General features: G+C 41.4%; 5 protein-coding genes across 9 annotated transcripts; 3 read left to right on the top strand and 2 right to left on the bottom strand.

The window, feature by feature from the left end:
- Nucleotides 1-585: 585 nt before the first annotated feature.
- Nucleotides 586-6890, bottom strand: sele (selectin E). Its single transcript, XM_079504875.1, has 15 exons — nt 6495-6890; nt 6205-6315; nt 5899-6090; nt 5567-5758; nt 5203-5418; nt 4751-4939; nt 4375-4584; nt 3978-4187; nt 3288-3497; nt 2779-2988; nt 2139-2348; nt 1755-1934; nt 1505-1640; nt 1305-1384; nt 586-1188 (listed from the first exon to the last, which is right to left on the bottom strand). The coding sequence occupies exons 1-14, from the start codon at nt 6853-6855 to the stop codon at nt 1318-1320; spliced, it is 2694 nt and encodes an 897-aa protein (XP_079361001.1). The 5' UTR covers nt 6856-6890; the 3' UTR covers nt 586-1188; nt 1305-1317.
- Nucleotides 6891-9877: 2987 nt separating this feature from the next.
- LOC306925800 (14 kDa phosphohistidine phosphatase) lies at nt 9878-11005 on the top strand. Its single transcript, XM_079504881.1, has 3 exons — nt 9878-10087; nt 10468-10592; nt 10743-11005. The coding sequence occupies exons 1-3, from the start codon at nt 9946-9948 to the stop codon at nt 10833-10835; spliced, it is 360 nt and encodes a 119-aa protein (XP_079361007.1). The 5' UTR covers nt 9878-9945; the 3' UTR covers nt 10836-11005.
- Nucleotides 11006-21486: 10481 nt separating this feature from the next.
- firrm (fignl1 interacting regulator of recombination and mitosis) lies at nt 21487-45404 on the top strand. Of its 2 annotated transcripts, none has more exons than XM_079504874.1 (25): nt 21487-21684; nt 21861-21969; nt 23640-23679; nt 23811-23899; nt 23980-24084; nt 24447-24587; nt 24911-25073; nt 25277-25361; nt 25750-25888; nt 27510-27599; nt 27714-27778; nt 28686-28834; nt 29776-29905; nt 30295-30481; nt 30965-31047; nt 32657-32708; nt 35012-35101; nt 38376-38561; nt 42439-42558; nt 42931-43026; nt 43121-43234; nt 43589-43693; nt 43802-43882; nt 43981-44130; nt 44765-45404. In XM_079504874.1, exons 2-25 carry the CDS (start codon nt 21880-21882, stop codon nt 44972-44974), a joined length of 2760 nt encoding a protein of 919 aa, XP_079361000.1. In that variant the 5' UTR covers nt 21487-21684; nt 21861-21879; the 3' UTR covers nt 44975-45404. The 2 variants fall into 2 exon arrangements, with proteins under 2 accessions (XP_079361000.1, XP_079360999.1); XM_079504873.1 differs by having other exon boundaries at nt 21856-21969.
- Nucleotides 45405-46000: 596 nt separating this feature from the next.
- Nucleotides 46001-59156, bottom strand: scyl3 (SCY1-like, kinase-like 3). Of its 4 annotated transcripts, none has more exons than XM_079504876.1 (15): nt 58806-59156; nt 57893-58077; nt 56323-56508; nt 55707-55820; nt 55500-55556; nt 55263-55365; nt 54838-54937; nt 53733-53813; nt 53385-53524; nt 52717-52907; nt 50930-51101; nt 50411-50521; nt 49755-49925; nt 46984-47783; nt 46001-46653 (listed from the first exon to the last, which is right to left on the bottom strand). In XM_079504876.1, exons 2-15 carry the CDS (start codon nt 58055-58057, stop codon nt 46591-46593), a joined length of 2454 nt encoding a protein of 817 aa, XP_079361002.1. In that variant the 5' UTR covers nt 58058-58077; nt 58806-59156; the 3' UTR covers nt 46001-46590. The 4 variants fall into 4 exon arrangements, with proteins under 4 accessions (XP_079361002.1, XP_079361003.1, XP_079361004.1 ...); XM_079504877.1 differs by having other exon boundaries at nt 53733-53810; XM_079504878.1 differs by lacking the exon at nt 50411-50521.
- Nucleotides 59157-63004: 3848 nt separating this feature from the next.
- lpxn (leupaxin) lies at nt 63005-71207 on the top strand (the record flags this gene model as incomplete). Its single annotated transcript, XM_079504880.1, has 9 exons — nt 63005-63017; nt 64475-64566; nt 66174-66253; nt 66575-66662; nt 67382-67630; nt 68341-68514; nt 68823-68904; nt 69001-69149; nt 70299-71207. The coding sequence occupies 9 exons, from the start codon at nt 63005-63007 to the stop codon at nt 70563-70565; spliced, it is 1194 nt and encodes a 397-aa protein (XP_079361006.1). The 3' UTR covers nt 70566-71207.
- Between the last annotated feature and the right edge of the window lie 349 nt (nt 71208-71556).

The raw sequence follows: 71556 nt of genomic DNA, 5'->3' as shown, positions 1-71556 counted from the left end.
ATGTCTACCGTGTTATAACTTTTATTTATGATAATTAGAAAACACGCACGCACGCACGCACGCACGCACGCACGCACACACACACACACACACACACACACACACACACACACACACACACACACACACACACACACACACACACACCAATGTGCTCGCACTGATTACCTCTGCATTGTTTTTTTCCCCTCTAAATATAGCATTTTTGGACCTCCTCCTATAACCCAAACATTATAACGTGGCAATGCTAACCATAACACCATTATGGAATTAGTCAATATCGTTTTTCTTTGATAGGCTACCTTGTTATAATATAATATATTAATATAATGTACATGATTTGAAACCCATTAATATTATCTTTTGTATTTTATGCATGTCTTGCGGACATGCCACATGCACCAACATTTCTCTGCTTGTTCCTGTATGAGTGAATGACAAGTAAAACCTCCTTGATTATTGATCAATATTATCTGTTTTGTCTGGTTAGTCTCATCACTTGCAAGGATTGTCTAATATGACTGTAGTTAATGATCATGGTACAACATAGCCATACATTTTAAATGAAAGACATATACAGAAGAATGTCATTATAAAAGCTTTTATTAGGGAAAAATCATAAACACAACATAATTACATGTTCACATAATACACTATGGGCCTCATAACCAGTAGTTAGCCTGAATAGATTATACATAAATATGAATAGACAGACATTCTGAGAAGAATGCATTGAATTATTTTTTTCACAGTTGTGTCACAATATATAAATAATAGTTTAAATTACAACAGTATTGTCATTTTACAAACTATCTACACCATTTAGAATAACAAATCTTACAACATTCTAGCACAATAATGTGCTCAATATAAAATAAATATATATATACAAAACCCACTCAATGAGTTTTCTCTTGGTTAAATACAGGTTAAATTATACAACAAATTGAATCTCCTACAGTATGTGGAGATATAGACAAAATACTGATAGGCCAAGATACTATGGGTTTCCCACCAAATAAACATGAACGCTTTTAAATATGTCTTCTTTCACAGTTGGTTGAAGTACTATGACCGCTCAATCGTCGTCGACCAATCGATATCCTTCAAGGGAGAATCACATATTCTCCCAATCACATTGTGCAGCTGCCGGTGTCATTTGAAAGTACAAAAGGATTCTGGAGATTCCTGAAGAAAGAAACAACAGGTGTTAACTTAGTAATCAAGCTTCGTCACACTAGTTTCCTTCTTAATAAGAGACTGTCACATAACATCACCTACAGTATGTCTCAAAGTGAACTTACCCATGATGCTGCTCTATATGAGGCTGTCACTGTCGATGCTGTTTCTGTAGTGCTGTGGAGGATCCAATAAATCTGACTCACTGAAAAGCACGACACCAGAGGCACATTGTTTACAACCTTACGTGATGCGGATGAACACAACAAGAGAGTCAATATTTGATTCATTACAGGAGAGCGCTGACGCCTCGCCTACAACTCACCTGTTCAGCTCGAACGTATTCTTTCTCTGTCTGAGTCGTTTAAGCAGCCAGGCAACCAGGGACAGACCGGACAGTGACGCAGCACCCCCTGCTGCCAAACCCAACGTGGTGGGGTTCACTGTAGGCCCAGAAGAACCTGTTGAAAACATAATCAGACATTTTAAACTCCTATCTTGAACTATGCATGCAGAGCTTTAGAGAAACCGCAGTAGTTTGAACCGCAGTAGTCCTTTCATATTCTCTTCCTTACGTTGGCAAGTAGGCATCTCTGCGGTCCAGTTGCCATGTCGATTGCAGGTGATGGCCTCTTGTCCGTGTAATGAGTGGCCTTGGTCACACGTGAAGTTGCACTGGGTATTGTATTTCGCCTCAGAATCTGAACAGCTCACTACGCCATTAGCAGGATGCTCAAGGAAGTCACACGTCACCACTGTGGAATAAGAAAGAGAGAGAATTAATTTAACATTGCAAGCAGAAGTGCTAAACACGTGTTTGAATACAACTGTATCCTATTATCCTATTTTAGAGATGTGTTGATTAAACAAAGCTTTCAACCATTCCATTAACCACATAAAGAGTGTAGAGTAGAATGTTAGTATTTCACATGATATCTGAATAAACATCTACACAGTACCTGTGCAGGTAGGAGAGGTAGAGTTCCAATGTCCTGTCTGTGTGCATTCCATGTTCAGGGACCCCTGGAGTTCATGGCCCTCGTCACAGCTGAAGGTACAGATTGAGCCCTGTGGATGGGGGTCCGCAGGAGACATGGATGAGGAGGGTGGAGGAGACACACAGCTGATCTGGCCTCGCTCAGGAGCCACTGGAGCTGGACACTGCAGTGCTGAGAACAAGATAAGATTTAGATGTCAGTACATGGTATATAATGCTGGAATCAGGCTGTTTGGAACCCTAACCCATGAGACAGGAACATATAAAATAATACGTTAAAACACTGGTTCCCAATCACTGGGTCGGGACCCTTTTGTGGGTCACAGACCAATTTTTACAGGTCACGACTCGAGTAAAAATCAGATTTTCTTTTGCTATATTTAGAGAAATATTATGTTAAATGATTTTTTTTTTACAAAATAATTAAAAGAATGTTATACATTTTAAAACAAACAAACAAACAAACAAACAAACAAACAAACAAACAAACAGATGTAAGAAATTCCATAAATACAAATTATAATAATAATTAAGAAGTAGTGCTGATCGACAAGCTCGTAACGCTGAGCGAAGCGATGCGTTGTTCGCTTGCAGGGACATACCTGTGCAGGTAGGACGGGTAGAGTTCCAATGTCCTGTCTGTGTGCATTCGATGTTCAGGGACCCCTGGAGTTCATGGCCCGCGTCACAGCTGAAGGTACAGATTGAGCCCTGTGGATGGGGGTCCGCAGGAGACATGGATGAGGAGGGTGGAGGAGACCCACAGCTGATCTGGCCTCGCTCAGGAGCCACTGGAGCTGGACACTGCAGTGCTGAGAACAAAATAAGATTTAGATGTCAGTACATGGTATATGATGCTGGAATCAGGCTGTTTGGAACCCTAACCCTTGAGACAGGAACATATAAAATAATACGTTAAAACACTGGTTCCCAAACACTGGGTCGGGACCCTTTTGTGGGTCACAGACCAATTTTTACGGGTCACGACTCGAGTAAAAATCTGATTTTCTTTTGCTATATTTAGAGAAATATATGTTAAAAGATTTTATTTTTAAACAAAATAATTAAAAGAATGTTATACATTTTAAAACAAACAAACAAACAGACATACCTGTGCAGGTAGGAGAGGTAGAGTTCCAATGTCCTGTCTGTGTGCATTCCATGTTCAGGGACCCCTGGAGTTCATGGCCCTCGTCACAGCTGAAGGTACAGATTGAGCCCTGTGGATGGGGGTCCGCAGGAGACATGGATGAGGAGGGTGGAGGAGACACACAGCTGATCTGGCCTCGCTCAGGAGCCACTGGAGCTGGACACTGCAGTGCTGAGAACAAGATAAGATTTAGATGTCAGTACATGGTATATAATGCTGGAATCAGGCTGTTTGGAACCCTAACCCATGAGACAGGAACATATAAAATAATACGTTAAAACACTGGTTCCCAAACACTGGGTGTTTGGGAACCAGTTTTTACCAATTTTTACGGGTCACGACTCGAGTAAAAATCTGATTTTCTTTTGCTATATTTAGAGAAATATATGTTAAAAGATTATAATTTTTTTAAACAAAATAATGAAAAGAATGTTGTTCGCTTTGCAGGGACTAAGGCGCGATTCATACTCCTATTTTAGAGCCGAATAAAAGTCGGTTCGGCTCTGTAGAGCCTACAATGTGACATCATTTGAGGTTCGGGTGGGCGGTTACCGTCCTAAAGTCGGCTCTTCGGTGCTACTGAACATTTCTGACGAGCCGAAATCATTTCGGCACTACAGCGGTAAAATAGGAGTATGAATCGGCCCTTACCTGTGCAGGTAGGAGAGGTAGAGTTCCAATGTCCTGTCTGTGTGCATTCCATGTTCAGGGACCCCTGGAGTTCATGGCCCTGGTCACAGCTGAAGGTACAGATTGAGCCCTGTGGATGGGGGTCCGCAGGAGACATGGATGAGGAGGGTGGAGGAGACACACAGCTGATCTGGCCTCGCTCAGGAGCCACTGGAGCTGGACACTGCAGTGCTGAGAACAAGATAAGATTTAGATGTCAGTACATGGTATATAATGCTGGAATCAGGCTGTTTGGAACCCTAACCCATGAGACAGGAACATATAAAATAATACGTTAAAACACTGGTTCCCAAACACTGACGAGCCGAAATAATTTCGGCACTACAGCGGTAAAATAGGAGTATGAATCGGCCCTTACCTGTGCAGGTAGGAGGGGTAGAGTTCCAATGTCCTGTCTGTGTGCATTCCATGTTCAGGGACCCCTGGAGTTCATGACCTTCGTCACAGCTGAAGGTACAGATTGAGCCCTGTGGATGGGGGTCCGCAGGAGACATGGATGAGGAGGGTGGAGGAGACACACAGCTGATCTGGCCTGCCAGAGGTGCCACCGGAGCGGGACACTGCAGCGCTGAGAGAAAGATATAAGATTTAGATGTCAGTACATCAATCAATCATTAGGACACATTCAATAATTGTGATAAATTGTTAATGATTGTGGTAAAAAAATAAATATGATAATTATGTTACAAATTATTTCAGAAATAGGCACAGGCAAAGGTTGTGTGTAACAATACCTTTGCAGTTGGGTATGTCAGTCGTCCACTCTCCCTCTTCAGAACACTGAATATTGGACTCCCCTTGCAGTTCAAAACCTGCACCACACCTGAAATTGCATGTGGCGTCAGGTGGCAGTTCGTTGGTGGCATTACTACTACATTCCACAAGCAGGAAAGCATCTCCTTCAGGTCTCTGGCAAGTAATAGCTGTAGGACAGACAGAGAGAGAGAGAGAGACAATGGAAATTAGATGATAATACATCATTTTCTTTGTGCTTACCTCAAAGCTACTGTACATTTTGTGACCTATGACTAAAGAGTGTATGAGGTGTGTTGGCTTGCTGCATTCAAATGCCCCATTTGTAAATGAAGAGTGCTCTGAATCTGAACCAGTACTTCGTACTACGCCTGCTTTGAGGATGCTAGAATGATACCTGAAGCAGAATGACACCCATGAAGGTTGTGCTCACCTTCACAATAAGGTATGTTCTCACTCCACTCCTTTGTTGACGTGCATGTCACTGTGTTTGCCCCCACCAGACGGTAGCCCTGGTCACACGTGAAACTGCAGCTGTTCTCATAACTAAACATCATTTCGATGTTATTATCGCCGCGCAGTGCCCGCGTGTGCCCGCCGCAGTTGACAGCTCCGTTCTCTGGGTGCTCTAGAAATGGGCACATGATGGCTGAAAAACAAGAGAACGGTAAGTTAGAATAGCAATAGATGCGACACGTTTTCCATTACATAATATAGAAAGATGTATAGCAATAGAAAAGTACAAAGTGCATTAAAAACATCGTTCAGAACACAGAGAAAGGAATATGGGTCCGTACCCACGCATTGTGGCTGTGAGTCATTCCAGGCTCCTGAGGCTTGACATTGCAGATGGTCAGACATGGAGCCAGCCAGGACATAACCTTCCTCACAGGAAAACGTACAGGTAGACTGGTAGCTGGAGGAGCCCAGAGGATCTGAGCACGTCATCAATCCCTTCTCAGGAGCATACAGTTCCTTACACTGCTTCACTGTAGGAGACAGGACATTTAAAAACACATTACAACACGTGACATTCGTGACGATGACAATGACATCCAAATATAATTTGTTGGAATAACGGCATCAATTAGACTAAAAAATAGACAAAGAAATAGACTCTTGAACTTACATTCACAGGTCGGCGGCTGTTCTGACCACTTTCCAGAGCCGTTGCACTTCATGGGACCAGGAGAGCTCAGTTTGTATCCATCCTCGCAGGAATACTGGCACAGGGAGTCGTAGGCATACTCGCCATGCACATGGGAACACTTGACACTCGCTTTTGCATGGACTGTCACCTCCTCTTTGTCACACTGAACAACTGGTAAACAAAACAAAAAACAATTCATATTAGATATGAATGTTCTGTAATTTAAGGAAATTCACATTGGTATAATAATCTGGACTAAAAGACCACATTGAGGTGTTTTCTTACCATGCTCACACTTCTCGCCGTAGAAACCTTCATAACAACTGCACGTGTGGTTGTTGATGGTCTCCACGCATTCTCCGTGTTGGGGTTGGCATGAATCCTTCTTGCAGGCAGCTGTGGACAGAAATGGGAGAAAAGACTGTTGCATGACTTTCACACTAACAGACCAGACTCAAAACTGTTTTATCCATTTGTTACTCTGGGAGTGTACAAATGAAACCAAATGGGTCCATTTGGTTTAGTTTGTATACTCTCAGAGTTAAATTAATTAATAATTTGCTTAATTTGCTTACCTGTGAAACATAGAGCCGTCTTCAGCTTCCCACAGTCCTCATCGTTCCACTTGCCTTGTTCTTTGTCCCTCTTAATGTACATCTCCACGCAGTCCTCAGCCTGCTGTCTCGCTGACTTCTTTCCATTCTTCTCACCATTGTTTGGTTCGCGCGCGGCCCAGTTGGTCGCTTCAGTTGTCAGACTCTTGTTGGTCCCCACCCAGGTCCAGTTGCTGTTGATCTTGCGGATCCCAATCCAGTAGTATCCGTCCTTCTTGGGAAGCCAGCTGTTGAGATGAGCGATCTCCTCCTGGTTCTGAATGGCCACCATGTGCGAGTTGTTCATCCTCTGGCAAAACTCACTGGCGTCGTTCCAGTTCATTCTGGTGTCGGAGTAGAAGTAAGACCAGCTCTCTACTCTTGAGATACTCAGCGCTGAAGAAAGAAGGACAGTTTACTCATTCAGATTGCATTCACATTTTTGTATTCTGCATCAAATATCAGAACTGTATTCACAGCTCTGATATTTGGTGCTATTTTTCAGTATTATACTTCAGTGCCTTTTCTTCCGTTTTATATAGAGTATGATATTGCCCATGTTGTAAGGCTATTTAGTTTTATTATTTATTTATTACTATACTTTATCTTTCAGTAATTCAAGGTCACTCAACATTGTTGAGTGACCTTGAATTACTGAATAATTCCAGTAGCTATAATTCTGATACCTTATTGTAGGCCTGCTGTACAACACCTTGAATGTTTGGCGAGGTCTCTATCAGATAATAATCAACTAATGCTGGGTTAATCTGCAAATACTCCTGATGAAACTGTTTGGCCCCGAATGCTTAGGGTTATATATTTTAAATAGATTTACATACTTGAATAAATATAGATCAGCGTAATCCATGTAGCAATCTGAGATCCACTGGCTTGATGTAATCCAAAACGGCTGTCCTGTAGCAACACACACAACATTGAATAAATAAATGACCACTTGAAAAAAGACAAGTGAATATAGAGAATTGACACACACACACACACACACACACACACACACACACACACACACACACACACACACACACACACACACACACACACACACACACACACACACACACACACACACACACACACACACACACACACACACACACACACACACACACACACACAGTTGCAAAAAAATTGAACATATCACACTAACCATGATAGGTTTGTGTGAGAATCTGCAGCAGGTAATCTAAAAAGTATGTATATCTGTAGTCTACAGTCACACAGAGTATTCTGATTTGGTTGCCTCTCTGCAGTTTTTATAATAAGGGCCAGAGGCCCGCCCCCGAGGCCCGTTTCTCTTTTCCCGGGAATGACTCAGACTCAGTGGAAATCCCACCCCCCTCCTGCACTCACTTTTTTAATTATCGCCTTCATCCCATTGTGTTGGCCTTGGCCAGACTGAACGATAGAGCTACGGAAATGGGGTACCACTACCAACGCAGGAAATTATTGTTATAGTTACTGTGAAAGTGTATAACATTATTGGTATGTGGATAATGGGTAATTCCCACTGCCTCCACTGATGTACAAGCTAATATAGCAAGTCAAGTGGCCAAAGAAAGACATACATTTGGGGATCCTTGAATATTTGAGCACCACTGATATAGCAAAGTACAGTTTTTCAGAAAACTGATTTGGATAAGAATCATGAGTTAAGATGCAAAAATTAAAGTCATGGGTCTAAGACTGGCAGAGCAGCAGTGAATAAACAATGAGGGTACTTAAAATACAAAACGAATGATGCAGTAAATCCCATTTCAAAAGTTTTCAAATGTATAAATGTCCATTACAGCAAGCAAGGAAATACCTTGTTTTGTTGTATTTTGTGTCAATTTATTAATTTAATTCATGTATTAAGTAGCTGTGTAATAAGCGGATTCGCGTTGGTGGTTAATCACCCTGTCGGTGAATTATCTCCCGACAATGACCACCTATAGCCAGACATTATCCCTTACATAATGGCCTGGGATTGCATTTCCCACTCTCATGCATTTTATTTATTATTTTGCTGCACAGAAAAATAATAAATAAAAGTGAATAATGGGATTGCATTTATCACTCTCATGCACACGCGCACACGTGTTAATGTGTATTTTATGAGGGTCTAGGGAACCAGTTACAGTAGTAGAGGCGCCTGGCCTGTTGACTGGTAGCCAACAGGATGGGTCATATCCTTCCTGTTCGACCGTTGACAGTGGAGGGCAACAGCTTACATGAGACCCAGACCCACTGACCCACCTGAAAAACAATAGGAGATTTCCTACTTTTAACAGATAACAAGCAGTTAAAACGACCTCCTGTCAAACTACTAACTCCTGAAAGGGAAGAAATGCCAGCACTCAATACATGTCCTTTTCACATGATGTATTTATTTACCTTCCTCAGCATTGACAACGCTGAGGAAGGCCCACTAGGCCAGTCTTAAAGGAATGATTATATGAATCCCTACTCTCCTTGAAAACTGCTCTCAAAGAGCACAAGCGGGTGTCTGCAATTCAAAAGTGAGCCCAGTAAAACGTCTCCCCTACCCTTTAATGTATATAGGCCTATTTCTTTTGATTTCTAACCGTTTATGTTTTTGCATGTACTGTATTTGGTTAGATTGAATATGAAGGACCCCAATAACCCAAGAAGCCATAGTGGTTTCTTGGGTTATAAATCCTCCTAGCAGACAGTGTACATTCCTATGCTTTTTTCCGCAGTAATACTAATACATTTTTCAATCAATCAATAAAGTGAAAGTGGCGCACCTAAAAGTAGCTAAATGATGAAATACATCAATGACCAATGGATACAAGAAGAGTGGGCAGTGTAGCCTACTGTGGGCCTACTAAAGGAAATGTGGGCACCGCTATGCAAAATTTGCTATGTAGTGCAAAATGTTAAAAAATGAAATTAAAAAAATGGTAACATGCACAATACATCATCAGACCGACTTGTTCTATGTCTTATGTCCAACATTAGCCTATTGGATTTACACGTTTTGCAATTTGTAGCCATTGTAGAAATACTAGCCCTTTAATGTCAAATATTGTGTAGGCCTACCGTTTTCCAAATATTGTTTTTGTAACATATACATTTTGGACCAAATAGCCAATTTTACATCACGGTGCCCACTCTTCCTGTTACTGATCCAACTGCTCAAAACACATCATTTTTGGTTCAAGTTCAATGTTATCATAACATTTAAAGTTTTTTAGACTCAACATTCAACTTTTTATTTATAGTTTTTTTAAATGTAAATAAATTGTAGGCTGCACCTTTAAGAGGCTTCAAAAGTCTCGTACGCCCGGGTACGCCCATGTTACCCATATATGGCAGGACGGCTCTCTACAGTCTACAACACCATGTTGTCTGCTTTCCTTGGAAGAACGTAGCGGTCCCCCCTGGTCCTTTGAGACTAGGCATTGCAGCTATGGCAGACGCGCTGGCTAAAGTCCCCGATGTTGAGATTGATCCTGCAGGAACTTTTAAGTACATATTAGTGAGGATAAATGTAAAAGACGGAGACGTGCACAAAGACATAGTAAGAGGCACAAAAGATGCCAAGTATCACAGTAAGTTCAAGCTAGTAGCGAGCTAGGCTAGTTTTGGTGCGCGTTGCTTGATCTGGCTTTGCTTCGATTGCAGGGCAGGCAGCAGGCAGGCTATGCTTGTCTTGTTTAAATGAGTCATGGTCGACAGGTGCGTTTTAACTATGGTCTTCAAACGAAGAGCTGACGAAAATGTACCTTGTTAGTTACTGTGTGGACCAATTTCACCCCATATAAGGTCCTCAGAAAGGTGCAGTGCACAATTGTGCACGTGTAAACTGGACGTGCTACTGTCTGTAGTACATATTCTGGCTTTAAAAAATATATTATATTGAATATAATTGCTGATGCTGATCATTTAAGTCCAGCATGTGTATAATTATAGATATGTTCTGGTTTTATAGATAACATATTTGAGAAGGTCAACCCAGCCATGGAGGCATTGGGACTAGAGTGCAAGTGTCTTGGCGGTGGCAAAATAGAGCACAACACTGACAACAAAACACTGAGGGTGTTTGGAGAATCAACTGTAAGTGCATCATTGCATGGATAGGAGATGCAAGTTCTTATTCTCTCACTCACTCTCTCTCACACACACACACACACACACACAAATTGTACAAATACATTCGTCTTTATATATTAATATTATTGTCTATATTTTGTCCAACCTTTTCAGGGCTTCGGCAAAGCTGACCACTCTGTATCCGTTGAAAAGATGAAGACTGCTTTCAGTGACTATGAGATTACCTGGTCAGATGACACAGAATAAGATGGAAACTACTAGCAATCAATGTCACCGCTTTTCCTGTCAGATATTAACTTCTTCGTCTTTCTTATCTTCTGAAGCAAAAGGCCAGTTACAAACTCTAGTCTGTATTGGCCAATTTTGTATCATTCAATATCACCATGTGAAATATTAAAATAAACAATTGAACTGCTGTCTGCTGATACATGCTTTTGAATTTAAATGATATACTGTAGTAGGCTATATAACATCTTTATCAGCTTTTCAAATTTCCCATAGCTGTGCCAGAACAAAATGAGAACTGGATGACTGAAACAACTATCAAAAGCTGGAAGTTAGTCTAGTACAGTAGAATAAGCAAACTTAACATCTGGAGCTGTTATACTGTATATGAGAACTGTCAGCAGGAAACAATATCCGACACCTAAGTATGTAGTAGCCGGGGAGCCACAGGCCCCAAAGCTCTGCTCAAGGAATAGAGATTAACCTGTGATGTCATGACACTTTTTATTTGTGTTTTATCTATAATGAGAGGTCTGCTCTGCCGGAAACATCGCGAAAAAAAGTTATGGACATTTTTGTATACCACACCACACCATAGACAACGAATATACAAATTTCATCATGCTTTAAGTAGCATGTGACATGTCAAACTAGGGGGTTTTCATGATTCTGAATCCATTCCAAGCATTAGTTTTGCACGAAAAACACTCCTTGGCCTAAATTCGGCCATAGCCCAAATGTGCTGACCTCATCACATTTGTGATGACGGCTATGGACGTTTTTAGGCCAAGGAGTGTTCCGGGACACATGCGCTCCTGGAACTGCTGATCCCAGGCACTTATCACAGACTTATAAATTCAACAAACATATTTCTGCCACCTCTTAGGTAACCAGGGTCTATGAGCCAAGTGAAATTCCACACAGGAAGGTAATAGCAAAACATCCTGCTGCCTTGGGGGAAAGTTTGAGCTATATAAGGAATTGCTATGGTGTCATCTGTTTGCGAGTGCTATGGCCTAGTATTTTTTTAGTATTTTCTTTTTTTGTATTTATTTATTCAGCACAGTATTCAAACAAGACAATAGACAAATATAAAAAGGGGAAAGTGCTAGGCTGAGGCAAAAAGCCCAAGGGTCTTATACGAGGCCTCTACCTATGTAAGACACAATGAAACATTGTACAAGAAATGTAGAATTTCCAGAATACATGATTGCAGTATATACAGTAGAAACAAAAAAATCAACAACATTATTAGAATACTTTGTTATCTACCATAAGACATGATTAGAGAAAATTAAGTAATCTGGTCAATTAAATGTTCTAAGCTTATGTTTGAAATTATTTAATGAAGTAGAATTTGATGAGATTGCTGTATAGGTGTTCCATATAGGTGCCCCTCTGTATCGATGAATAGCAATGCTTGATACACTGATTTTGCAATGCCATCTGTATTCAGGCCAGGCCTGGAATTCCACATTAGTGTCAGGGTGAAAAGGCCAATTAACAGGGCCACAAAGCCATCAAACAAAATATGTAGAAATAATGACTTTTACTTAAAATAGGCCAAACTGAGACCTTGGCCTCTATGAAATTCCTGCTTTCAGACTATTCTGTGAGTGTTTAAACACTTTAATTGGTATTAGATCAACAATTTCCTGAGCTTCAATCACTCTATCAACAAAATACATTTTGCTTTGTTTCATTTCATTAACTGATTAATTGGTCAAACATGGCTGATAGAAAAAATTAAAATGTTCTACATTGCAGAAATAATTGCTGGGAACATCTGGGGTTGACCAGATAGCTGAAGGGTTAGGGTGCATACCACATAGATGCCTAGCAGCAAGTCCCCGGTTTGATTCGTGGACCCACCAGTACGTTTGCTGCATGTCACTCCCTGACTCCTTGTTTCCTGGCTAGAAATCTGAAGACTCGCCTCTTCAGACTCCACCTTAATTAGCCCTATAGCCTTGACGACATTGCAGGCTTATGCAATGGCTAAAATGAAATTTAGATACCATATTATGTAAACTGCCAGGCCATTTGTAGACCTGGCATCCTATAGTGTGCATAGTTTCAATATGCAGATGATTGTGGGCCTACTGGCCTACTTGGAACGATGCAAGTTGGAAGTGGATGCCCCACCCAGTTATTATGTCTGACTGTGTCCCTTTTATGCCCATATATGGAGTTATTTGCCAGGCATGCCCAAATATGTGTCTATGCAGATGTCAGCTCCATATATGGAGATCTAGGGGTGATCAGGGTGAGATCAATTAGCTAATTTGGGCCCTGTCCAGAGCCCAGGCAGAGGCTTTTGTGCTGGTTCTGGACAACGGTGTATCCCACCGACTCGCTGTGTGGAACGCGTGTGTCAAATTTGAAGTTGGTGGGGCGAACGGTGGATTACAGACGTATACACACAGAGACGTGGTGCATTTATAGATAGATGAGAGGTCCTTAGTTTAACTATGACTCTAGATTACTATTTATATGAATTTGATTTACCTTGTGTTTTCCGGTTTTACTGTAAATCGCTCTGGATTATGAGCGTCTGCTAAATGCCTAAATTGTGAATTGTAAAAGCCCCCAAAATATATTTAAAAATAAATTATATCAGACGTTATAATAATAATAATAATAATAATATCTGCGTTTCAGAGCAGATATTTCCATGAAACTTTCTACATTACTCTATATGACTATGTGATTGTACAGTAGCTGGTGTTACATAAATTGTCAAGATAACAGATAAGGGAAGGCCAATTAGTTGCATAAAAACTGCAGAAGGGACAATTAATGATTCACCAAAGATATAAAGGACTGTATAATACTGAATTACTGAGCTACACAGAACATAAATACTCAGCACCACAATGGTAAAAATGGTTTCCAAACCTTTTAGATGACCAAGTTCACAATTAGCTTTAACAGGATTACTTTAAGCAGGAAATACTCTTTTAGAAAAATACCTTTAAGTACCCAATAAAAGATGAGACCACCAGGAAGAAGGATTGTCCAGTCCGAGCAATATGATTAATGTCTATTCATTTTCAGATCAGAGAGACAGAACAGATCCACATACAGCCAAATTACTCTCCCCTCTCACCCTGTGCGGCAAACTGCACAGGGTTCTCTCTCTGCCGGACATTTCATGTGCCAGGCATTAATACTGTAGAATACGTCAATTGTTGATACATTTTCATTGGCTGAATAGATATTTCATTTCCGCACTATACCGCGCTGGCACTGGTTGTCAAGCGCTCATTGGACCAGCACATGGATGATGAGACTGGTATTGTGACAGCTCCCTTAGTTCCGTCATGGAGGGCCATAGACCGGGAAAGCACTGAGGCTGGCGTTGCTATGGCAACCTGAAGATAACATTTCTTTCCCTGTTCGCTGTAAACTCTCGACAGAGAGAAATACTCTTATCTACTTTCTCACTAGTGGAAGAGATAATTATCTCTGGGAAAACCAGTATATGCACCAAAATGATATTTAATAGGTAAACACACAGGCCCGCTCCAGCGTCATCCTCTCAGCACATGCACACACATACACAAACAGAGGAACACAGACAGGTTCCCTCACAGGTCAAAGTCACCTCGACTGGACCGGACTGAGCAAACAATGGGACCGGATGGTTCACACACACACACACACACACACACACACACACACACACAAGCTGACTTAACAAAACACGTACACAACACTCACTCATGACAGAGGATGACCGGGAGAAGATGACCGGGAGAAGATGACCACACGATGGATCAGACCATCTGAGGAGAACTTGTGATTGGCCGAGTGGCGGCACTAAGAGACTATAATACTATGGAGGTTGTTGGTGAACTTCACTCATTGTCACTATAGGATGATGGGTCCAGAGCTGATAATTCATTATGAGCTCTGCGGTAATCAATGTTGGTAACATCTGTCTCTGTTCGTTATAGTATGATTGTATAGGATTCATATATTATGATTTGGCTCAAGCACCATTGTAACTAGAAATAGGACATAAAACGAATTGACATAATCTTAACTTCTCCTGTGTATTATTCTGCCTGGTATGAGTACATTTTGGGAATAATCATCAAACGAACGCGTGTTGATTCCATGTTGTTTTGTCTATACCTCGTTAAGGGTGAGAAACGGACTGGGATCTCCAGCAGATGGTGACCCTGACACGTGATTATTTCCACTTTGGACCGGGCAGAACACAAAAGGATCTAAGAGGGTTGAACGTCTTGCGGAGACAACCTGCCAGGTCAACACACGGTGTCCTTTTTCCTGTGAGACTCAATAGAGGTAAGCAGTTCTCTATTGTAATAAAAACTGCTAATTGATTTATTCCAAATTGAATTGAGTCTCACAAAGGAAAAATCAACTCCGTTTTGCCAAAAAACTTAGAAAAGTAAAAAACCAGAAACCGGGGAGGCTGGTATAAGTGTAAAAGTAAAAAACCAGAAACCGGGGAGGCTGGTATAAGTGTAAAAAAAAAAAAAAAAAAAAACAGAAACCGGGGAGGCTGGTATAAGTGTAAAAGTAAAAAACCAGAAACCGGGGAGGCTGGTATAAGTGTAAAAGTAAAAAACCAGAAACCGGGGAGGCTGGTATAAGTGTAAAAGTAAAAAACCAGAAACCGGGGAGGCTGGTATAAGTGTAAAAGTAAGTGTCAAAAACCAGAAACCGGGGAGGCTGGTATAAGTGAAACTGGACATTTTGTCTTAGAACTGTGTAAAAGTAAGTGTAAAAAAAACCAGAAACCGGTGAGGCTGGCCCCGTCAGTTTCTGCATTTTTGTTGTGGCATATATATATATATATGTATAAGTCTCTAAGATAGGGTAGTTTGTGACCAGGTCGCCACTGGTCACAAATGATGGATATTTATACAGCCATAGAAAATATATGAGCAGTGTTGTAAGATATAGTGTAATCCGTGCGGTTACAAGTAAAATGTATGTTTTGTGAGACTGCCCGGTGTCGCAGGGCACCGTCAGTGATATTGTGAAATACTGTCTGTCTGTCTGTCGGTCTGTCTGTCTATCGTTCTGTCTGTCTGTCTGTCTGTCCCTCCCTCCCTCTCTACCCCTCAGCTCCCACTCACTCTCGCTCTCTGTCTCTCTCTGTGTCTGGTGCTGTGGGGCAAAGGCCAAACTGCGCTCCGGCACATAGTGAGATGGGGTAGAATGGTTATATTGTTTTAATAACATTTGGTGCCCAAGTTGCACCTGTAAAAAATGAGGCATTCTGCAGTATGAGTATTGTGCTCTGAATACTTAGAGGTCAATACTGATACTCGGATACTTGTACTCAAGTACATTTTTCAAATCTGTACTTCTGCTTGTAAAAAAAAAATTGGTTTAAGGTTAATAAGGTAGTATTTTTAGGCTCAAAGGAGTATGTTTGCTTATAATAAAGCAGCGGTATTGGTATTTGATTAACTATAGGAATAACTAATTTACAGATAATGTGTTTATATTATCTGTAAAAGAGGGATTCGAAGTGAGGTATATTTTTTAAATATTTAAGTGCATTGTGCAATAAAAAAAAATAGAATACTTTGTTTTCTTTTTGAGATATCTTTCTCTCTCTACCTGTCTCTACGTAACCTCCCTCCATATAAATGTGAAATGCATGCGCTAGAGAACTCTGTCTCTCTGCGTCTCCTCCCTCCATTTTACAACTGTGTAAATGCGTACGTAGAACGCTGGGTCTCTCTCTCTCTCTCTCTCTATCTCTCTCTCTATCTCTCTCTCCATGGCTTCTCTCTAAGTACTCTCCCTCCATATAAATGTGTAAATGCGTACGTAGAGAACGTCGGTCTCTCTAAGTACCCTCCCTCCATATAAATGTGTAAATACGTACTGTAAGAACGGTCAGGAGAAGTACAAATATTAATATTATTTTTTATTATTATTTTTATTTTCATTTTTTTTAAAACAATAATTATTGTTTCATTTCATTCACCAGTATTTGTTGTTCTTTTCTGTTTTATCTCACAGATACGGAATGACTATTGATAAAATAGTGTATTGCCTCATTCTGATCAGCTGATGGTCTCACATTGGTCTTATAAATCTTAAATAGTTAGGTAGTGATGTTACAAAGTTCAGTGCTCTCCAAACAGATTTCCTTAACAGCACTCACATAAAACTAAGAGGAACAAATCTCAAAAGGACAGATAAAACACTAGGCCTGCCCTTTGATTAGGTTGAAAAAGGTTACGGGTAACCGGCACAAAGTCTATAGATCTATGACAAAATATAATTAATGATCTTGTTTCAGGTGTATAATGATCTTGTTTCAGGTGGAGAAGACACTAAAAGAGGGTCTAACAAAGACGTTCTAAAGGATATATATTTAGAATAAGTGTAAAGAAAAATAGCAGATCTACAAGCTCTCATACGGCCGGAATGTTTATATATACTGTAGGCTAATTAACCATGTACTGTATAGATAAAAGAAAAAGGATCTCCATCTTCCCCAGGATATAGATTATTTTAACTGAATGATCCCATCTTTGGACAATCTACATTTCATTTCATTATGAGTCATTATCCCACCTCATCATATTTTTATTATTTTGGTAGAGGGACACCTTCCACTTCATTTTATTATTTGTTTTTCATCACCATGAGTTTGGCTTGACTAGGCATATATCCTCCCCTGAATAGACTTGATTCTATATTGGGCCTTTATGGTACTAATTTGACTCACCCGGAAGCTGCTACGATCGGCGCAGGAGCGCGACAAAGATAACATCATCAAGTACCCCGTCCCCCTCTCCAAGCTCTGCTTGGTATAAGAACTGTGTTAGGTGCATCTCCGACGTTTTCTCCCGTTTGCGACAGAGATCAAGTGTATCTGTCAATGAGAACGTATAGGCTATATTGTCACCTGTGGGTCACCTGTTATGTCACCCATCCTGGGGGGCGCGGGGCGAAGATTCGGCTCTGACAACGAGCAAAGAAGAACTATCGCAGTGTCTGCTCTGATGAGCTACTAAGAACTTTGCCATTGGCACTTTCGACGGCGCAGGAGCGCTACAACGGTGCTGGGTTTCATGGGAACCCCGGACACATCATCTTCATCATCATCATCATCATCATCATCATCGAGAGAGAAAAGTCATTCTGTCTCTCTCCCACAGTACCATCTAAATAATGAGTGATTGTTTGCCTAGTCAAAGTCAAAGTCAAAAAGACTGTTTTTTTTAGGTGTTGACAAATTGGGAACCATACAACCCATATTACATCAATCATGCAACACGCTATTTCATGAAGTTACTTTTTAATGAGGTTACATTGAAATGTTAAATGTTTATTTCTGTATTAATTGATGTGGTTATTAGGAAAATCAATAGTAGACATGCAGCACTACAACGCCAAGGTCATAGTCCAAAGCTGTGTGGATATAAGAGATAAGGATTTGGGTGCGGGTAGTAATGTTCATGGGGGCTCAAAGTTCACTGCAGGGGAAAGCCCGGGGTAATCAATAAATCTGGCTAGTCTAAAGCTAAACTAAAAAGTTGAATAATAGAAACCATAACATGTTGTATGTTGTATCTCAAAGAGGGTGTTTACAATGCCTTTGACGGCCGGTAAAGTCCCTTTACAGTTTGAAAAGAAAAAATACGGTACAGAGACATTCCCCAATGTTTTGGTCCATCTCTGAGATTTACAGAGATGGAAAGAGGGATTGGAAGAGATAATTATCTCTGGGAAAACCAGTATATGCACCAAAATGATATTTAATAGGTAAACACACAGGCCCGCTCCAGCGTCATCCTCTCAGCACATGCACACACATACACAAACAGAGGAACACAGACAGGTTCCCTCACAGGTCAAAGTCACCTCGACTGGACCGGACTGAGCAAACAATGGGACCGGATGGTTCACACACACACACACACACACACACACACACACACACAAGCTGACTTAACAAAACACGTACACAACACTCACTCATGACAGAGGATGACCGGGAGAAGATGACCGGGAGAAGATGACCACACGATGGATCAGACCATCTGAGGAGAACTTGTGATTGGCCGAGTGGCGGCACTAAGAGACTATAATACTATGGAGGTTGTTGGTGAACTTCACTCATTGTCACTATAGGATGATGGGTCCAGAGCTGATAATTCATTATGAGCTCTGCGGTAATCAATGTTGGTAACATCTGTCTCTGTTCGTTATAGTATGATTGTATAGGATTCATATATTATGATTTGGCTCAAGCACCATTGTAACTAGAAATAGGACATAAAACGAATTGACATAATCTTAACTTCTCCTGTGTATTATTCTGCCTGGTATGAGTACATTTTGGGAATAATCATCAAACGAACGCGTGTTGATTCCATGTTGTTTTGTCTATACCTCGTTAAGGGTGAGAAACGGACTGGGATCTCCAGCACTAGGCACCAAGGTCAAATACATGTCTCAAATCAAAATAGGCCTCTCAGTATGCGAGTTAACTTTTGACTGGGGACAGACAGTGAATCTTAACTTGGCGTCAGGCAATCCATAATATATATGATAAAATAATATAAAGGATAATATAGGGCTGAGATGATTAGGCACGTGGATGGTGACATGACATAAATAGGATAAGGAGAACAACCCAGAGTAAACAGGCAGTAGGCTGATGATAAAACTGATGGTAAAAGGGCAAGAGGACAAAATATGAACACGGTCTGGGCCAAAGGGAACATTTAGACAATTCCATCCACCAAACTTACTCAAAATTATCTATCAGCTGGTCCATGACTACTTGATACATAATGGAAAAGTGTTCATCAGAAACGCACCTTAATGACTCTCATCAACAACACACGCAAATTATGAGTCGTGGCGGAAATACATCTTCCAGACAGTTTCCTGCACACTGATTAGAAAGGTAAAACATGACCTCCACATTCTTCTTGTAAATCACTGAGCTTCGCCTGTAATGTGGGTAAGGGTTGTTTGCCAAAATCAAGCAATGCACTTCTTCAAACTTTAATTGCTGTATCTTTAAGTCTACTATCATAGCTAGTATAGCATTCATTCTGTATTTCAAAATTACTTTCCCAGCCCAAGTTGGCATATAGGCCAACTTGGGTATCATTCTGCAAAAGTAATTATCCATTTATTTATTTTTAAGGGGCACTATGTAAATAAAATATTTTTGTCCAATCTGTATGAGAGTATGTGTTAATACAATATAACTTATACAATTGGGGTGGTTGTATTTGATCTCCCTGCTCTTTTATTGAGCCATTTAGATTGTGTCAAAGGTCATGTCTCATCTAGGCAGGATCTGACACAAATTTTGACCTGATGGTCAAGATTCAATTTATCCCCTGAGCAAGTAGACAGGCTCTATCAGCTCAACGGCAAAACATTCAGGACTTGTGCAGGAAACCGGGTTCAGTCATGCACATGGCGTCATGCACATTCATTTTGATGTGGTAAGGAATCTAAGGATGTTATAGAGGCATCTGAGAAAGAAAATAATCTACTCCCATTTCCTAAAATAAGAAGTTAGTCCCTTCCTGTAGCAACAGCTACTCACACCTCAAGCTGCCAGGAACAAAGTAAAACAATACAGGAGATGGTTTACCACAGCACTCAAGATCTTATCACTCTCTAGACTAGAAGAAGAACAATAGTGGGTTGTACACTACATGAAAATGAAATCATTAAGGCACCAGCCACTGAACCACCCAGAGGCTTCAAAGGGAGAAATGCCTCTCTTGTGCATATTTGGAAATGAGCCTAAATCACTTTGTCCTTCCCATAAAATTATTGTTAGCCTTTACAGTAAGCCATAGGCGTATTTTTTACCTATATAATTACTGTACAGCAATTTATCCTGTTCTATTTCCAATTTCCATCAACAAATATTTAACATCATTTTATTTTATTTGTGTTCACATTTAACAAGAAACTCTTGAACACAAACAATAGTAGATGCACAAACTTGGGAAGCTCAACAAGTACAGGAAGCATTCTCTTCCAATTATCACAGAATTTTGCCAAAGCCTTAATTAGCTCTTGGCTTGGGCATTCCTGCAATCTGCAGGCCTCTGCCAACTGATTTATGGACATTAGAGGCTTCCAAATATGAACAGAAGCAGTTTACATTAAGTAACCAAATATTATTATTAAAAAAAGATATTCAGAATGTGACAGTTTCAGTTGCACACGCACACCCACACAAGCACGCACGCACGCACGCACGCACGCACGCACACACACACACACACATACACACACACACACACACACACACACACACACACACACACACACACACACACACGGTAGTGCCGAATCAACCCCTCCGAGGGCCCTGGCACTACACGCCAAATCAAAAGGCACATGCACGAAGTGAAATAATATACAAAAACTAGGTATATTTTTTATGAAGAAGACAGATTAGATAGAGACTCACACAGTCTCACAGACTCACATCACTCCAGAGTCAGACTCCCTGACCTGTGCCATAGACCTGTGCTCATCCTGGCTCATCCTCATCAGTTCTTCTTCGCCTGGTTGTTATTCTCAGCGATTAACATTCGGATTGCCATATGATTGGTTGAATCTCGACTGGATTTCTAGTAACGACCAATCACAGACCTGATAGATACGTAAGCACGCCCGCAACGTCACACGTGACACAAACAAGCGCGCGCTATGAATGTTGGGTTACATCCGTAACAAACAACAGCTCACTCACCGGTGGCAGCATTCTTGATTTGAACATTTTACAATTAATAAACAAAATAACAACGGTTGCGGCAAATGGAACCTAACGTAGAGGAACTCCCAGGAATTCTAAACGGAGAACTACTCGCTTGCTTTTAAGGTGAGTATTGTTTTGCTAACTGAAATAGCGTTAGCAAAACAAGGCTAGCTTGCCTTGCTGAAATATACCCAGCTGTTTTACCCAAGGCTGATAATGGTTAATGGCATAATTCATGAGATAATAGCTATTCTTCTCAGTGACTGACAACACGTTATGTATGTTATTTAATAGAGTAGACCATCTGTGGGTGTCGAGATGTCGCAGACCACTCTGTTGGAGGAGGTGGTCCAGTGGAGTCAGGACACCTGTCGTCAAGAACTGACATCTGTGCTGCCCAAACTTACTATATCCTTTAAAGTGCTGAGACTGCTGACTCGCTTGAGTCGCTTGACACTAGGAAATACATTATGCACTACACTATCTAGCCCTGGTCCAGTGCGTCACTGGACCAGGGCTATACACTATCCAGTATCCACCACAACCACATATTGGAGAAAAAAATACAATTTGTTGAACTGAAGTGTAGAGAGAGCAGGAGCACTAACTTCTGCTGCTCTTCCAAACTTTGCCCTTTGCCCTTATAAGCTTCAGGCACTCAGTACTAATGTGCCATTCTGCAATTTGCAACTCTAGATTTTTTAAATAATGGGATGAATCTAGAGTTGCAATACCCTCCATTGACTCCCCATTCATCCAATTTGCTTTTGCGATCTGCTTGTATTAAACTACATTAAACTCACCAACATTGCAGCTCTAGGCCAAGATTGTATTATCCTCTTTCAATCTGCCAAGCTTTTGTTTAATACAAATCCACTGTAGACATGTTATGAGCTACTTTCTGTCAAGAAATTCTCTGCAGGTGATTCTTTTTCTAAGTGTTGGAGTTTAGAAGCACTCGTCAAAGTCACTGAACGGCCTTGCGTACCACCTGTTTCGCATTTGCACATAATGCAGGAGGCAGCAGTGCGACCCGTTAAAAACGAGTGCTTCCAAACTCCACTTGACAGAAAGTAGCTCATAACATGTCTACCGTGGATTTTTATGAAACCAAAGCTTGGAAGATTGAAAGAGGATAATTCAATCTTGGCCTAGAGCTGCAATGTTGGTGAGTTTAACGTCGTTTAATACAAGCAGATCGCAATAGCAAATTGGATGAGTGGGGTGTCAATGGAGGGTAATGGGTATTGCAAATTTGCAACTCTAGATTCATCCCATTATAAAAATCCAGAGTTGCAAATTGCGGCTAATGTGCCATTCACACTGAGCACTATTACTAACTATAAACTAAAGAGAACTATATCCTTAACCATTGTATTTTTTATATAGTCTGTGTGAACTCTGCCATCCACTTGACTTGACTCTGATGAATTGAATATGAAGGACCCCAATGGAAACAAGCCATATGCTTACTTGAGTTTTAAATCCTCTTAGCAGACCAACATATGCCATGTTTTTCTGTATATTGTTGTGGGAATGGTAAGATAAATGTCAGAAGGCGGATACATTTAACATACATATTATGTATATTTTATTCTTTATAACAAATCCTGTGTGGTGTCTCTCACCCGTTGTCGTGCTATGTGATTTGAGCCTCTGCCTATGTAAATTGTGCAGCATTTTATGGCACTATATTGTGCCATGTGTTGGTTATTGCCATCCAGATAGGGCTAGACAGTGCAGAGTCGATGGGATTATGGCATGTATGGGGTGGGTCATCCAAGCATGGATTAATTGCGTTAACATTTTTAATCAAATTAATCTAACAAATGAATTAACTCGGTTAACTCAGTTCATTTGACAGCCCTAATTATTAACATACTCATTATATATAAAATTTAATTAATTCTGGATTGCATTGCAGCTTGAAAGTGAATAGCAACAACTTGCCTGATAAAGTGGTGTAAATATCAGCAGTATTATAACAGCTGTAATTTACCTGGCATGGTAAACGCATACAGCATGATATGAATTTTAACTGTTGAAATATAACAATTGTGTTCCTTAGCTGTTGCTACTCTCTGTATCATAAATCGGAGAGATGGGAGGATCATATACGTAAGTCAGTTCATTTGATTACACACTCAGAGCTCTTGTCTTGTGACTACGCCAGTAAAACCAATGGTACCTGTACTACCTGGTCAATTTCAGAATCAGTTGAGATGCTTCATTCATAACTGTCTCTACAGGTATACTAAAGGTTATCACAGATATGTTCCTTCCTCATATTGGTCTCCAAGAGCTCGAGGAGGCCTGTTTCTCTAAGGTCTTACCTAAGGTGACGAACATCAGTTTCTCATTCGTTGTACTCTTTGGGAATAATTCTGTGTGCTAATGTGTGCATTGTAACATATGTAGGCCGTTGAGATGTTTGATACCCTGTTGAAGGAAATCTCAACCCAGGTTGGAGAGCTGTCCAGTCAGAACACAGAACTGCGTGCCACACTGAGGAACATTCTACAGGTGATGTTATGCCTTCGTAATGCGTGCATAATTGTGGAACTCATCGCTTTGGTCCAAAACACATATTGTATGTATATGCCTTAGACTGGAGAACTAGAGGTCATACCTTACACTTTTCATGTGTTACAGTAAACCTAACGAGCCCCAATTCATGCTTCGTCACACAACCGTGTCGCGCACACGGTTGAGAATTACTGACCCGCAAGCTCACATGTTGCAGATGTGACACATTGTGAGGTTACAGGTCTGCTATTCTCAGCCGTTCTCAACACCATTGCACAAAGGAGCATAAATTAGGCTTCACTGTGTTTTTGCTTAATTCTTAAAGTGCATTTTTAATTAGGTATTTCTGTATATTCCAGGCAATGATGCAGATAATCGAGGCGATGTCTGCATGTGTGCGTCATGTGGGCTCATTCGAGAGAATTCCTGATTTGGATACTGTTCGCACTTTACCCTCTTGTATCCTTAAAGTCCTAAGGGATACCTTCCAGCACTGCAAGGTAAATGATTTAGTGCACAAAATTATGTCTTGACTCTTGTAATACGCACAACTTCAAACTGGTACTGGGTTGAAAAAACATAACAAGCTCGTTATTCCAACTATTAACTCTTAAATTGTACCTTACTGAAACGAAATGCTGTATGTTCTTTAATGCCCTCAACAAGGCCCTTTCATCAACACTTAAGATCATGACGTAAATGTATGATATAGATTATATTAGGCATTTTACGTAAATGTATGACTACGATATTAGGTTTTTGTTTTTACTCATTTGAAACAACATAACTTGTCCCATTCCACATGTGTCATCCTTTCCAACAGGAGAGTGAGGTGATGTATTGTGGCCGTCTGTCGCTGGTGTCAGACATGCTTCAGGGTCTCTTCAAGGAGGCCTACTCCCTACACAAAGGTCTTATGGAGCTGCTGGACAAGATCTCCTTGGATATCAGTGCCTCAGAGGAGGAGGTGTCTGATGTTGTCACAGGTGTGTGTGTATGTGTAGACGTGCATGTGCACACGTGGGTGCATGCATGTACATAATGCTCACTCACAGATGGATAAACCTCCATGGTTATGATAACATTTTCAACAGCAGTATTTATTTGTATTCTTATATCACCAGTCCACCACATCACCAGTCCACCACATCACTTGTTTAATCAAAGACACTTGTGTTCTTTTCCTCAGCGATTCACAGCCTGCTGGATATCTGCTCTGTCATCTCTGACCTGGACATAGCACTTCATGCCAACACATGGAAATTCATTATCAAGTTAGTAGTGCTGCCACTGATCTTGGCACTCTCTCAGATCCCCATGCCAGTGACATTGCTTTGTTATAAACAATGCATAGACTGGGAGAGGTTTTTGAGGAAAAAACGGGGACGCGTCTGGGAGCCGTAAGGTTTCCGGTTCTGTGTGTGTGTGTGTGTGTGTGTGTGTGTGTGTGTGTGTGTGTGTGTGTGTGTGTGTGTGTGTGTGTGTGTGTGTGTGTGTGTGTGTGTGTGTGTGTGTGTGTGTGTGTGTGTGTGTGTGTGTGTGTGTGTGTGTGTGTGTGTGTGTGTGTGTGTGTGTGTGTGTGTGTGTGGAATGGTTAGAAAGACTGGAAAGGTGCTATATAAACGCAGTAGTACATTTACCATGCATGTGTGCACTGTGCAGACAGAGTGTAAGGTACCAGTCGTTGGTGGAGGAGCATCTACGTCACGGTGACATCAGCAACAGTCTGTGTGACAACCTGCTGGCATCCTTTCACAGCTGTCTGGAGCTGGCTGAACAGATCAGAGAGGCTGGTCTGCAGGTAGGAAACTGATGTGTAATTTGTATTGAAGTAAACAAAAGGGTAGGAGCGCACACCAATAGTGGGGAGGTGCTGACCACGGGAGACAAACTTGAAAATGGAAAGGAGAGGTCGCACAGCTCGTAGTCACGATGCAAAAAATACTTTTTATTGAGTTACCAAACAAATTGCCTTCTTCATGGTATGATTTGTATTGAACATGGTCTTAACTGATTTAATAGTTATCTGATCCCCGCAGGGAAATCTTTTATTTTCAGCATTAGCTGCTAAAGAAAAACAATCGCATTTCTGTGTCATATTCGTGATGTCCTTCAGGTCAAATGTGACCCATTTGTTATACTGAGTGAGGTTTGAATTTGGAGAGGTGAAGTTTTGCTGATATTTCTGTGTTTTGTTGTCCTGTTATCTTCAAGGTTTAAGGTTAACTTTATTATCCCACAAGGAGAGAATTGTTTTGCAGCCAGGCTCACATAAAAATAGAATACAAAAGGACAACATCCACAATTCCACACAGTAAATCACAGGGCTAAGAGCTAGTACAGGGAAATGGAAGTTCAAGCAGGTGCACTGCAAATGTGCAGCGTGCAGGGAAATAGACATTCATACAGTTACAGTACCTTGAATGTTAGCTGCCATTAAGCATATTGATAGCACTTTCTGTAAATTGGGATGATGGAGGCTATGGAGTCTTCGTCCTTGAGACCTGAGGGCAATAGAGTGTCGCAGTCCCGCCCCCTTTCATGACGACGCCAGGCCCAGGAAATGAATCCCAATGCATTTTTCCCATAGACATTTCACAAAGTATTTATTTAAAGACCTTTTAAGCGTCGTATGAAGCCAACTCGAGTCGTGACAAATCATGACAACAAACACAATATTTTGGACCAAACAAATAATTACAAAGAAGAAAAACAACAAAAAAAGTGTTGTAACGTGCTGTTTTTTTCTACTTTTCTAATTCTTTGTTTGGCCCAAAACATTGTGTTTATTGTCATGATTTGTCACGATAAGAGTTGGCTTTGTCCGCGGCCTAAACGTCTTTAAATAAATACTTTCTGAAAAGTCTATGAGGAAAATGAACGGGGATTTCTTTTCCGGGTCTCTCGAGGGGACGGGACTGCGACGCTCTATAGGCATTTGCAAACGGTTTGTGGATGGTCCTGGCAATCCAATATAGCTATACTGTAGCTCTCCTAAGGACCAATTGCCTGTTATAAAGGTCCTATAAATGTCCAAAAGCTTCATTAATGATATGACTACCCCCACAGAGATCTTGCTGGCTATTTATTATTTTCGGTCAGATTTTGGTTTCCTAACCATGAAATAATACAAAAGGTTAAAACGGGCCCAATAAGTATTGTAAAAATTGTGTAAATACCGGTACACAGAGCGATGCTATTGGGCTTGTCTGCAGAAGTTTTTGGTACATGGCCACATGTTTTTGAACTCTTAGTGGTTCCTGAAGGGGTTTGCCACTCTCGTTTTCACATCAATATATATATATAATGCTAGAGATACTGTGGCCATTAAAAACAAAAGGAAATAAAGAAAAGATTTGTTTTGATGATTGAGTTGATGCTCTTGTTGTATTGTCTTTTTTTACTTTTTCGTTTGTTTTAAGAAAACTGCACAAAGCCCAGAATACAAGCTGTTCCAGAAAACCACAAAGATGTGCAGATTCTTTGCCAACACTTTAATTCATTACATAAAGGTACAGGATTAGTTTCTTCGCTTCTTCACTGCTTTTCCTTTCAACTTTCCTTCAACTCTGATTACACATCAAAACTATTGAAATGTGAATGTCTTCACTCTGCCTCTCCAACAGGAATTCAAATCATTTCTGTCAAAGTATTGTTCCCGCTTTCACCAACTCTACCTCCAGATCACCAGGTAAAGTTTTGAGGCAAAAATTATTTATACCCAAATTAATACAGTTGGTCATTCAATACTGACTATTACAGTACACATTAATTATTTATCATTTTAATTTACAGCCTATTATATACACATATACACGCACGTGCACACACTGTAATGTGTATTTAATGGGGGCCTATTAGGGAACCAGTATTTTAGGTCACAGAAGCAGAGGCGCCTGTTTACTACAGGTTCCCAGAAAGTGATCGGTCATATCCTTCCTGTCTGACCATTGACAGTGGAAGGAGACAGACAGGCTTACATCAGATGAAGAAAAAGGGAAAGTCCGCACATTATATTCCCTTTCACCACTGTAGGGCTTCAACAATAATCAACGTTGTTGACTCGTAGTCGTAGGTCAGTGTTCAAGTTTGAACGTTGTCTGATCATTTGTTTTGTGTGTAATTACTTCCAGTTTCACTTATTTATCCTGCATAAGTCATCTCTCCTGACTGGATACAATTATTATATCCCAACTTGAAAATGCAGTTTATGTTTAATAAAGCACTAGAGAGACGGAGAGATCCCTGTTAGTTTAACCCATTTTGACCTGAGATCAGATTCTAAAAATGTCTTCTACATCCTGACAGTTTTCTGAAAAAGCTATGTTTCTATGTCAGTCGTTCTTCGATTTATCAAAAATAGCAGACCTACAAGCTCGTAGCGCGCCACTCGGTGGCGCGCTATGAGCTTGTAGATCTGCTATTTTTCAATAGCTAAAGCATAACATAATGCTAACACCAAAAGGGGTTCCCGCCCCAAAATGGGTTAATAAAATAATAGTAATAATAAGCACTTACTATGCTATATAGTATAGTATATATTATATACTATAAAAACAGGTGAACTGAACATGAATAGTATGTTTGTCTTCTCCCAGTAAGTTTCCTCCGAGCCTCGGTGCCCTGGCTATTCCCTCTCCTCTCTCAGAGGAGCTGAACGTGGCTGCCCTGGTTCCCATGGAGGCTTTACTCTCCCAGCTTCTTCCACTACGGCCCTTTGCCGAGGTTGTCCTCCAACTTGACCAGCGTGAGTACACAGCAAAATCTGCAGTTGGTGGGATTTTATTGAACCGAGTTCCGAATTTTGACGTGTTCCGAGGAATTTGTAGACCTATCACAATTGGCAGGCACACCGGACTGTACGTCACATAGCTACAACACAACCTGTACATTACGTCCACAACCTGTACTGTATGTTACGTCCACATTTCCAGCAAACTAGAATGGCAAAGTACTAGAATTCAGTACTTTGAAAAATCTATCCACATGCGTGAAAAAAATAATTTCACCCACTTCTTTACACCTGTAAGTGTAAACCTGTGATGTGACAGCTGATTCTCTTGTCCTTGGAATAATTCTACTAGGCCAACTGCTTTCTTGGCATACAGGGTGTTTTGCCGAGTGGCGAGTCCCCCCGGCAGAGTGCGGCAGTTTATTGCCGTCCAACTAGAGGCCTGTCTTCTGCTGGCTGAGTTAGATTTTCACTCTGGGTTTTGCTGCGTAGGAGGGCTTGTCCTCAGCTTACCTCTTGTTCATGTTGTATGCCATGGATGATGGCTCCGCTTCCCTTCTGAGATGGAATATTATGACATGATCCTGCCTCCAGTGCCACTGTTCATGCATCTGTTAAGTTACGTAACACAGAGTTGTTTGTGTGGAAATAAGGTTGCCGACTACGGACCTTTGATGGGGGCACAAGGCAGTCCGACACCTCTGGCAGTCTCTGGCATTATTCCTAATAAATGTGTCACTTGAATGTGACCCATGTGACGTTCACTGCTGCTCCAAGCATGCAAACCTTTCATTAAAAGAAAATCTGTTATCAGAGTGCTGGCCCACAAGTGCGAGTGGCTGACTGCCAACCAACCATATATTCACACGCCAGTCCCAGTGGTGGTAGTAGCAGGAGGAGCAAGGATACAATACCTTCCCATTTGCCTGACCATTGCCTTTTATGTTTAAACACAGGGTTTGGTCCTGAGTTTGAGCTTCCCCATTGTCTTCTGCTGGCTAGTGTCCTCTCCCAGCTGCCTTCCCAGCCAGAGGAGGTGATGCATCTCTGGCATAAGGGCAGCGAATTCTCAGAGGATACTCCCAGGTAATAACCCGGGACCCGTAAAAGCACTAGAATGTCTGGCCTAATTTCCTTTTAGGATAACACCAATTTGGAATTCTTGGGTTTCGTTTTGAATAAAAATAACTCTATATGTGAGCTCGTCTGGCCAGGGCGAGTCAGTCCAGATTCCACAGTAGTGCTTATCAGAAAATCGACAATAGTGAGTTAAGAGAGTGTAGAAATTTGTGATAGATTGTGCATTACACAGTAGTTAATTTATTCACTTTTAAAAGTTGCATTTGAAAGCTATTTCTTTCTAGTTTGTTTTTTAATCGTAAATCTTCAGAATAACCTCAGGAACATTGGTGCTTTTTGAAAATGATAACATTTAGTATAACCACGCCACAAATTGTATCTCTTATGTTTCCAAGGCTCCCACTCTTCCAGGCTGTGCTCAGGAGTTTTCAACGATGTTGCGTGGAGCGACGAGTACCTGTGATGTTACCAGGGGTCATGATGAAAGGTCAGGCCCAGGGTACAGTCACCCTGCACCACCATGTGTGTGTGCAGCTCTGTGCCAGTGTAGCCGCCCTGCCTCCAGCTTTTTTCCCCACACTGGTAAAGACAACACACTTGTTTTCTCTATGGTGGAACAATGTGAGGAGATATTGGTGTGTTAACCACTCTCTTGGACAAAACAAAGTCAGTCTGGGCCTAAATTTGTAGGCATGGGAACATTCTTTAAGGCACATTCGCACCACTTCCTTGTGTCTTACGCTAGGAACCCACTGTGTGCAAGCGTAAGCACACAGACGATTTTTCAGTCGTTCCATAAAGTATGAAATATGGCTTAAGGAGATACCATTAACGTGACTAATAACATTGTCGAGTGGTAATTTGTTGTGGTGTTTTTAAGTGGTCTTTCAAGCCATTCTGGATAACATTCTTTGATTTGGATGTTTTTCCTTCAGATTTCCTGCCTTTCATAATGGGCTGTTGGACTTTTACTTTTCTTTTCATTATTGCCATCTAATATTTTCTGATAGCATTCCCCGACTGCCTTCCTCTATCCCTGCCTCCGCCTCTCCCCCTCTGTCCCAGGAGCTCTGTTTGGTGGAGGCGGTGCTGCAGGCTGACACTCAGACGTCCCTCCTGGCATCAGACATGTGGTGCTTCATGGCACGGTGAGATTTTGAAACCACTTCATAGCCAAGTATTTGTATAAGGAATTTGCAGTTGCAGGAACAACCCATCTTTGAAGAATTATCACTAAATTACTGTCAAATAACTAGGATATACAGGACTCGCCTATAGAGCATCATATACTGTAAGGGTGGCCAAGTAGTAGCTCAGGTGGTAGAGCGACTACTTGGGAATGGGAAGGTCAGAAAGAATTGTCTTTAGCAAGACACAGAACACCTATCTTCTCCTTATGGGCAGTTTGGTTCCTTGCATGGTTTCCAGTTCCACCGCCGTCGCCCGGTGTGTGTGAATGTTTGAATGTAATGCAGAAGCGCCATTTACCATTTACTATACAACTATAGGCTGCTACATTGTAAATGTTTACAATGAGAATCGTGATCTCAATTCTTGTGGAGGAAAATCGAGATTCACATTTGGGTAAGAATCGTGCAGCACTAGCCATAATGATTATTATCTTTCTTTACATTTTATTGTTATCCTCAACATTTTCAAGGAATATGTACAGTATTTGTCATAATGACCTAACGTTAACAGCTTTAAAGTGAGATTCATAATCATTTCAAGTCTTCACTCCGCGTGATGTGGATGTGATGAAATCAAATATCCCAATTATGCAAGTATAAAGTGTAAAATTCTATATTTTTAATAATTAATAAATCAAGAAACAATCTGTTTATTCAATCAGGCTAGGCTAATAGTTATTCTTCCTACTTTTATAGGAAATCCCTTTTATTGTAATTTTGATTATTGGTCACGGTTCCACTCTTATTGAAGCTTGTAACTTCCATGTTATTGTCTCACTCTTTTTCTCACTTTATTATTCTAAAACAATATTTAATCCTGTATTGTATGTATTCCCTAATTTATTATTATTAATATTTATACTCTTTATTCTGGGATAATTCTTTATTCTCTAAATGTTAGTTTAATCCAGGTCCCTCAGGATAGGATAGTCGCTAGATTTTACTTTATAGATGCAGATGGAACTATTTCCTGTGATTGTCTAAAAACCATCTGGCATGGCACAGGACTTGCAGCGATTTCTAAGAATCTGGCATGGGAATCTGGGAAATTCTAAAGCTATCTGAACCGGCACCTCCTCAGACTCCTCTCCATTCCAGACTACCTCCTCAAACGTAGTCACAGTTACACAGTGTCTCAATCATTCTCCTCCTACTGTCTAGTGTCTATCCTGTCGGGCACTTCCAGTACAAGCATATTTGCGATTTTGCGTGACCTGCGTCTACTCTTCCTTCTAGTCAACTATTTGGATAGATGCAAATAGTTTTGTTTCTTACTTCATTCCTGTAATACCATGACCAATTACACCGCGGGTCTAGCGGTCCAGGCGCATGCCACATATAGGCTCTGGCCTGACAGAGTGTTGTGTGTTCGAGTCCCATTCATGACGACCTTTGCTGCATGTCTCCCCCCGTCTCTCTCTGCCTCTTTCCTGTCAATCTTCTCTTGTATCTATCAATAAAGGCAAAAAAATCTAAACCAAATCTTAAAGAAAAATTAAAAATGTTTGACACAAGTCTGTCTGTGTAAACTGTATTTCACTGCTGATCATATACTGTTTGTCCACAGGTACGGGACAGCCGAACTTTGTCTGCACCACACTGTCCTGATCGCCAAACTGGTGGGTGGATACCAACAAAATGAGATGGCTGAGGCAAAGTCTGTTTAGATGAGCGTTAAAGTCCTACTGTTGTAGAGGCGGCATTGTAGTACAATAGCTGACAAGGAAAAATGTACTTATGTCATACGTACAGTACTGTATATCATATAGACCAGGGTTTCTCAAAGATTTTATGACTGAAGGCCAATTTGGGAAGATGAGATGGATGACCAGATCTTATGTTACACATACTAGTAGTTACACATACTCGTGACATTCTTTAAAGCACAAAGGTAAAGTACCGTTACATTGTTAATTAAAATCTCAGTAATTTGTAATATATTTGACTTTATAATTTCGACCGTAGGTCGCATTTACTATGAAAACCTGCATCTGTTAGTTACCTCCGTCCGTCCGTTAGTTAGTTAGTCACCCACGCCTCCATATGGTCACGCCTTGTGACATCACGCCTCCATATATGGTCATGCCTCGTGGCATCATGGAGACCCTTAGATCACCATATCTGCGTATATGGAGCCGGCCAGCAACTCTACATCAGACCTCAAACCCTTCTCCATATGGAGCTGACCTGTTCTGACATTCCATAAGTTTTTTTTTTTAACAATATATTTATTGCATTTTTCTTTTTTTTTGTACAAACAGACAATACAACAGAACAATACATAATACAATACAATTACTTAAAAAACAAAACAAAAACATACAGTACATACATATAAATACAGTATATTAAAATAAGGGCACTTAGACTAGTCATTATGGCCACAAGACCAAACAGCTGCAGAGAATACAATTAGACATTTTCAGTTTCCACCATTTAAATAAGATAAATCATTAACCGTAATATATTGGATAAACCGTCCCCATATTTTATCAAACACCTTTTGTTTATTCTTCAAAGTATAAGTGATTCTTTCCAGAGGAAGACACAATGATAGCTCCCTAAGACATTCCATAAGTTGATCTGACATCAAACCCTGTACACTCAAGACACTCGTATGGCCAGTACAGAATTCATTCCATATATTGATCTGACCCCCACGCCAAAGCGCCAGCGCTCACCCAGCAGTCTGCCCTCTGCCGTCACCCAGGCGGCTGCATGCACCTGATATATATACCTTACTGGTATATATATTTCCATGTAGATTTAACACCGACCACCTCTGATATACAGTACTACTGTGTAGACTTTTTATTATAGACCAAGTCAACCGATCATAATGGGTAAACTGATGGAATGGGACCTTACTTAAGTGAAATTGTGGCTATGCTATCACCAACTTTCACATTACTTCCTGTCTATGACCATTCCCTACTGTATGCACACACTAAAATATCAATTACCAAATCCCATAATCCTTCTCTATGGGGAGTGGGTTAGTGGGCGGCTCACTCTGCTTTGTGGCACCCCAACAGAGGTGACGATATTATTGGTGTCATTGAACTTGAAGGGGACACGGACACCTGTCCATAATCAGAATAAGATGAAAATCACACGTTTCCAATCCTCTCCCAGTGCCTCGGCTCCTCCTGGGCCTCCACATTGTTTATTTCGGAGACTAAATCTATGACGAAAAATGTTCGTCGACTGCCTTTTTTTTTACTGACTAATAATAAAAACTAAACTACGACGACTAAGACTAAATATATTGACAAAACGCCTTGTGAGCTTGTAGATCGGCTATTTTCACCATGCAAGTGTAAAAAGCTGACATTACGCCGCCACCAAGGCCTGCCAAAATAAAAATTTTCATTGACAAAATCAACTAGATTTAGTTGACTAAAATGTTATGATATTTAGTTGACATTTCAGATGACTAAATTATGACTAAAACTAAATGGAATTTTATTCAAAAGACTAAAGGTGAGACGGGGAGAGTGACGCAGACGACTTCGCCTGGATCAACGACAGGTCTGCTCCAGGTCTGCCCAAGAGGAGTGCGACAATGCACCACATAGGCATCTTGGACCGGCAAAAAAATAAAAAAAGTTGCATAGCGATGAGGCGCGCTCCATAGACTCCTGTAATGGCCGCGATCTTTAGCGGCGTTTATCTCCGAATTGAAGCTCAGATGAAGTGATATAAGGTGAGGCATGATATTAGGAGGTCAATGAAAAGCTAGAACGATGCTCCGGTTAGCAGATCAGCATGTTTCATGCTAGTGAAGGGTCAAATCAAGCGGCGGAAACGTTTCAAGAGCCGTGTCACAGGGTCTGTTTTTTTTCCTATTTTTTTTCTAGTTTTTGCCTAAATGGCTTTAAATGTGTTAACATTGGCCTGCTTGTCTCTCGTCCGCCTTCAGCTGAAAGTATGTGGTGAGGGTTGTCATCAGGAGGTCCACCTGGGCCTGCTGCTCAGACGGCTGGTGTTCCTCGTGACCCCCAGCCACCAGGTCAGTGACGCCACTGGGAAGTCCCTTTAATCAATTCTCACACTTAACCACTTACACCCGTCAACCCGTTTCCTCAGAGTTAAGGTCACAATAAGGTTCAGGATGTGGATATTACTCATTTCATAATGAGATTGAACTGTTGTTCGTGCTGTTTTTAGGACGACGGCCAGTATAGAAACCTATTTTAAATCTTAAATGGAATTGGGGGAAGTTGAATTGTGTGTGTGGGTGTGTGCATCATCAGGATTATCAAGTTGCTGTTGCTGGAGATCCCAGTCCGTTTCTCACCCTTAACGAGGTATAGACAAAACAACATGGAATCAACACGCGTTCGTTTGATGATTATTCCCAAAATGTACTCATACCAGGCAGAATAATACACAGGAGAAGTTAAGATTATGTCAATTCGTTTTATGTCCTATTTCTAGTTACAATGGTGCTTGAGCCAAATCATAATATATGAATCCTATACAATCATACTATAACGAACAGAGACAGATGTTACCAACATTGATTACCGCAGAGCTCATAATGAATTTATCAGCTCTGGACCCATCATCCTATAGTGACAATGAGTGAAGTTCACCAACAACCTCCATAGTATTATAGTCTCTTAGTGCCGCCACTCGGCCAATCACAAGTTCTCCTCAGATGGTCTGATCCATCGTGTGGTCATCTTCTCCCGGTCATCCTCTCCCGGTCATCCTCTGTCATGAGTGAGTGTTGTGTACGTGTTTTATTAAGTCAGCTTGTGTGTGTGTGTGTGTGTGTGTGTGTGTGTGCGTGTGTCCCATCCGGTCCCATTGTTTGCTCAGTCCGGTCCAGTCGAGGTGACTTTGACCTGTGAGGGAACCTGTCTGTGTTCCTCTGTTTGTGTATGTGTGTGCATGTGCTGAGAGGATGACGCTGGAGCGGGCCTGTGTGTTTACCTATTAAATATCATTTTGGTGCATATACTGGTTTTCCAGGAATAATAATCTCTTCCAATCCCTCTTTCCATCTCTGTAAATCTCAGAGATGGACCAAAAAATGTCACCAACATTGGAAAATGTCTCTGTACTGTACTTTTTCTTTTCAAACTGTAAAGGGACTTTACCGGCCGTCAAAGGCATTGAAAACACCCTCTTTGAGATACAACATACAACATGTTATGGTTTCTATTATTCAACTTTTTAGTTTAGCTTTAGACTAGCCAGATTTATTGATTACCCCGGGCTTTCCCCTGCAGTGAACTTTGAGCCCCCCCATGAACATTACTACCCGCACCCAAATGCTTATCTCTTGCCATTTGTTATATCCACACAGCTTTGGCCTATGACCTTGGCGTTGTAGTGCTGCATGTCTACTATTGATTTTCTTAATAACCACATCAATTAATACAGAAATAAACATTTAACATTTCAATGTAACATCATTAAAAAGTAACTTCATGAAATAGCGTGTTGCATGATTGATGTAATATGGGTTGTATGGTTCCCCATTTGTCAACACCTAAAAAAAACAGTCTTTTTGACTTTGACTTTGACTAGGCAAACAATCACTCATTATTTAGATGGTACTGTGGGAGAGAGACAGAATTACTTTTCTCTCTCGATGATGATGATGATGATGATGAAGAAGATGATGTGTCCGGGGTTCCCATGAAACCCAGCACCGTTGTAGCGCTCCTGCGCCGTCGAAAGTGCCAATGGCAAAGTTCTTAGTAGCTCATCAGAGCAGACACTGCGATAGTTCTTCTTTGCTCGTTGTCAGAGCCGAATCTTCGCCCCGCCCCCAGGATGGGTGAAATAACAGGTGACCCACAGGTGACAATATAGCCTATACGTTCTCATTGACAGATACACTTGATCTCTGTCGCAAACGGGAGAAAACGTCGGAGATGCACCTAACACAGTTCTTATACCAAGCAGAGCTTGGAGAGGGGGACGGGGTACTTGATGATGTTATTTTTGTCGCGCTCCTGCGCCGATTGTAGCAGCTTCCGGGTGAGTCAAATTAGTACCATAAAGGCCCAATATAGAATCAAGTCTATTCAGGGGAGGATATATGCCTAGTCAAGCCAAACTCATGGTGATGAAAAACAAATAATAAAATGAAGTGGAAGGTGTCCCTCTACCAAAATAATAAAAATATGATGAGGTGGGATAATGACTCATAATGAAATGAAATGTAGATTGTCCAAAGATGGGATAATTCAGTTAAAATAATCTATATACTGGGGAAGATGGAGATCCTTTTTCTTTTATCTATACAGTACATGGTTAATTAGCCTACAGTATATATAAACATTCCGGCCGTATGAGAGCTTGTAGATCTGCTATTTTTCTTTACACTTATTCTAAATATATATCCTTTAGAACGTCTTTGTTAGACCCTCTTTTAGTGTCTTCTCCACCTGAAACAAGATCATTATACACCTGAAACAAGATCATTAATTATATTTTGTCATAGATCTATAGACTTTGTGCCGGTTACCCGTAACCTTTTTCAACCTAATCAAAGGGCAGGCCTAGTGTTTTATCTGTCCTTTTGAGATTTGTTCCTCTTAGTTTTATGTGAGTGCTGTTAAGGAAATCTGTTTGGAGAGCACTCAACTTTGTAACATCACTACCTACAGTAACTATTTAAGATTTATAAGACCAATGTTAGACCACCAGCTGATCAGACAGATGTTACCAACATTGATTACCGCAGAGCTCATAATGAATTTATCAGCTCTGGACCCATCATCCTATAGTGACAATGAGTGAAGTTCACCAACAACCTCCATAGTATTATAGTCTCTTAGTGCCGCCACTCGGCCAATCACAAGTTCTCCTCAGATGGTCTGATCCATCGTGTGGTCATCTTCTCCCGGTCATCCTCTCCCGGTCATCCTCTGTCATGAGTGAGTGTTGTGTACGTGTTTTATTAAGTCAGCTTGTGTGTGTGTGTGTGTGTGTGTGTGTGTGTGCGTGTGTCCCATCCGGTCCCATTGTTTGCTCAGTCCGGTCCAGTCGAGGTGACTTTGACCTGTGAGGGAACCTGTCTGTGTTCCTCTGTTTGTGTATGTGTGTGCATGTGCTGAGAGGATGACGCTGGAGCGGGCCTGTGTGTTTACCTATTAAATATCATTTTGGTGCATATACTGGTTTTCCAGGAATAATAATCTCTTCCAATGTACACTGATCAAAGATGATGTTATGAATACTACTATCATTATGGTAATAAATAGTGTGACCAACTGAACAACATTCCTGGTAATCCCACTTATGCATGTTTCTGCTTCTTTTAGATGGAGTTGGTGGAGCGCTTCCCTCCCTCTCAGATGGAGAACCTGACGGTGTGGCATCATGTCCTCCTCAGAGCCCTCTCGCACGATGTTCGCCTCCATGTTGAGTCGGACATAATCGGTCTGACCCAGCAAGTCCTGAAAGACTGGCAGGGCGGGGGACACAAACTGGGCCAGCTGGATAAAGTGGTGAGGGAGACCTGGTATATTGGTGCTAGTGGACAGTGACACTTGAGGTCAGTTTATAAGCATGAGAAGATGGTAAAGCCTAACTGATGCCATATTGTTACAGTAGGTCTAATCTCGAATTTGGAGACTCCTAGACCAAGGGTTTTCCTCTGATTCAGATTGTGAACCAGGGACCACCACCCTGACTAAGAATCAACCTGGTGACCACTGTAGTGAGGAGATATTGGGATAAGATTTGTTTTTGAGTGGTGCAACCACTCCAAGGAACAGCAATGTCCGTGTTAACCTATGTGACATGTGTGTGACTATGAGTACCAGTAGGGGCAAAAGTGGCGCTGTTGTGCCAGAAACAGAGAGAGAGAGAGATAGTGCTGCACTGTTGCCTGCTAATGAGAGAGAGAGAGAGAGAGAGGGGGGGGGTATTAAAATATAAATAATATTCCATAAGTCCATCCGTGTGGGAGAAAAAGCTTGAAATTAAACAATAATGAGTTTTAAACATGATTTAACACGAGGCCTGCCAGGAACATAGACACGTAGAATAGCATACGGTGCCACACCCGGAAAAGCCGTTTTAACAGCGATGTATTATTTAATGCATGTTTTAATACGATCGTATTAAAAGCTACCGTTCGTTAGCTCTGTTATGCTTCTGAGCCAATGGCCGCGGCCATTTTGAAGATGCGCGCGCATCCACTTACATTGCCTGCTCTGTTTTCAGACGGCTTTATCTCCAGAAGCGACATTGCACGGGTCGCTTTGTCCCAGACAAGCGTTTTCAACGGCCTGTAGCAGGCGCTGTGATACTCACGGTCCACTTTTTCCACCACCGACCGAGAGAACAAGCACCAGCAACACACACGGAATGGTTTCATAGTAAAATGGCAGGACGTGGCGGAGGGATTGAATAATGGTAGCGGTCAAACGGTGTTGCACAATACAAGTGCAACAAAAATATCAAGCCTTAGCCAAGGCATCTTTAACTGAAATAGTGGTCCATTTCCTAATAATGACTCAACCAGCTAACCAGGTGAACTTCTCATTCTTGAGATTTTAACTCCCTTTTCTGGGGAATTTCTAGCTCTGATCGGAAACCTCTCCCTCCGCTATAACATGAACATTGATGCGTCATCATTTATAGCACTGTTCCGGTTCATGTCAAGGACCCCCAAAATGATACTCATTAGCCTGCGGACCCCCCATTTGAAAATATATGCCAAGGACCCCCATAAGAGAAGATTTGTGTGGCTCTAGCAGTGACTTTCAACCATTTACATGTCAAGGGCCACCGGTTTGACCTGAATTAGGCTACGGTCCCTAATTTAATGGCATTTCTATCTCTGGGACCCCAATGTATATTGTAAAATCAAACTTAATTTAACTCTGAGAGTGTACAAACATTTGTACACTCAGAGTTACAGACCCATAATGGTCCATTTGGTTCCTAACTATCATTTAACTGGGGACCCCCTGAAACTCCCTCAAGGACCCCACTTTGGGAACCACTGTCCTCAACCATCGATACCGATGTTTCCACCAATGTGATACATGCTCATGACAACGCAGTCTGAGCATGTAGAACTGTTTTTCATGTACATCATTCAGGCTTGGTCTACTGGCCTTAGAAATGCTGCTGAAATAGACCAAGAGAGTAAGATGGACATTATTATTGACCTTGATCTTCCGGTGGTTGTAGAGGAGGAGGTGGTCTGGCGGTATCGAATAGTGTTTACAAATGCGCCTCATCATCTTTCTCTTGGAGATGCCAGAGGGGTGTGGATGGTTACTCAGGTCAAATACGATGTGTGCCAGAAAGTTTATACAATCAAAGGAATGTGACTGATGAGGGTAGTTTATTGTCCTGTGGTTGACGCTTTGACCTGATCTTACATTTCTGGAAAGCTTCCCCCACCCCCGGGCCCTCCCTCTGGCACTTCAATTAGTAGGTGAATCAATATAAGGTTTAACCCCCAAAAAATTGATACAAAAGGTTTTTCAATGGATTCTGGTAGTATTGGGCATGCTAAATAACATACTAAAAGTCTACCAAAATCTACTCTCCAGAGAGCCGTCATTTTCAAGATTGCGTCCCAGACAGAGTTTAAAATGGCCATATATCAAATGGGAAAACATTTTCAAAGTATTTTTCAACTTATTCTAGTACCTCTGGACATGCTTAAGAACATACTACAAATTTAGGAAAATATACCTTTGGGAAAGGCGTCATTTCCAAGATGACGTTAAAAATGGCAGGCTTATAAAGCTTATAAACAGCTATACTGTATATCTCAATTGAAAAGAAATATACAAAAGGTTTTTCACTTGATTCTTGTACCTGTAGACATGCTTATGAACATACAGAAGATTTAAGAAAATACACCTTCCGGAAGGCTTCATTTTCAAGATGCCGTTCAAAATGGAAGCTGGCACCGCTATACTGTATATCTCAATAGAAAAAATTGATACAAAAGATTTTTCACTTGATTCTGGTAGTATTGGCCATGCTAAATAACATACTAAAAGTCTACCAAAATCTACCTTCAGGAAAGGCTTCATTTTCAAGATGGATTGATATATAGCAATTTTAAGCTCCCGGACGCCGTTTTGGACACCATCTTGAAAATGAAGCCTTTCCCAAAGGTATATTTTCCTAGATTTTTGTTATGTTCATAAGCATGTCCACGGGTACCAGAATCAAGTGACAAATCATTAATATAAATATATTCTATTGAGATATACAGTATAGCCAATTTAAGCTTGGCTGGCTGCCACGGCTGCCATGTTGGACGTCATCTTGAAAATGAAGCCTTTCCTGAAGGTAGATTTTGGTAAACTTTTAGTATGCTATTTAGCATGGCCAATACTACCAGAATCAAGTGAAAAATCTTTTGTATCAATTTTTTCTATTGAGATATACAGTATAGCGGTGCCAGCTTCCATTTTGAATGGCATCTTGAAAATGAAGCCTTTCCGGAAGGTGTATTTTCCTAAATCTTCTGTATGTTCATAAGCATGTCTACGGGTACAAGAATCAAGTGAAAACCCCTTTGTATATTTCTTTTCAATTGAGATATACAGTATAGCTGTTTATAAGCTTTATAAGCCTGCCATTTTTAACGTCATCTTGGAAATGACGCCTTTCCCAAAGGTATATTTTCCTAAATTTGTAGTATGTTCTTAAGCATGTCCAGAGGTACTAGAATAAGTTGAAAAATACTTTGAAAATGTTTTCCCATTTGATATATGGCCATTTTAAACTCTGTCTGGGACGCAATCTTGAAAATGACGGCTTTCTGGAGAGTAGATTTTGGTAGACTTTTAGTATGTTATTTAGCATGCCCAATGCTACCAGAATCCATTGAAAAACCTTGTGTATCAACTTTTTTGGGGTTAAGGGATATTTCTTCCTAAATTGACTCACCTATAGATTAGTTCCAAGAATTATACACAAGAAGCTTTCAATTCATGCAATTCTCTGGTGAGACTTTTGCCCAAGTGAGTGAGTGACTCAAGATCTCAAGAAACCGAAGACAGTTTTGTATTTCTTGAAATGGATACATGTTCTGGAAAAATGTGGACAAACGATTGCAGGTCACAGTCTTGATCTTGTAGACCTGCTATCATCCCACCCACTTTCATTGTTATTTTCAAGAAATGGCTCAGTTGACAGTTCATACCATCTGGTTAGCAGCAGTTATTGACATTGTATTAAAAAGATTTGGAAGTTGGACACTATCAGCATACTAATATGTGATTTTTGAGAAATCCAAGGACTGGATGGAGAAAATTATCTGCAAATAAATACAACTAATTCCAATGAAACATTAGACTGTGTTATGGTGCATGTGTGTAATTATGATCTCCCTCTGGTGTCCAGAATGGGGTACTGTCGCTCCTCTTAGTGGTGGCTCGAGGTGGATCGCCTCCTGAGGAGCAGTGTGTGTTGTCCACGCTGAAGGTAGTCACACAGCTCTGGTTACGCATGTGTCCTTTGCAGGTAAGGGCCACGCACGCACGGACGGACATCAACATTAAATATATACACAGTGGTGGAAAGAGTTCTCGCATTTCTTACTTAAGTAAAAGTAACTACTGCAATGCATAAACACTTTGAGTGAAGGTATTGGTGTCCCGTTTCACAAGTTTACAAATGTATACAAATCGCCTATTTCAGCTATTTGCAAATGGTATAGGGCTGAAGAGGGCAATGGGTTATGTTTGTAATAATAATCAAAATCTACAAAGTAACTAGTTGCTATGAGATGTAGTGGTAGAGTAAAAGTACTGAAGATTGGAAGTACTCCAGTAAAGTGCCTCAAAACTCTTTGTCTGTATCATGATTGTCCCCTTCACCCTGTGACGCTTTTAGGTGGAGACTCACCCTGTGTTGCAGTGCACGCTGCGACTGCTCCTGTCCATATCTGCCATGTTGGTCAAAAGCATTGAACCTCAAGTCATATGTCAGGTGTGCCACTACTGCCTGTTACACATGTCATATTAATGTCAAAAACGTCGGATGACTACTACAGATTGTCTTTGTTTCTTTTTGTGTGTGTCAGGCTTTGGTGTGTGTCAGTGCACTGGTGTCTCCGAAGTGTCCCGATGAGCTGGTGCTGGCTGCCCTGGAGTTTATGGCCTCTCTAGGGAAGATTTTCATCTCTCATGAGAGCCAGGTACTAAAAACAAGGACCATTACTAGAGATTCCATATATTTAATGAAAGCATTTTTGATAGCCATTTTCCCAATTCATCTTGGTAGATTTTGCTCCTGGTGGTTCTGGTTGGTTGGATGGATCATAGAAAGCATATTGTCAAACTGCCAGATTCTTGATAGGATTTAGATCTGGACTTTGACTTGGCCAGAGTAGTTTAGTTACCTTTTGTTGTTTAACCACTCCCCCACTTCTGTTTTGTAGAAACGTAGTGGTGACAGAAATCTCATATGACCACAAAGAGCTCCCTGTAACCTTTTGTGGATGAGTATTGTCATTTCATAGCTTACTATTATATGTGACTTTGTCCCTCAGAACCAGGCCTTGCCCAGGCTCAGTAGTCTGTTTGGAGCCCTGCTGGCTGAGACATCGTGGCTGCTGCACCAACATGCCCTGGAGGCCTTTGCTCAGTTTGCAGAGGTAATACTGGGGGAAATAATACACATCTTGACACATATATTTACAAGAAAATAAATAAAAACTATATATTGGTGGTGGAGTGAATAATGTGCTATCCTGATGTTCTAGATCACAAATCATGAAGTCGTGATCTCCCAGAGCTTGTCTGAGGAGGACACCAAAAACAAAGTTGTGAATTATCTAAGCAAGGTAATCGGCGCCAGCACGTTTCATTAGGATGATCTGTCTGTTTGATGGGATAACAGACAGGAATCGAACAATGGCATTTATTAATACTTTTCTTGTAGACCATAAATGGCCAGGAAGTGGTGGAGGCGCGGAGAGAGAGACTCAGGTTGGAGACGCCAGTTATTGAGCAACACAATGAGTGGCTGGAGAGTAATAACAAAACTGTTGAAAGCAGTTCCGCTGTTCTGGCCTCCACTGACACAGAGGAGGTGAGTGGCATAATGATGTTTTTATGCTCTTTTAAAGAAGCCCCCTGCTTCACATCCATATAGTTCACAATCGCATCACGCTAACCTAATCTCTTGCACTCATCGGTCCTAACAGTTCTTATACTGTGCTACTCCACTGGAGCGCTTTGTGGGTTACGTGTCATGCTCTCAAGAGCACCTCACTGGTAACCGTTTAGGAGTTAACGATTCAAAACGTCAACTTTCTGACCATGCAGCTTTTCATTTCTCAAATACTGAGCTGTTTCTGTTGATTGCGTTAAAGTCATCTTACATTTTTTATAATGCTATAAGAAAACACATTTCCTTTGGGACTAAAGCTTGGATTATACTGTATTCATCCAGATCAACATATGATTCAGCTAGTAAAAGCGAGACTTTGTCTAGCAATTCCATCACAGTTTAAACCACTTTAAACCTGGCATCTCTATTTTGGGCTTGTCATTGAAAATGACAAAACAATAGATCTATAAGCTCACAATGCATTGCGGCGTGTTGTCAGCTTGTAGATCTATTTACTTTTACATTTACTGAATAGGGTTTAAGTGGTTAAGTCAGACAGAAAGACAGATGTTTCTTCAAGTGTAATCATGTGACACGTGTGTCGTTCTCTCAGCCCTGTTCAAAGAGAGCGCGGCAGGAGACCAACACAGAGGAGGAGTACAGACACTGCATCCAGACAGCCGAGAGTGCTTTGAAGGCCCTGGGGGCTCTCACTGAGGGCCATGCCAACACCGCTTCCCCACGTCCACACTGGCTGGATTCCAAGCTGTGTGAGCTACAGATGTTGATAACTCAAATCAGAACAGTTCAACCCACTAGCTAGTGGCTTTCTTCCAGTGCCAGACTAGTGCTTCTTGTTTTTATCAACAAGCTAGTTAAAGGGATAGTTCAGCCAACAAAATGACTTTCCATCGATTACTTGCCCCATGAAGCTTTGAATTCATGGATATTAGTTTTTTTGTTGCATTCCTAAGCCAATAATTTGATGACCGAAACAGACTCCGCCTGCCATCAAATTATTGGCTTAGGAATGTGACAAAACATTTCCGTTGAACTCCATGGTGTGACTAATCTATTATTATAAGTCATTTTGCGGGTGAACTATCCTTTTAAGTACCTTATACTGTATAAATGTTTTGGGAATCTGTCAAACATTGACAAAGTTGACATTATTTCACCTCATTAGAGAAAATGGGTCATAATGGCCTGCCTTTGTATGACTGAGTGTTTATTAAACTATCTTTTTATATACAGATCTGTTGAATTTATTTTCTATTTTTTTCCCCCCCCTTTATTTACCAAGGGTAGTAGCTGAGCACAAGTACTCATTTTCAGCAACGCACATAAACACGCACACATTAAAACCTGGGAGCTGACCAGTACAACCTCAGTCTTATACTGTTGGCCACTAAGCAGCTCCACTGGAGCAGTTGGGGGTTCAGTGCCTTGCTCAAGGGCACTTCAGCGGTGTTGGGTGAGTGATGACTTCCCGACCCACATTTTTCCTGCCCCGGCAAAAAGGGCACTCCTCTAACCCTTAGGCCTCCTCTGCCTAGTCCATATTTTCCAGTGTCTGTCCCGACATTAATGCCATAATGAGGCAGTTATCGGACATGTACCGGTAGTGATTAAATAACGTTTCTGCATTTGTTTGAGTGATCTTTCAAATGGAATTCTAGGAATCCGTTTTTAGACAGACCAGGTGTTGCCAAAAAGACTTACTAGTAGTATTTGTCATCAATCGTTGTCTGAAAAACTGGCTCTCTCATAGCCACATTTGAAAACTTGCTGAATGGTTAATGTCTTGTGTAAACAAGCATTTGTCCCAAGTAGGAAATGCAAAACTGGGTCACATTAGATACCATAAACCTTTTTATTTCACCAGCAATCAGAAAGATACCAATAAATTATGTCAATCTCTCCACATTCATTCAAAATGCCAGCCTCAATTGATCAGGCTTTGGACAAGTCGGTGTCCCCTCAGAGTTTAAGTTGCAATGCAAGTAGTGAAGTATATGGCACAGTACAACCTAGAGATGAAAACAAGAGTTCATTCACTTCAGATTAGAGTTCCAAGTGTAATAGCTTCCTCAGAATTTGGCAAAAAATATTAATGGCTTCATTTTGATTCCCAGTCTAGCTGGTAATAGCTACCAATGAAAAGCAGACCATCCTTCCAGTACAAATTTTAAGTCGCCTTCATGAATGAAGACAATTGAATGGTATTAAACATCTTGAGACATATCAAAAAGAAAGTGTGCTGTTTTATCTATTGCATGATCGGTTGAGAGAATCACTGGACCCCTATAATAGATGGGATTATAGATTGTTTTTGTTGTCATGATCCTTCTGCAGGCGGAGTCGTCTTGTAAGGTGAATTGTTTCCGTAATGAGTCTCTAAAATGTTGCTCCATATAACAGAGCCAGGTCCAAAGTTCATCACCAAGCAGTCTCATCATCCCAGTTGAGATCATCTCCATCTCCCCAGCCATCTGCTTCAGCCTGAGAGGGAGAGAATTATCATTATTTTTGCAATAGTCAGCATACAATTATGCAGCCTTTGTTAAAAAGATGGAAAATGCCAAATTACTGTACGTATCCCAAATGCAAAGTCTATAGCAGTTACCCGTTAGTGGGGGGAAAAAATGCTGTTTTTACACAGATGTTTGTTGAGGGCCACCCAGGGACCCGTTTTTATATCCTACATCTTTCATTGGCTAGTGTCCCTGTACTACCATACTCACACAAGCTGGAAAACATAACAAAAAACCTTAAACGCCACAGGAACACCTGTGAACTAGGGTTTGAATATGAGACCTGGCACACACTCACCTCGGTCAGCTCTGCAGCTGCGAACTTGGTAGTGAGTGTCTGTGTATCTATGCATGAGTTGGCCTGTGGTGTTTCTGTGTGCTCTGCATTGGTGGTCGTAAAATGTCCAGTGTCATTCAAGTTGTACTCTCCAGGGAGCAGCAGAGTTGGAGAAGACAGCTTGATGTCCGGCACCATGTCCGCAAACAAGTCCAGCTCTGGGTCTCTGTTCAGCTTCCTCTTCACCTCTATGGTGAACTCTTCCCCAAGACCCCCTAGCCCATTCCCTGCCCCCTGACTCCTATGTTTAGGCCTGGGCTTGGGGTTGGAGGAGGGAGGGTTGTGTGATTTCTCCCACCCATTGTCCCATGAGGCAGTGCTATTAGACTCTGCAGAGGCTCGCACGGCCACGTTCAGTTTCAAAGGTTTGGAGGACCCCGGTCTAAGTGGTTCCCCCTGTGCAGGGTTTACAGGTGCGGAAGTGGCATGCCCTCTGGGTGGGGTGAGAACAACTGGCGCAGGAGCTGTCGGGGAAAGGTCTGAGGTGGGCTCTGTGTCCTCGAAGCTGTCCCAGGGCTCCTCATCGGCGGTTGTGAGAGGCAGTCTACTGGAGCTGAGTGGAGTTGTGCTCTCAGAGGGCTGGATGTGGATCTCTACTGGGTGTCCATCCCTATCCCCCTCCTCTGGGTCACTCCAGTCTGGCCAGTCCGCCGCCGGGCCCACCAGTCTCTCCGGCTGCTCCGGGCTGTAGGGCGGGGACTCCGCCCCGCTGGTTCGGCTGAAACCGTTCAAAGGAAGAGACATCTCTCTACTGCCGATAGCTGAAACACAAATCAGAATCATTTTAGATAGGGAGTGAGAGTAGGCCTGATGAAGCATGTACTGTAGACTAGAGCAGAGGTTCCCAACCACTGGCACGCAAGAAGGGAATCCCAAGTTTTCCCGTCGTATCTACAATAAGGCGAATCCATTTAAAAACACGACTGAGAAAAAAAAGAGAGGACAAACACCAGACCTGAACTATTAGTGGGCAGCGGTTTGGCCGTTGCACACATCTTGCCTGCCCAAAATGTAATTCCTGGAAACCGTTTCCCGACCTTCACAAGGATTTTCCAAACAGCGGTGAAAAGTTGACTTGGTCCGTTCGAATGAAAATACCAAGGATTCGTCAGCGGATGCGTCAGTGACTGATTCATAAACGGCTTTGAGTCCGTGTTACGTAGCATAACAGTGACATCACTGTCCAAGTCTTTGGTATCTTTACCGTTCATGTGTGCTCAGCCTCAGCAACAGCTGCAGCCTATTTTATCACTCGTGCTAATGAAACAAAACACTACACGGCGACAGTACAGGATTATTATTTCATGTCAAAAAGTATCAGAAGATGATGTTACCCACTACCAGGTCAGTCACTCTGCATGTTTAACTAAAGTTTTCCACATGTCCAAAGTCATTTCTGAAAACCTTTTTTTTTTAAATCATACTATCATTGTTGATATAACGGCATTTAGGTCAATGACACATCATTATGTTGTGGTATAATAATAATATAGCAGCAGATAGCCTACTTAAGGGCCAGTAAACTGTCTGGTGGTTTTGGTACAATGACCCCAATATGCCGGTCCGTGACCATTTTATAAACTGTCAGCTGAGGACTAGAGGATAGCGTTTTCCTCTGCTCCTGCTGGGTGAACTACAGGAGGGCCAGAGCCATGTTCAACTTTGGTTCTGAGAAGTGCAGCTGCTCCTACATCTTCACGGTAACAACACTGTCAAGCAGAAACCTTGTATTTCCACATTTATTTTTTATAAATTAAGTCATCATACTACAGTGTCACAAAAGTAGCAAGAATAGCCGAACTACAAGCTCACATGTTGTGATGCGATAAAGATAGGCTATTGTTTTAACAAGAGTTTGTGACCAAATAATAACTACAGTGAATCCTTTGAACAGGTTCTTTTATTCAGATACAGGGCACACCCGTATCTACCGTGTGGTAGAACTGGTTGAGCTCATCCACCCTGCCCACATTGCCCTTGCCTGGCTAGTGGCTATATTCCTTCCTTCTCTTTATGTTGCAAGGCAACCAGATAATAACATGGTTACCAATATTATTATATACTAGCTGTCACTCAGGAATTACATGTCAAAGTTCAGTCTGTAGTACTGCAGTCTTTATTACCATCAGTGCCCTTCCAATACATCTCTTCTAGGGTTGCAACTATCCTATCGATAACTCTATTTTATTAAAATTAATTACTTTTTGTAATAGATTAAATCAATGAATCAAAATTTGTATCGCACAATTTTGTACAATTTTCACCCGGTGCCAGTTTCTCCGTTATTCCAACCAGTTCCTTTCCACTCCATCAGGCCAACCCCATCTAGGGTATGGGCGCTGATGACGTGGAGGAGAGAACACGTCCACAGCGTCCCTGGTAAATCAATTTGTTTGATCAACTGTTGCACCCCTAATCTCTTGCACTCAATAGAACCTGTTGAGTGAACCTCAATGGCCCATCTATGATGACCATTTCCTGAAAACATGGTTTGTTGTAGGCTGCCTCAATGTGTTGACGAAACCTACATACAGTAAAGCAGACACGATACATACATTTGTGCATAGGCGTGTATACATTCCTAATTGAATGTTCAATAGCATCTAGTTTGCATGACATACTGTACACTACAGTAGTACAGCTGTAGAGGATCATTAATCTCCATTACAGCAGGTGGTCTACCCACATCATCTATAGAGTATAGAAATGAATAGTCACGAGTGTCATATCACCTAATTTGGATGTCGGTGAGTAATTGTTGGGGGTTTCCCTACTCCTCTGAACACTGTCCATGTTCTCCAGGACCAGCCCCCCTGCTCCAGAGGGTTTGGGGAACAGGTTCAGGACCTTAGAGGGCTGGGCTATCTGAGGGTGGAGGCCTCCACCTATATGGACTGGAGAGGCTGAAATACAGAGATGAGAAGAAGGCACAATGTTAGATGAGATTAATATGGAATACACATGCATTCTAGTTTTATTCCCATCTAAAACCACAAATGAGGAGTTATGGAGGATCACAAACCAGGACAATATAACTACTACCATCAAAAGGAGAAAGTGGAACTGGATAGGCCACACCCTTACAAAGGACACAAACAACATTACGAGACAAGGCCTGGACAGGGTAGGCAGAGGAGAAACACCTGGAGACGTTCCACACTCCCAAGACCTAAACAACATCATAGGTGAGCTGGCAGGAAGCAAAAGCCCAGGCCCAGAAGAAAGTGAGATGGAGAGCTCTGGTGAACTCCCTATACCCCTCAGTGTAAAGAGGATTAAGTCAAGTAAGTCACACAGTGGTTTTGCAGAACCCAGAAAAAGCTTATCCATATTAGTTTGCAAAGCATGCATGCTTCTTCCCAGGAAGGACCTTATTTCACATTCATACCGTCATGTACATTCAGTCCTGGAAGCTGCCCAGGACACTCTTGGCCACTGAGCAGCATTGCCGCATCAGACTGGATGTTTAATTCCATGCTCAAGGGCATTTTGATGGTAACTGTTGAGCAAGGGAAGAGCATTGCTTATTCAACTTCACAGCTGGTCTAATGTTTTGAATTGCACAATCTTTGAATCACAAGCCTGCTCCTTTCACTTTTTGATTAGAACTCCCCAGCTAACTCATTGACTGCCACTGAAGTCTATAGACGTCATTTCAAATCCAACACTTCACAGTCTATAGGCGTCATTTGTTTTTTCCTCAGTGTTTACGATACAGGGGGCTCTTCTGCAACCTGTGAGTTCATCTAAGGCTTGCAGATCAGAGGATAACCAGAAAACACGAGAACAAAATACATTGATCACCTATCAAATCCTATTATAGGATAAATTTAAAAAAAAAAAGAATAATCTCTGCTTTGTTTCCAGACAGTGTTTTGGTGAAAACAAGATGAGCCTTGTTCCTTACTTTCTGGGGTAACCTCTGTAGACTTGGTGAAGTTGGGTGTGGTACGTTTGAACACTTTGGTTCTCTCCCCTCCTACCACAACCTGCGCTCCTAGCAATGGCACCAGCACTGCCAGGCTTTGCAGTGTCATGGCAACCAGAGAATCATTGGTGTCTCTCATTCCAAGCAAAACCTACAGGTGAAAATGGGTGAATAAAGTAGAGTAAGTAACGCCTTATGTACATAACACATTTGTAAACCACCATTGTACTTTTAAAAGTGTCAAATTGAGGCCTATGCAAAACAGATTTCAGTTTGTAACCGAACTAAATCCATCCAGTTCAGGATATTACATCGTATACATATAACTCCTGCTCTCAAGAATAAAATGGATGTCAGTGCGTCCCCATTTTGCTTTAAATGCAAGACAGAGATTGGTAATTATGTTCACTGTCTTTGGTCCTGTGTGAAGCTTCAGAACTATTGGTATGACATTGTATCAGAACTCTCTGTTATTTTTGGTGTCCCGATCGATTTAAACCTGTTGTGTCTTTTACTTGGTCTCCCAGATGATCATGTTGTTGATGTCAAACATAAGAGGTTGTTCAACTTATTGACGTTTGCTGCTAGGAAAAATATTCTTTTGTTTTGGATCAAGGATGTTGCTCCATCAAAGAAATCATGGCATAACATTATAATGGACTGTATTCCTTGTGAATACATTACATGCATGGTGCATTCTAAATTGGACACTTTCTACAAAATTTGGGACCCTTATTTACATCATATTGGACCAACATTGTCTGCCACAATACTTGGAGGTTTTCCGTGCCAGCCTTAGATATCTTATATGCCAGCATTCTTCCCTAGTGTGTGCTCTGCTTTGGGGTGGGGGCTGGTCTGCCCTTTGGGTATGGGGGGGTGGTCGCCCGGGCAGGGGTCTCGATGCATTGCATCGGGGCCGCTTCTTGGGGCGGTGGCCCTGCCGCCTGGAAGGGGGGGCGGTTGCCGCCTTTGGGTGGAGTATGCATGGGTCTGCTCTTATTGTAATGTTTTGTGCCTATGATAACTGTATTGTCTGCCTTTTTAACATGTATTTCATTGTCCTTGCATGTTCAATCTTTTTATTTATAATGATGTTGTGCCTGAGCTGTTTTTTTTGTTTTTCTTTTCTTTTGTTGTTTGTTATTATGTTCTTGTTGTGTAATGTCTGTTTGTTGTCTGTAATGTTGTGTAATGTCTGTTTGTAAAAACCAATAAATATACTTTATAAAAAAAAAAAAGTGTCAAATTGAACCCCAAACTGTACACACAGATGTTCCCGGCTTTAAAGGTATAACAATGCATAAGTGTCCCATGTCTACAAACATGAAGGGGTTAAATAGTAAATGGTGCATTTATATAGCGCCTTTATCCAAGGCGCTTAACATAGATTGTGCATTACTTTCACACACCGATGGCAGAGGAAACCATGCAAGGCACCAACCTGCACATCGGGGCAAATTAGGGGTTCAGAGTCAAGGACACTTCGACACTAACTCTGGGGGAGCCCGGGTTCGAATTGGGAACCTTGCGGTTCCCATCTGGCCACTCTACCCCTGAGCCACTGCCGCCCCCAGGGTTACCAATAAACAGACATCAGACATAAGAAAAACATTGTAAGTGATTGTTTAAAAATGGTGAGAGACTCAACTACACTTAATTTAGTAGAAGACCGCTTCGCGGTAACCACATTGTTAGAAATATTAGCGATTACAAAATGTGTCTAGAACTTGTCATTTGCACATAGCTCATAATGACATTGTCACCTGAGGTAGGATCTGGTTCTTGAGCTCGTCGTGGTTGAAGAACTCTGCATAGACGTGGATGTGACCCAGCAGGACGACCCTGACATGCTCCTCTTTGACCTTGTAGAGCTTGAGGAGCTGAGGAACCACGTGGTTCCGGTAGAGGGTGATGGAGAGCAGGCAGCCTTCACCACTACCTCCACCACCGGAATCTGTCAAACACGGCAAAGAACGGTAAACTAGACTCAAATGCTACATTACAAGTACAGTTGACCAATACTTTTACAAGTAACACACAACCCAGTGTGTTCATTTAACACTTGTTGCTTGTACACCGATTTACTATTTTCTCAATACAAAAAGCAGCAAGAAGCTATGTACATAGCGTAGGTAGCGTAAATTCCACTGGTTCTCCACATGGGTCTAGGGACCACCAGGTGTCCTTAAGCAGGTTCCAGAGGGTCCCCAGGCGTACATTATGATTGATACTTAGGAACCAAATGGACCCTTACGGGTCAGCAACTAACACAAATAAGAGTCAAATTAACATTTAATTATGTGTAGATTTTATAATGTAGACTGGGGTCCAAAAGATAAGAAATTGTATCAAATGGGGGTCCACCGCGGCGCCTAAAGCATAACAAACTGGGGATCTTTGAAATTAAAAGGTTGAAAATAAACTATCTAACCCTTCTTTGGCCTTAGGAGATGAGGCAGGAAGCTTTTCACAGCCATGGGCTCAGCAAAAACCAGAGGATTGAGGAGTTTGGGAACAAGACGGGTAGCAAGCAGCTCCTCTGGTAAACTCTGGACCCTGTCTAACAGGAACCTAAACACAAACACACAATAACCAAAAACACCAATAATCAGCTCTACATAAACAGCAAAATTGCCTTGCACTGATAAATGACTAGAAAACAAGACCTTATTCAAAAGAAACTTAACTATAGACAATTTTCCTTAATTAGCATTACTCAACTTGTCTTTTACCATGTGTATAAAAACACAATTATTTTGGATGCTGATGAATGACTCACTTAAAGAATTCATTCTTTTCTTCCTCCGTCTTCAGGGTCAGGCTCTTCAGAAAATTCATCACTTCTAGAAAGTCATTCCTGCTTGTGGGATAAAATACAAGTTTGATTCATTATAATGGTCTCCGTCGGGTAGAAACCCCATCTCTCCAAAACTGACGCTGACGCTGTAGTAATGTAGTATGATCAAGTAGGGTATTCATTTACGGAAAATAACACAAAAAGAACATAAGACTAGAAAAAGTGCCCCTCGGGGCACAGGTCTCCACCAGGGCAGGTCAGGTTGTGGCCTCCTGGTGGCGCTATAATAGGCCAATGTGAAAAGGCCATTTCTTCATACGCCTTTGATGGCAATTGGATGATTTGAGGCATTTTGTTCCAAAAATGTGTTTTGCAAAAATCAACCTGTTGGTGGCGCTATAACAGGCCAATGTGAAAAGGGTGGGATATATTCCTCAGCCTAGTAAGAAAATGTGTGAAAGATTTCACGTAAATTGCATGCTGCGTTCAAGATTTGAGGCTTTTGTTCAAAACGGGGAAATCTTGCAAACTGTGAAAGCCAATTATAGCCAATTAGGATGGAATATGAAATATCGGACAGATCCGACTTGAGCACATGACCATAGAGATACTGTGTAACGATTTGTGAGATTTTTGGACAGAATCTGGAGGAGTAATATCAAAAAATGTGTTTGACAAAAGTCGGCCTCCTGGTGGCGCTATAAAAGGCAGATGCGGAAAATGCAGGTCAAAGGTTTATCCGTGGCCTCTAGGGAGTGTGCATGGAACGTTTCACGCAGATCGGTGCAGTTTTAGGTAAAAAATGTGAAAAGCTGCCTCATGGTGGCGCTGTAACAGGCCGTTCTGGAAAATGTGGGGCAGAGGTTCATCGTTGGCATCCAGGGAGTGTGTGTGCAAAGTTTGGCATCGACCAGGTTAACGGTGCCGGAGATTAGCTGTTCACAGACGGACGGAAGGACGGACACACACACGGACGGAGTGCAAAACATACTCTCTCCCCATGCCTTCGGCCTGGTGGAGACAATAAGAGTTTTCTACCCGACAACAACGATATCGAAAAAAAAGGTGATAATTGCAGCCATCAAACCTGAAGAAGTCATGAGTCAGCAGTGAGCAGAGTAGAGGCCGCGACGAAGGGTCAGAGTTCAATAAACATGCCTGCAGGGTCGTCTTCAGGCTATCAGACACTATGGGACAGCCAGGAGAATAGGTGAGAGAGAAAACAGTGTGTGTGTGTGTTAGTCTGACCGTTATATTGACTATTATTTAATCCTTTATTATTAATATTAAATTCACCCTTTTTAATGACATTGGTATCTGCAATTATGCATCTGATGTGCCCTACGTTTAACCATTTTGAACCTGGCATCCCTACTTTGGGTATGTCATTGTAGGCGAAGCTTTTAAAGTTCATTTTTCAAACAAAGCAGATCAGTCAGGCTCTACTAGTGAAATCCCATTTCTCTATTCATAAAGATCTATCTGCACTTCAGTTCATCAGCTTATACTCACCATAGCCATTCATCAGTGGGATAAGGGCCTCCACCATCATTCCAAATGAGAAACAGTCTCGAGAGTGAGCGTATTCATCAGGGAGAGTTCTGAAGCCCTCCACCTGTTAACAACAGTTCATGTCAATCTCCTTTAACAGATCAATGAAAACAATCAATTCATCAATTTATTGTCATGATAAACAATCCTCAGTTGTTTTACTTTTCTTTTTTTCTGCGTGGCTCAATATCCCATTACCTGCTCTTCTGGAGGTACAGAACTCGTCTCTCTCACGTTCTGCACGCTGCGAAGAAACTATGGATGCAAAAAGGACAATAGAGATCAAAACATTTCCGTGAACTGATAAATACATAGGCACAAGCACTATGCCTCTTAGAAATACGTTTGGATTGCTTGGCATAGTATGTTTGCATAGTTAGGCTTTTTACATCTGGTGTCTCTTACCTCAGGGGTAGCCTCAGAGAACTTGCATACAGTCTCCATCGCTCCCAGTTTCCAATGACCGTCTTCACTGACAAATACACATGACATGCAGACGTTGTTGTGGCTCGATTTGCCCTGTGGGGTGAAAGAGAGGAATAGCTTATATCCAAGATCAAGACATCTCGGGATAGGATGCTGTTTCCTAAATTCCTATAACGTTCTGTAATGTCTCCCATGTCCTTGCGGGCAGAAATGTGCACAGTAAGTAATATGTGACTTTTTGTATTTGTGTTTATGTGTTCGGGTAGGTTGACTATTTCAGCTTTGACCTTAGGTGGATTGTGTGAAGTGGGTCTAATCTAATAGTCGTTAATTTATGCTAAACTGACAATCCCATAATAAACACGAGCAGTGATTTATGAACCATGTGGCAAGTGTGTTGACACATGTCAGATATTCAATCAGAATAAATTCTGATAAATGACACATTTCTATATCACTCACTCTAAGAATCGGAGCAATGGAACAACCCTCCAGAGTCCTATGTCAACGCCAGCATCCATTCCGGAGCATCGTTTATCCATTTGCATGCGTGTGCAATGTGCATATGTATGTGTGTGCGTGAGCTTCTTCTCACCCTCTCGTGCAGGAAGACGAGTGCCTGCAGAAGGTCATAAATGCCTGCGCAGATCTCCTCTGGGGAGAGGCTGTCCAGCAGCAACTCCAGAGGTTGCACACGCTCCGTCACCAGGTGGATACCCCCGTCCTGCACGGAGCACGACAGGAAGCGCAGGAGACACGGGTGCCTCAGAGTCTTCAGGTGCTGCAGGATATGAAAGAGTGTGGATTCAGTGGGCGGCACTACCCGGTAGCCTTCCCTTGAGTACGTTCATTTCACCTTTATGATTAGGGTTCATAATTCAAGGGTTCATAATTTCACCATTATGATTAGTCGTCTTCCTTTCTTTTTTTAACCCATTCTGACCCGAGATCAGATTTTAAAAATGTCTTCTACATGCTGACAGTTTTCTGAAAAAGCTATGTTTCTATGTCAGTCGTTCTTCGATTTTTCAAAAATAGCAGACCTACAAGCTCGTAGCGCGCTATGAGCTTGTAGATCTGCTATTTTTCAATAGCTAAAGCATAACATAATGCTAACACCAAAAGGGGTTCCCGCCCAAAATGGGTTAAAGAAAGATATACAGTAAGGTCTAATAATGGCATGGCCCCCAATCTTAGGCATGTCTCATACTGTACTTTGTGAATGAACACATGCAAGTCACAATGTGGTGTTCAGTGGGGAAGCCGTACTGTTGTAACAGTGAAAGTTACCTTTTTGTGAATTGATGTGGTTGAAACCTGACAATGCGTTGTGTTGATAGTCTTTGCATCTTAATCTCTCATGTACAATGCGCTAACCGCTAATATTCTGTTTCATAATCGTTTTTTAATTATATCTTTTTTTAATACAGCTCTTATAGAGTTTGCAACCAATGGCGGGGAAACATGGCAACAATAATATTGGCTTCACAAAGATTTTTTACTTTAAGTCTTTTAGAGAAAATACTTTTGTATACGTGTAATATTTAAGACAAAAGACCAACAATTTGTGTAAAATGGACGTTTCTTACATAACATGCTATGGTACATACTACATACAGTAAAAACCACACTATTCAGTCTTATGCACATGATGTTTACTTTACTACAATTTCCTGCCATAGACACAGTAACTTCATTCACTATCGTGTTGGTGGTTCTTGAGCGGTGGAAGAAATCTACTCACTCTAGCAAGCTGGTAGATGATATCAATCTATAATGCAACCACTTAAACCCTTCTGTTTTCACTCTACACTAAATATATTCTCCAGAAAAGGCTGATCTACAAGCTCAGAGCTTGTATGTCTAGCCTGGCTTTTGCCAGACACATAACGTGGATTCACTGACGCTTCCTCCCCGGGCAAAAGCCAGGCTATTGTATATCTTCAATTGTTACCAAACGTCAGCCCCAGAATAGGGATACTAGGGTTCAAGAGGTTAAATCAAATTGAAAATAATATACTTTTGTCACCCCAATTTCAGTTTTCCAAGGACACTCAGAAAGACCCAACGCCAAGATTTCCAGAAGGCCAAGATAGGTGAGGAATAACTCCTCATGATGCAACAGAGGTAACACTGAACTGAAACCACATTACAACAGTGCTTACTTTAGCAGCTTTGTTGACTTTGTCTTCATTGCCCTGCTTGTGAACAAACACGGAAGCAGGCTTCCCATCCTGGAGCAGGGCTGAGTACATGGTCAGCCCTGAAGGCAGTGTCAGGAGGGTCTCCTCCAGAATGCAGCTCCGCATAGCGCTGCTCTCGGCCCCCATGGAGGCGGTTCTTCACAGACCTGGAAAGGGGGTCGTGGCAGGGAAATATATCAAATTATCAATCGGATAGATAGCGTATATTTTAATTCAATACATACAAGACTCTTTCCATTTCTTTATACTTCTACTCCACTCCATATCAGAGTCAAATATTGTACTTTTTACTCAGCTACAATTATTTGCAGATGTATTAATCTGATATCATTCATAAAAAACATACATGAACCAATAAAGCTTTAACATCAAAGGTTTGGTACCGTCAGTATATTTTGATGCCAATGCTATTGTAAATTTACTCACAATTTGGAATAAAGGACTTGTACAGAATGGCCTGTCATGAATTGCTACTTTTGCATCAAGTTTAAAAGAAATCTGAGAACTTCTTCAAGCACTGGCTAAACATCCATATAGTGTATCAGGAAATGAAGAACTACAGTCTGTGGTGACACATGGTATTGGTAGCACACTGTTTAATTGAATTAGGGTTAGACATTCCTAGCACCAGCCTTATCATATCAATCATGCACATTTTCCGCATCCTGAGACATCCTGTCGTTTGGTCACATCGTGGTGGAAGCTTCATGTCATAATAAATTAAACATATTTAAATAGGGGGGGGGGGGTAGTGATGATGATGATAGATGATAGTACAGCACAGCACACGTCATTTAACAGTGACGTTGATGAGCAATCAATCAAGAGAAGCTATAATAGAGATACAACAAACATGTTGTTTTAAGACCATTACCTCTTTATCGTTATAATCCGCAGCAGACAGAATGTAATGTCAAGTTGTAGGCTGTTAGCTGGCTGTTAACCTAACCTCGCCGCTACGTGGAAAGCCAGCTGCCCATTGCAACGCTCCTCCTCAGCTCAGCAGGCCCTCTTCTTCACTCACACCATGTTCACTTCATGGCAGCAGCGGCAAAGTATGAATATGAAAAATAATGATCCAGTAAGACACACTAAAGTGTCCGGGAATCGATTATAAACACAAGCCAGTAGAAGAAACACACAGGGCTAAAATAAATCGCTAATGTGTGGATCGATTTAACTTGCTGTTGCTGTAAACACCGACTCTTCCGGTCAGAGATTCGGACTAAACCATTCCGACTCAAACAGTAGGGGGGTGTGAACATATCAAGGAACGAGATACGTCCAAATCTCCAATAATTTAACAAACTAGACAATTAAAAATACATCAATAAGTATGTATTTAATATAGTAAAGCACGAACTGTTTGCACTGATCTGCCTGATCTGTGTACATGTATTATTGAGTTCATACAATATCAGAAGACCCCTACTATAAATAACCACTGGTTTCGACCATAGTGGTGCGAGAAAACGCAGGTACGTGAAGGTGAATGCACACATAATGCAACTGAGAGGCACTACTTATATAAGTTATTACACATACAAGTAAGTCACAGCAGTGGTGTAAACTAGCCCTGTGGTTCCCAAAGTGGGGTCCGACCCCCAGGGATAGGGTTGCCACCTTTGAGATCTTGAAATAAGGGACACTCTTTACGCCTGCCACGGCCTTGTGGCACAGGCGTGTGCGGCAAGGTTGAAGCAATAAGTTGAAGCAATAGGTTGAAGCAATAGGTTGAAGCAATAAGTTGAAGCAATAGGTTGAAGCAATACGTTGAAGCAATAAGTTGAAGCAATAGGTTGAAGCAATAGGTTGAAGCAATAAGTTGAAGCAATAAGTTGAAGCAATAGGTTGAATAAGTTGAAGCAATACGTTGAAGTTTCCCTTCAACTTATTGTTAATGCTATCCACAACTTTTGAAGTAGAATTTTGTTTTCCAAATGAGCATAACAACATAAAGAGTTCTGATTGTGAATCCGAGTGGTTCTTTAAATGGGCACAATATTTAATTATATTGATTTATATTTATATTAGACTTTAAAACTCAACATTATTAAACAATCAACTATAATAGTCTACTGAAATAGCAGGCTAACCTATCCCCACATCAGCAGCCAAGATGTGGGCTATTGGGCAGGTATTAGAAATACTACTGACATGACATCTTGTAAAAACACGGATAAATAAGATGATAAATAATATAAGGTCCCATACCGAATCGATCTCAGGAGATGTTTGTCAAATGTCAAATGGATTTCGCCCTTACTGGATGTTTGGGTCATGAAGAACTGAAAATGAACTGAACATGAAGAACACGAAAAGATGAAATTACCTACCTAGGTTCCATCATGGAGTCAAATCTTTCCGGTGATAAAATGGCCACCAACGTAATCAAAAAAGTCAACCAAAGAACAAGATTCCTATACAGGATCTCCTCACTGGTCAACAAAAACACCTTGAAGACCCTAACAGGAGCCCTCGTACAAGGTTTCCTCGACTATGCATGCACCTCCTGGACGGTACCACAGCACCTCAAAGGCCCTTAAAACAAGGCTCCAGACTTCCCAAAACAAACTGGTCAGGCTACTACTTGGCCTCACTTCCCGAACCCACCTGGCTGGAATGGCTACAGGACTCTATACTAGGAGCCCGCGGACCCCCATTAGAAAATATATGCCAGCGACCCCCATAAGAGAGGATTTTTACACAGTGATTCTCAACCCATTTAATTTCAAGTACCAGTTTGACATGCATTAGTCTACGGACCCCCATTTAATGGCATTTCTATCTCTGGGCCCCCAATTCATATTGTAAAATCAATGTTAATTTAACTCTGAGGGTCCATTTGGTTCCATTTGTACACTCTCAGAGTTACAGATCCATAAGGGTCCATTTGGTTCCAAACTATCATTTAGCTGGGGACCCCCTGGAACTCCATCAAAGACCCCTGGGGGTCCCCGGAGCCCACTTTGGGAACCACTGGTTTAGGCTAGGGTCAAGAGCCAGGGTCAGATTAATTTGAAATCTACTTATTAAATTGCATGGTATTTTTGTAAATAAGTCACATTCACTTGTATTACAAAACAATTGTTATCTATTGTTATCTTTGCCACGGACAAGACCAAGTCTTTGCCACGGTCCACGGACACATTTGTCCGTGTACGGACATGTTGGCGAGTGGTGACCCCTGGTTCCACACAAGTAGGCCTATGAGCTATGCACTTTTAAACCATTTTCCAAGCAAATAGAACACATTCATCCAATAGACTGATGTGGCCTATTTTGAAATGGTGGGCCTTAGAAAACTGTATAACAGGACTTAGAAAACTGTGTATAACAGGCCTTAGAAAACTGTGTATAACAGACATGAGTTCATGGCACTATTAGGCCTACTATGACATCTCTTCAGTGGCAACCCCACCTCATCTATCCATTTATCATCTAGGTAGGCAGTCCGTCCGTCCGTCCGCCCATCCATCCATCCAGGGGGTCAGAAGCTGAGGTGTGGACTGCATGGGACCAGACAGTAGGGGATTGAAAAAGGAGAAGTGCACTGTCCTGCTGAAAACTATGGTAATTGGTAACATATTTTTTGTTGTTTTCCATAGTCTGAGCCAGTGTAAGAAGTGCAAGAAGAAGTTGAACATAGAAGAGGCCCCAGAATGGAGCCTTGCAGAAGATACAAGTAGTCCTGGTCGTTTATAGGCTACATAGGATTCAAACCAGAATGTCCTTTCCAGTTTTCCAGTCTAGATATAGACGTGTCCATGCAGCACTGAGATCTAACCTACTGTAGTAACGTTAGTTAAAACACTCATAGTGTTGGCTTTTTCTTTTTCTGCTGACAATGTTAAAATATCAAAAATTGTGCACTGAGATCTAGTAATGGTCGGTGTGACCTTGTTTCCAGACTTCAGTGCAGTGGTGCAGTGGTGGACACTCAATTGTGTTGTTAACTTTAATCCCTATATAATTTGTACGACGAATAGCAAAAATAGATTATGTACAAGCTCACAGCAGCTTGTAGAAATTTTCACTATTTTTGAAACTTTATCAAAAATGTTGAAAGATATCTAGGCTAACGACATGCGAAGTGAAGCAATTTATGATGTTTGATCTTTTGTCTTTGGCGCCCCCTAAGGGGGGGCTGGAGGTTGGGATGGGAAACACTGCTACTGCAATGACAGTTTCACTCATTCTTGCTCATTGCTCAATTTCTTGACCTTTTTTTTTATAACCCCATTTTAGCTTTAATGTTGGAGAATGGGATATGTTTGAAAACCATGTCATGTAGCCACACAGCACCCTGCAATTATCCCCAGGCTAGCTAGGCTTGGTCATTTAGTTTCCCCCTCCTGATAAGTCTGGGTTTTAGAAGAAACAAGGGAACTGGTGTGCTAAACTCAAAAGAGAGAACGATCAAACCAAGAATAGCATATGAAGACGTCAGCACTCGCACATATGAAGTAACACTTCTGATTAGGAGCAGCAGCCCTTGTCCTTCCTCACCCTTTCTGAGACACGTGATGTGGAAAATTTGCATGTCTCACCCCAAAGTCTGAATTTAGGCTAGGTTCCGGATTTTTAACAGTTAATCAGTCAAAATTCATAGGGCTTACGTATTAATCCTTATCTACTACACGTCACTAACTACAGTATATAAAGTTCAAGTTGTAGCCGGTCACACAGGACTCGGCAGGACTCGAGGGCCTCCAATATTTTTTGATGGATGTAACATAAACCTCTTAACCTATTTATTGTAATTTCTGCCTATATTCATTTATCTATCACACAAATTACTTGTAAATGAAAATTGTAGATCAAAGCAACATTTATGAGGGGCTCCATGACCATGCCGTTTCCTGTATTCTACTAAAATTAGTTTTTCACTTCACTAATCTGCATAATCTGTGAAAGCACGTACGTTTGCATCAGAGGAAGTGACAGTTAGCACTCTGGATATCACAGACACACACACGCACACACACACACACACACACACACACACACACACACACACACACACACACACACACACACACACACACATGCTGGCTCAGTGACAGAGCAAACATGGATGAGTTAGGTAAGAGAACGTATTATCTCTCAAACTTTGCATTGCTGTTTGGACATGACAATAGTTAATCAGTGGGTTTAGCATAAATATATAGATAAAAACGGAATAATTAAACAAACCTAGTTGAAAGCAGTTGTGAAATATAATGTATGTTTAAACAGGGACATTCAAGGTTTTAGTTTACACTATTGCTCTTAATTATTATATGAATGTATTGTCACCTTCCCTTTAGAAGCTCTAACTTTCAAAATGCCTTTCCTTTTTCATTTCTATGTGATGTATAATTACATTATGACAAAGGAAGCAAGCTGGATTTCAGTGTAATGAAGTGAAAATCTTTCAAAATCTTTAACGTCATTTACAAAATAGCCTACAAAATAAATTGCCAAAATCACCTATCCACAAACTTAGAGTGGAGATATCTTGTAGATCGGCTATTTTCGCTTCTCATGTGTCATTGTTAATGTTGTAGTTATTTCCGTTTTTATTGCATCTTATGTATGTCATGCTTACGCTTTATTTCCTCTATGAAGCTCTTGTGGCGTCTCTGCCCTGGAAAGGTGCTTTACAGATTACGGTACTTGCTAACAGTACTTACTACTGAGCAGTGGTGTAAAGTAACAAAGTACATTTATTTACTCATCAGGGACAAATATTGTGGGCTACTTTTACTCCACTAACTAACTAACTAACTAACTAACTAACTAACTAACTATTGATTATTATTACAAAACATACATTAACCCCTTCAACCCTATATACATTTCGGTCATTTGAACATCTACAATCTACAAGTTCACAATGCATTGTGAGTTTGTAGATCTGTGAATTGAATGGGTTCAACGAAAGTACAGGTCAATACAAAAAATGCTACGAGGATAAAACCAGAAAAAGCACTAAGACTTGTTTATATCAGGATCCTCCAGTACAATTGAGCCTTGTAACTATAGCAGAAGTTTCAGTTCCTTGAAGAAGCTGCCTTCCTGAACAAACCTCAACCTCAGTCAGAAGCACCTTACATTGTACAGTACTCTGTATGCATAGTGTACCCAAACAGTGGGTCAGGAGGACCCATTTGTGGGTCACAGACCAATTACTATGGGTCACGACTTAATTTTCTTTTCACACATTTAAATTGTGAAAATAGCTGAAAATTCGACGCGTTGTGAGATTGTAGATCGGCTATTTTCACTACTTATTTATTATTTTTTTCATTTATATAATTTCTTAGATTTGTTTGTAGAAAATGTTTTTGTATAAAATGTAACAACAATCTTTTGAAACATTTCTTTTTTTATTTTGTTAAATTATCAATTATGTTTTTATAATTGATTCAATCGATTAACTATTGCACCCCTACATTTGTGCTGATATTTGTCTGCACACCCATGTCTGTATGCTTCTGAGTGTACGTGCATGTGTTCAAGCATGTACGATGATTTATATGATCATGTGTCGCATCGTAGATCAATTATTGGCGGAGTTGGTCCTCTACCAGCATTTACCAGAACCTGAGTCAGTCTCCGAGAAGAGTGGAGAAGCATCCTCATCCACAGAGGTGAGGACAAAACTACATATTCCCAAAAATATTGTATTCATTTATTTATTCATTTGTATCAAGACATGGTACCGACATATGGACATTCCAAGCAGAAGACAACCTTTACCCCTCCAACTACTGTACTTCAAAGGATGAATGGAAAAGAAAAATCACACCCGTGTGAACTGAGTGGTGCAACTACACATTTATTGTTATAGTTACTGTTGGTTGCTAACCATAGCAACCATGCTCGTTTTTTTGGTGCGAACAAACACGGGTACACGGGTACAAAGCCAGTTGTTGGAGTGGTTTGCACCACTCAAAAAAATGCTTTTACAAGAAGGGACGTATTGACACAGTGTTCTTGATGCTTTGATGATTTAAATCAAAATGGCATGATGTTGATAGTTACACAATCACTATTGCACATTGCATGGATGGACCTCAGTTAAGGTGGATCACCACCCATCACCACCTACCATGGCAAACCAGGCATAATTAACTGGTGGGCATGTCCATGTAAAAATGACATATTAACAAATACTGTACACTTTTTGGAAAAAAATCTTCTTATATAATACAAATGCCTGATGGAGTGATGGTCATGTTTTTGGGTGGAAAAAAACACGGCACTCCATCTTTAAGAACTACTCTCATAATCAGTGAAAACAGTATAGGGAAGAAAACTTACTTCAGAGAAAGTGAATGTTTCAAGCTAAACATGGATTGTGCAGGTTGTCATAGTAACTGACCAGAAAACATTAACCGCAGTGAAGTCTAATCATTTCATCGCACACAGTGATTTTTTTTAATGTTGATCCGGTGTGTGTGGTGAATATTACGATGTAATTAATAATTATTAGTTTTGTTTTTAAGGTCCAATCGTCAACATTTTTATGAAAATGGATGCTAAAAAATGTTTTTTGCGACCGCAGTTAACAATGAAATTGTTCCCGTCAGTCAGTCAATCAGTCAGTCAGTGACGCCACATACATATATGGTCATGCTTCGTGACATCACGTGATGTCATCAAAATTAAGCCCATATATGGATGTCATCAATATTGGCGAGCACCTCTACATCTCACCTCAAACCTCAAACCCTTAGATCTCCATATATGGAGCTGACCTGTTCTGACATTCTATATGTTGATCCTCCCTTGTTACTCTTCGATGTCTCCATTTTGACTGATACCTGTCCATTTAAACTCTAGACGGACCTGCCCCAAAGTTATTAGTGCAGCCACGTCCGGCAGCCGGCGAAAACTAGAGTTCTCAACAGGCCAGAAAATGAAGGCCCAGCACTACCTGGGCCCTCATCAAACCCTGTACACTCAAGACACTGCCCCCGCTGCCACCCATACATCTCCATATATGGAGCTGACCTGTTCTGACATTCCATATGTTGATCTGACCTCATCAAACCCTGTACACTCAAGACACACTCCACATATGGCCAGTACAGAATTCATTCCATATGTTGATCTGACCCCCCATTCCAAAGCACCATTGCTCACCCAGCAGTCTGCTGTCACCCAGGCGGATGCGTGGGCTTCTCGCCCTCAGGCGTTACTGGTAAACTGGCTACAGAATTATGTAGTGATGCTGTGTGTTGTTTTTCAACAGTTGCTGTTAGGTTCAGGTTATGCTGCACTAGCAGTAGCAGCTAAGGAAGGAGTTCGATCTACGTCCCCCAATGTTTACAGGTGATCCTCAAGTTACGTTTCAACATTTGCTCTGTTCTGTTAAACCCTGTGTAAACTATAAATATTGTACATGCATACATTTTTATTTAATTAATATACAGTATTTCTGTTCTTTGTGAACAATACTATTTTGGGCACGGAAATAGCAGAGGAAATCTACAAGCTCACAACGCATCACAGCTGTAGGTCTACTATTTTTTGCATGCATGCTGCAATTAGCAAATATTTCTGCATGTGTGTATCTGGGTATAAAACTATATGATGTGTCATCATGTAGCATGGTATGAAACATTTGGACTAAACAAACATTCGTTCTGTTAGTGAGTTGCCAGCACCTGTGGAAGCCTCCTTAAACTCCAATAAGGACCTGGATTCCATCCTGGATGAGCTTTTGGCCCTGGGACCAGCAGTGAGTACAGAGGATAACTGTATGGGCCTCACAATGTTTGTCACAGTGGCCCCAAGATGCTTAGCTACACACACAGATCCTCAGCCGATAAATTAGCAATGAATTGACCTTTAAGTCCGGCCGTTCCTCGGGGGTTATAGAGGAAGACCGCATTTGTAACTAAATATTGTAGATATCAATGAAATTGAAAAGGAGTTCCACTTATTTTCTCCCTTAAACTATGAGATTTGGTGTGATGAGGTTTAGTGATGAAAAGACCTTAAATGGCTATTTAAGGTATTTGCCAAGCAAAAAAGAGAATATACATGTGATATTTTTATTTTGGTTACAAATATTGCTTCAATTATTTATTTGTAATTGTGTTTTAGTTCTTTCTTTCTGTATATACTACCTATATGCTATCAAGAATGGGGAAGTACTACTTCATTACACGAGGGCTTAGATGCACAATCATTTTGTATCAGCAGAGGGCAGCCTTGTCATATTTAAAGTATACTGTGGTGTGGGATATATTCTCCCCGCTGCAGTATGCTATACAGTGCCAGGTTCAGGTAAATCTTAGAACCCATCGGCAAAAATAAAGGAAAAACAGTGCCCTCTTTTCCTTTGAATTTGACCTGAGCCAACTCAGTCTAGTAGTATACCAAACAGGTAGAGATTCAAAACTATAGCCTACTGTATAAAAACACGAGGTATTTATTTAATATCTTATCTTTTAGACTCCACCGTCTTCCTCAGCCCCACCACCCCTGGCTCCAAAGCTGTCTGTGAAAAAGAAACGCTATGATGGATTTCAGGACAATGACAGCACTGCAACAGGCGCTAAAGTGACAGGACCGACCCCGAACAGGAAGACGGACGCTATAGACGACCTTCTGGGAGGGCTGAGCTCTGACTTGGCGGAGATCGGTGTTCGCACCACAGCCAAGGGCCACTGCGCTTCCTGTGGCAAGCTCATTACAGGAAAGGTAATTCAGGGCAGAAACATAATACCGTTGTAAACCTCTTAACCACATGAACCCCGGCATCCCTATTCTGGGCTCGTCATAATAGGTGAACATTCAGGAAACATGGATGTGAACAAAATAGATTTGGAAACACAAATAACAGATTTACAAGCTCACAACACGTGCCATTGCAGTGTCATGTGAGCCTGTTGACCAGCTTTTTGAGCGGTGCACACCGCTCCAATGACTGGCCATGTGTGTCCGTATGTGACTAGTCCATATGTCCGTTTGGGGTATCAACAGCTGCAATACCGCTGGGTGACCTAAAGTGGCACTGTTGGACAGCCCAAAGGGCCACTCACACTGAGCACCACAACTATAACAATAAAAGTATAACTAACAATAACACAGTACAGTACAGTACAGTACAGTACAGTACAGTACAGTACAGTACAGTACAGTACAGTACAGTAACTATCACAATAAAAGTATAGTTGCACCACTCAGTTCGCACAGGTGTGATTTTTTTTCACTATTTGACGCACAACCTATAGGGTTTAAGTGGTTAATATGCATCTCCATAATTTATGCAGTCTCCAGTTAACGATAACTCCAGGAATAGTTATCGCCGTGGCGGCAAATTATGGGGATTTCAGAGTAAATATTATATTAAACATCTCCCATTGCATCTGTTCCTGGACTATGTGTTCTCTGCATCACTGCATGTGTAGATGATCACAGCCCTTGGATCGACGTGGCACCCTGAACACTTTGTATGTGCCAAGTGTGAGACAGAGCTGGGCACCGGCGGCTTCTTTGAGAGAGACGGACGAGCCTACTGTGAGAAAGATTACCAAGAGCTGTTCTCTCCTCGCTGTGCCTACTGCAAGGGAGCCATCCTGCAGGTGCTAATCCTCCACATTCACCTGAGAGTGTTGAAATGTACACACACTTTGACTCTCTCAGACTCACAACAAGATAAATGAACACAGCGTTTTACGCTCCCCTTTTTGTCGGCTCATCTATAAATTATACAGACATATTGTAGATACTGGGTATTATTTTTGTAATGGGTTTCTGAGGTACTGTCGAAATCGCTGGCTGACATTTGAACATCTCTATTTGTTTGCATAATAAAAGATTAGTGATCCTCAGAGGAGGGTACTGAGATAACATATTTCTGTGGCTGACCCGTCTCTGACTCCCAAACCAGAACATCCTAACGGCACTGGACCAGAACTGGCACCCAGACCACTTCTTCTGTGCTCACTGTGGAGACCGCTTTGGACCTGAAGGTAACAGGTTTTACTCCCTATGACCCAGTCGTCACAAAAAAAAATCAATCAGTCAGTCAGTCAGTCAGCTGTGTCTCTGTTTTCTTCCTATGCCAGGGTTCATGGAGAAGGACGGCAAGCCATACTGTAACAAGGACTTCTATCGCCTCTTTGCTCCAAAGTGCTCTGGCTGTGGGGAGGCAGTGAGACAGAACTACCTGAACGCAGCCAACGGCACCTGGCATCCACAGTGCTTCGTCTGTGCAGTGAGTCTTTTACCTCGGACCACACACACGCACGCACGCACACACGCACGCACGCACGCACGCACGCACGCGCGCACGCACGGACACACACACACACACACACACACACACACACACACACACACACACACACACACACACACACAGCTGAAGAAGAAATGAGCGGGACACCCACACTGACACAATGCCGTAAGACTGCTGGGCTCTTTATTTATAATGTCTTGACCACAAGACCGATGGAATTCTGAAACAAGGAAACGAGGAAACCTTGTGGCTGATGAAGCTGCTGGGACTGAAGTGTTGCAAATGAACACAGGAGTTTGTGTTTGGAGAGTAGGCTGCAAGTCGCTTAAGTTCTCCAAATGTGCTTTCGTTCCCAGCACCTGTCAAAGTTGCCTAGATAGAGTATGAATACTTCCACTTCTCCTCCACTGAAGAGATATCTGTCTCAGTATTATTAATGTTATGCCTCATTTGTACTCTGTCATACGAGTAAGTATAAATCAGGCTTTAGTGAAGATCAGAGAGTTGTCTTCACTATGTCTTCATTTGATCATGATGACACTACTTCTTCATTTGATCATTATGACACTATTTTTTTCCTTTGATCACGATGATAGCCAAACAAAGCCCAGATTATCTTTCCCCCATTATTAAGTAATCCCCTCCTCTCCTTCTCTACTGTATGTGTATGGTTTTGCACTCATTCACCCCAACTCTGGCTGTCTTTCTCCCCAGCATTCTATTCAGTTTGATTCTTTTCTGTTCAGTTCAGCAGATATTCCATGATGAAATGAAGACAGGATTAAAACAATAGATGATATCATATTCCATGCTTTTAAAGCAACCACAACAAATCCATACAAAATACACGCATTAGCACAAAATGAAAGGCTTTCATTCTGGGATAAAAAGTACTGTAGGGTCGTTTGCAAATTTAACAATCATTCTATTTCTTAGCCTATTGCCTGATTTAGTTTGTTTACTTTCCTTTATTTCGTTTATCTACTAATCTACTTGTTCTATGTTGAACACCTGACAAACCATCAATCCAGCGAACCACTAAAGAGTACAAGGTCGTCACACACATTCTTGTAGTTGCAAAATCAGATGTCATTCTCTCTTCCCTCCTCTCTGTTGCCCAACCAGGACTGCCGGAAGCCGTTCACTGACGGCGGCTTCATGGAGATGGACGGCCGGCCCCTCTGCTCCCTGCACTTCCACACCCGCCAAGGCACGCTGTGTGGCAGCTGCGGCGAGCCCATCACGGGCCGCTGCATCTCTGCCATGGACCGCAAGTTTCACCCCGAGCACTTTGTGTGTGCCTTCTGTCTGCGCCAGCTCAGCCAGGGGGTCTTCAAGGAGGAGAAACAGAAGCCATACTGCTCAGCCTGCCACAGCAGGCTCTTTGAGTGAGATTGGATATATATATATATATATATATATATATGAACCAGTTGGTGGAAGAAGACGTGTCACAGACGCAGATTTTCTTAGTGCCAATAGCACAATGTAGAAACACTGCTTGCTACAAAAATCCTGCATTCAAAACTTTCCTCGAGGAAAAGTACTAAGGCATTGGCATCAAAATATACTAAAGTACTCATTATGCGAGAAGATGTCTTATTCTGAACCACTGCAAAAAATAATAATACCCTCCTCCCATTCACGTTGGATCTCTGATCTGACCAATTTTAAAATTGGAAAAAATGTAATATACACTGCGTGGTTCCATCTCCAAATTCAGTAAAGTATGGCAGCCTTTTCTATCACATGTTGACCGCCTTACTCTCGTACCCCCGACTGAACCTGATTCAGGTTACCTGACTAGCCTGCCTGTCTTGCCTGGATGATGTTTGTGACCATGAGCTGATTTGTATATTGATTGTATTGGAGTTTTGTTTTTTGGTGTGTTGTTTTCTTCTTGCGTGTGTGTGTGTTGTTGGTTTTTGGTTTTGTTTTTGTTACTCCGTTTCTTTGTTTATTATAAAAAAAACTTAAACATTTTAATTAACAGAACGTTAAGAAAAAAGTACTCATTATGCAGAATGTTCCATTTCACAAAATCTCAAAATCTGTCAAACACTTTGTAATATTTACAGTATTGGGTAAATGTACTTTACTGCATTTTACCCCAAATTGACACTAATTATCCTGCGGACCCCCATTTGAAGAGATATGCCAGGGACCCCCATAAGAGAAGAGATTTTTACGGCTCTAGCAGTGATTCTCAACCCGTTTAATTTCAAGGACTCCCAGTTTGCATTAGTCCACGGACCCCCATTTAACAGCATTTCTATCTCTGGGACCCCAATTTATATTGTAAAATCAATGTTAATTGAACTCTGAGAGTGTACAAAATGTGTACACTCTGAGTTACAGACCCATGGGGTCCATTTGGTTCCAC

This window comes from Electrona antarctica, assembly GCF_951216825.1.
Source record: "Electrona antarctica genome assembly, chromosome: 7".
In the NCBI taxonomy this organism is placed as follows: Eukaryota; Metazoa; Chordata; class Actinopteri; order Myctophiformes; family Myctophidae; genus Electrona; species Electrona antarctica.
This window is presented reverse-complemented; position numbering and strand designations above follow the sequence as displayed.

Excerpts from the sequence above, each read along its gene's own strand:
- sele (XM_079504875.1), bottom strand. The coding sequence starts at position 6,855 with ATGAACTGGAACGACGCCAGTGAGTTTTGCCAGAGGATGAACAACTCG. Across the intron at positions 5,419-5,566 it reads CTCACAGCCACAATGCGTGG|CCATCATGTGCCCATTTCTA; the intron begins GTACGGACCCAT and ends CTTGTTTTTCAG. Across the intron at positions 2,349-2,778 it reads TACCCGTCCTACCTGCACAG|CACTGCAGTGTCCAGCTCCA; the intron begins GTATGTCCCTGC and ends TCTTGTTCTCAG.
- LOC306925800 (XM_079504881.1), top strand. The coding sequence starts at position 9,946 with ATGGCAGACGCGCTGGCTAAAGTCCCCGATGTTGAGATTGATCCTGCA. Across the intron at positions 10,088-10,467 it reads AAAAGATGCCAAGTATCACA|ATAACATATTTGAGAAGGTC; the intron begins GTAAGTTCAAGC and ends CTGGTTTTATAG. Across the intron at positions 10,593-10,742 it reads GGGTGTTTGGAGAATCAACT|GGCTTCGGCAAAGCTGACCA; the intron begins GTAAGTGCATCA and ends CAACCTTTTCAG.
- firrm (XM_079504874.1), top strand. The coding sequence starts at position 21,880 with ATGTCGCAGACCACTCTGTTGGAGGAGGTGGTCCAGTGGAGTCAGGAC. Across the intron at positions 21,970-23,639 it reads CTGTGCTGCCCAAACTTACT|TCTCTGTATCATAAATCGGA; the intron begins ATATCCTTTAAA and ends AGCTGTTGCTAC. Across the intron at positions 25,889-27,509 it reads TCAGAGAGGCTGGTCTGCAG|AAAACTGCACAAAGCCCAGA; the intron begins GTAGGAAACTGA and ends GTTTGTTTTAAG.
- scyl3 (XM_079504876.1), bottom strand. The coding sequence starts at position 58,057 with ATGGGGGCCGAGAGCAGCGCTATGCGGAGCTGCATTCTGGAGGAGACC. Across the intron at positions 53,814-54,837 it reads CTGACTCATGACTTCTTCAG|CAGGAATGACTTTCTAGAAG; the intron begins GTTTGATGGCTG and ends TTATCCCACAAG. Across the intron at positions 47,784-49,754 it reads CTCACCGACATCCAAATTAG|CTATCGGCAGTAGAGAGATG; the intron begins GTGATATGACAC and ends TTTGTGTTTCAG.